Source organism: Bidens hawaiensis, unplaced genomic scaffold, assembly GCF_021521415.1.
Source record: "Bidens hawaiensis isolate Kalapana, Puna unplaced genomic scaffold, B.hawaiensis_p1.1 tig00071838_1, whole genome shotgun sequence".
Taxonomy (NCBI): Eukaryota; Viridiplantae; Streptophyta; class Magnoliopsida; order Asterales; family Asteraceae; genus Bidens; species Bidens hawaiensis.
Genome location: NW_027502565.1, coordinates 1 through 53,587, shown reverse-complemented (window position 1 = coordinate 53,587; position 53,587 = coordinate 1). Strand labels below are relative to the sequence as shown.

The 53,587-nt window shown below is 41.2% G+C and overlaps 1 protein-coding gene and 1 pseudogene across 1 annotated transcript; both read left to right on the top strand.

Annotated features, from left to right (window-relative positions):
* The first annotated feature begins 6,770 nt into the window (after positions 1 to 6,770).
* On the top strand, positions 6,771 to 32,219 carry LOC143605884 (uncharacterized). The gene is made up of 3 exons (XM_077081841.1): positions 6,771 to 7,030; positions 10,135 to 11,098; positions 31,989 to 32,219. The coding sequence occupies exons 1-3, from the start codon at positions 6,771 to 6,773 to the stop codon at positions 32,217 to 32,219; spliced, it is 1,455 nt and encodes a 484-aa protein (XP_076937956.1).
* A 7,079-nt stretch (positions 32,220 to 39,298) lies between these two features.
* LOC143605882 (protein LIGHT-DEPENDENT SHORT HYPOCOTYLS 10 pseudogene) lies at positions 39,299 to 39,911 on the top strand (annotated as a pseudogene).
* The last annotated feature ends 13,676 nt before the right edge of the window (positions 39,912 to 53,587 follow it).

The window sequence follows — 53,587 nt, the reverse complement described above, 5'->3', positions numbered from 1 at the left end:
AGGCCCATGCCTTGAGTTCCATTGAACTTTTACCAACTTGATTCTGCTTCTGCGCAACCTTTGTTCTTTCCAATCGGTTACTGCTATAGGCTTTTCTACGAAGTGCAGCTGTTTGTCAATATGAATTTCTTCCACCGGTAAAATCAACGTTTCGTCAGATAAACATTTCTTGAGGTTGGATACATGAAACGTATCATGAACTCCACTGAGTTCGGCGGGTAGACGGAGTTTATAAGCAACTGGACCGATCCTCTCCAGGATCTCAAAAGGTCCAATGTAGCGCGGATTTAGCTTTCCTCGCTTACCGAAACGGGGGACTCCCTTCCATGGAGAGACTTTCAAAAGTACTTTATCCCCTTCTTGAAACTCCAACGGTTTCCTTCTTATATCAGCATAACTTTTCTGTCTGTCGCGTGCTGCCTTAAGGCGATCCCTTATCTGAAAAATCTTGTCTGTTGTTTCTTGGATCACTTCTGGACCAGTCATTTGCTTGTCGCCCACTTCAGCCCAACACAGTGGGGATCTACACTTGCGCCCATATAAAGCTTCGAACGGCGCAGCCTTAATGCTTGTGTGATAACTGTTATTGTAAGAAAATTCAACCAACGGGAGGTGGGTATCCCAACTACCTCCAAAATCGATCGCGCACAGCGCGCAGCATATCTTCCAATGTCTGGATTGTTCGCATCGCTTTGCCCATCCGTTTGAGGATGATAAGCTGTACTCATATCAAGGCGAGTACCTAGAGCTCCTTGTAACGATCTCCAAAACCTTGATGTGAACCGACTATCTCTATCAGAAATGATGGACACTGGGACTCCATGCTTTGAAACTACTTCTCGAATATATAGTCGGGCTAGCTTTTCCATTTTATCAGTTTCTTTAATCGGCAGGAAGTGTGCTGACTTAGTTAGCCGATCTACAATAACCCATAACGTGTCATAACCCCCAGGTGTCCTTGGTAGTTTGGTGATGAAATCCATAGAGATTTGTTCCCACTTCCACATGGGAATTTCTGGCTGCTGAAGCAACCCCGATGGTTTCTGGTATTCAGCCTTTACTTTTGAACACGTCAGGCACTTACTGACATACATCGCGATGGCGCCTTTAAGATTGGGCCACCAATACAGTGTTTTAACATCTTGGTACATCTTGTCTGCGCCAGGATGTACGGAATATCGCGTCTTGTGAGCTTCGTTTAATACCTGCTCGCGCAATCCTCCCTTGAGAGGGACCCATATGCGGTTGGCAAAATATCGAGTGTTGTTCCCTTTAAGTTCCAAATTCTTAATCATACCCCCAAGGCATTCGTTTTTAACAAACTCTGGTTTCAAGGCTTCTTGCTGAGCGTCTCGGATGCGGGTAGAGAGATCTGCGTGAATGGTCAACCTTAGAGCCTTGACTCGTAGCGTTTTTATTCGTTCCTTCCTACTTAGCGCGTCTGCTACCACATTCGCTTTCCCCGGATGATACTTGATCTCGCAATCATAATCATTTAACAATTCAACCCATCTTCGTTGCCTCATGTTTAAATCCTTCTGATCGAATATATGTTGAAGGCTCTTATGATCCGTAAAGATTACACATTTCGTACCGTAGAGGTAATGGCGCCAAATCTTTAGCGCGAAGACAACAGCTCCAAGTTCTAAATCATGCGTTGTGTAGTTCTTCTCATTGGTCTTAAGTTGGCGCGAGGCATACGCTATAACTTTGTCTCGCTGCATAAGGACACATCCAAGTCCCTGGTGTGAAGCGTCGCAGTAAACAACGATGTCATCTGTCCCCTCGGGCAGGGATAAGATTGGCGCACTACATAACTTCTGTTTCAACATTTGAAATGCCGCTTCCTGATTCTTGCCCCAAATAAACGCCTTGTCTTTCTGAGTTAGCGCGGTCAGAGGTAGAGCTATCTTGGAGAAGTTCTCAATGAAGCGTCGATAGTAGCCAGCTAGCCCAAGGAATTGCCTCACCTCAGTTGGGGTTTTTGGCGCTTCCCAGTTTTCGATGGCTTTAACCTTAGAAGGATCGACGTGTATTCCTTTCTCGTTTACAACGTGACCGAGAAAATGAACTTCTCTAAGCCAGAACTCGCACTTGGAAAACTTCGCATACAACTTTTCTTTCCTTAACAATTCCAAAATCATTCTCAGGTGTTGCTCATGCTCGGCCTTGGTTCGAGAGTAAACCAAAATATCGTCTATAAACACGATCACAAACTTGTCCAAGTATGGTTTGCACACACGGTTCATCAGATCCATGAATATAGCTGGCGCATTAGTTAGCCCGAAAGGCATCACTAAGAACTCATAATGGCCATATCTGGTTCGGAAGGCTGTCTTTGGTGCGTCTTCCTCATGGACCCTAAGTTGGTGGTATCCTGACCGTAGATCTATCTTCGAATAATAACTGGATCCCTGCAACTGGTCAAATAAGTCGTCAATCCTCGGTAAGGGGTACCGATTTTTGACTGTCAGCTTGTTCAGCTCCCTGTAGTCAATACACATCCGGAACGAACCATCCTTCTTCTTTACAAACAGTACTGGAGCTCCCCAAGGTGAAAAGCTTGGGCGTATGAAACCCTTATCCAATAGTTCCTGTAACTGATTGGATAGCTCTTGCATCTCAGATGGAGCTAAGCGATAAGGCGCTCGAGCTACTGGCGCAGCTCCTGGGACCAAATCAATACGAAACTCGACTTGTCGCGGCGGCGGTAACCCGGGCAAATCTTCAGGAAAAACTTCTGGAAATTCGCGTACTACTGGTAAGTCTTCAATTCTTCGCTCATCTCCTTTCTCTACTACATGCGCCAGGAAGGCGTAGCACCCTTTCCTTAGGCACTTACGCGCCTTTAGGCATGAAATCAGTTTCGTCGCAACTCCCCTTCTTTCCCCTTGAATCATCAAAGTTTCTCCGTTCATCAGTGGAATTCGAACCTGCTTCTCATGACAAACAATCTCCGCGAGATTTTCGACCAACCAATCCATACCTACCACAATATCGAAACTTCCCAAATCTATTGACAACAAGTTTATATTGAACTCATGACCTCCCATGACTAACACACATTGCTCAGTCCTTTCATTCGCGCATAACTGCCTACCATTGGCTAGTTCTATAGTATAAGGTTTGTCTAACCTACTGGTCGCTAAGCCCAGGGAGTTTTTAAACTCATGGGATATAAAACTTAGGTCAGCGCCAGTATCAAATAAGACAGATGCATAATGACCGTTAAGCAAAAACGTACCGGTTACCACATTCGGTTCTTCCTTTGCTTCACCCGCGCCGATCACAAAAGCTCTCCCGCGAGCTTGGTTTCCTTTCTGTGGGCAATCCCGACTGAAGTGTCCAGACTTCCCGCATGCGTAGCAGTTGTCATTGGCTCCAGCTTCTTTAGCACGGCAATTCACCGTCTTGTGTCCTGGTCTGCCACATTTGGCGCACGTGACGTTCGCGCATTCGCCTTCGTGGTGGTACTTGCATTTGTTGCACCATGGGTAAGGCCCGCTGTATCCTTTCCTTGATGGTTCCGCGGCCTGAATCGCGTAAACCCTTGTGCTTTCCTGCTTCTTGGGCGGTGGCTGCTTGAAGTCTGATCCTCGGTGGGAGTTCCATTTCCTCTTGGAGTCAGAGGTTCGCTGCTCGTTCAAGCGAGCAGTCAACATACCCGCACGAACCGTATCCCTTGTAAGGGTGATGGCTCGCGCAACCGCCTCGTCAAAGGTCGGAGGTGCGGCGGCGTTGAGCGGGACCCTAACGACAGGAGGTAACCCAAAGATGTACCTCTCGATTTTCTTTTCTTCTGTGTTTGCCATGTCTGGCACCAGCTGGCAAAGCTCGTTGAAACGATTGGTGTAGGCATCGATATCCGTTCCTACCATGGTGTGGTTCCAGAATTCTTGTTGCAAGCTCTGAATTTCTGCGCGAGAGCAGAACTTTCTCATCAACATTTCTTTCAATTCTTCCCAGGTCTTGTGAAGAGCAACTTCTCGCCCCAAAGTCTTTACTTGGAGCTTCCACCAAGATGAAGCTGCTTCTTGGAACATGCAGGTCGCGTAAAGGACCTTCTGGTTTTCACTACATCCGCTGATGGAGAGAACTGTCTCCATCTTGTCAATCCAATTGTAGAGCCCAATGGCTCCTTCGGTGCCTTTGAACGGCCAAGGCCTACAGGCCATGAATGTTTTATAGGAGCATCCTTTGTCCAAGGCTCCTGATTCGGGTTCTGGGGTCTCGTTCTCTTGGCGACCCTGACTAGATTCGGCCTTGCTGGCCTCATGCGTTGCAATCGCCTGCGCGATTATTTCTGCGAGCTCCTCGGGTGTCATGGTAATTCCCTTGGCTCTGGTTGGAGGCATTCTTTTCATAAAAAGAAAATATAACAAACTTAGCGCATGTACTCAGAGCACATAATGTTCTTATCTCTAGACACTGTGACCCGTGTTCCTAAGTGCGTGTGTGATTTTTCTTTTGAAAATATTCTTTGAAAAATATTTCATGCGATTCCCCAAAGGTTATAGTCTAGGTTAAAAACTTCTTTTCCTAGTTCGCTATAACTAGTGCTCTGATACCAATCTGTCACACCCGGCCCTGAGCGGCGGAAACAGCCGGGCGCGCACGAGTGGGGATTGATAATTAAGCACGGGCCATTGCAAAACATTCAAAGATTTTTATTGCGCATGAGAAGTTTAGTACAAACACGTTACATTGTTCAAAGATTACAAAAAAAACATCCAAGTATAAAACTGAAGATTTCCTCGCCATATCCCCTTGCGCGGCGGGTAACCGTGCGCATCGAGGGGATAAAACCAAAATCTTCCAAAAAGCTTGTTTTAGATGTTCAGCGTGTGGTGCTCTAAGTGTGACTCCATGCGCTACCTAGTTATCTCCTGAAAGACACGTAAAAACATTTGAATCAGTATAAACTGAGTGAGTTCACAAGTTTTAGTAACTTGATAAATCGTATTGCATCATAATCATTCTGAAACATAATTCAGTTAGCATCATTAAAACACATGCTTGGTAAAACATAGCTCTATCAACATATTCTGATAAAAATCGTTCCGCGGGTTACGCGCGAACATTTCTGGGAACTGTGCTCGTCTGTGTAAGTGGCGCTGCCACTACGAGCTAAAATAACGTAATACCGTCCCGCGGGTTACGCGCGGACACTTCTGGAAAACTGTGCTCGTCTGTGTAAGTGGCGCTGCCACTACGAGCGAATATATGCTGTAATACCGTCCCGCGGGTTACGCGCGGACGTTGTGCCGGAAAACAAGGCGCTCGTCTGCGTAAGAGGAGCGACCTCTACGAGCGGGCTCAAACCCATAGTACTGCCCCATGACCATACTAGGCACTCGTCTGTGTAAGAGGTGCGACCCCTACGAGTGGGCGGATCAAACCAGCAGTCCCTACCCTTAGAGTTCCAATGGTAAAGTGATCACTTACTCGAATCTGGTGCACTATCATCGAAAAACCATAGATAACTGTTCGCATTGCTCATCATGAAACATAACTTAAACACGTAATCGTTTGCTTAGCTTGTAAATATACCATGATAAAACATTATTTAAATACGTGTCCCTCGCCCCGAAAACAGTTTAAAATGGTGAAAACAGTGAAAATAGGGGCTGTGAGACTCACCTGTGGTTCTTGTTAAGGGATTAATCGAGATTCAGGTTTTCTTGGTGTTGGCCTCGGAATCGAAGGTCTAGAATACGATTAAATAACAAGTATATATATTAAGATCAAGATATAGGGGTTGGAAAGTAGATCTCAAGGTTATAATCTCGGCTTACCTAGTAACAGGATCGGAGCTGGAAACAACGGATGCTTGGGAAAGGATTAGTGCAAGTTTGTAGTTCTTTGAAGTGTGTTTTGGGTGATAATTTAGGCTACAAATTTATAGGCAAACTCAAGGGAACATAATCCCTTGCTTTAGGGAATTGTAATCTTTTGAAATGATGATAAAGTATGGAAATTATTATTATTTATTAAAAAGAGTAGAAAAGTAGATTAAAGATTCTGATTTGATATGGACAGGACATGCAGGGCTGTGGCTGGTGAGAGTGGGTGGCTGGCAGTTGACTTTTACAGTTTGCTTTTTCAGTGCTTTAGACAGTGTACAGTAAAAAGTAGAAGTTTTCTGAAACACGCAACCGCCCTCTTTTGGGCGGGGACAATTTCCTTAAATCTGATCATTTTGACTAAGTGTTCTGCGCGTATAACTTGGTGCGCATAGCTTTCTGCGTGTAGAACATTTCTTTGCTGCGGGTAGGTGCGTAACCTTCTCGCAGTTAGGGACATTTGAGTTTCATTTGTAGATTCTCCAGGTGGTTTTGGTATTTCAACATAGTGATCAGTCATGTTGAAGTCAATTCCATCCTGGAGCTTCAGACAAACTAGCTCTCAACGTTCCCGCCATGCGGGTAGGTTAGTTCCCTTCCGCACGCGCATAAACGATGTAGGATGCACCCGCCTTAGCATCATGCGGGATGGTCAACCCATAGACAACATAACGTTTAAGTTACATGAAAACATAAGGCCAAAACGTTCACGCATGGCGCATATAACATATGCTCACGCTGATTCTAACATATGCTCGCGCCGGGCGCACATAATGTGCCCGCGCTGATCCTTAACATAGCGCGCTCGCGCAGGGCGCACATAACAAATGCACGCGCTGACTATCATGGCGCGCATAATATTTACAATCACCTAATTATTAGGTTGATTACTTAGTTTAAGGGGTTGGGAATTTACCGGGTGTCACAATGTTGATGGGAAAGTTTTGTCCCATGCATGAAACCGACCAAATTCAAACTAAATTCCTCAATCATAAGGTCGTGGGGACGAATCTTCGTGAATACAACACCAAGTTTCACGAATATTGTCGTTTGGTTCCCCAGCTGGTGAATCCTGAATCCAGCAAAGTTACCCGATACATTTGGGGACTGCCGCGGGAAATCCGCGATATGGTGAGGTCACATTTACCTCAAACCGCTGATTCTGCAATGGAGTTAGCTGGTTATCTGTGACACTCCATAAATTAAGTCATTTTCCGTACATTCGTTAAACATGATTTCGTTATGTTAATTCCCGAATGATTGTAATTTTTTTATGCTTAATCACAACGAGTCTAGCATAAACCCGCATATGCATGATACATTGTACATAAGTAGTTTATCTATATTTTTATTCAAATTACTTTGAACGACGGAACTTATCCGACGATAACGAATGTTAGTGATAACTAGTTTTTACGACTCGAACGTTTCAAATGAACCTATAAGGTCCGATTTCTATGTTACACGGTTATATTTTGTAACTAGTTTTATATAATATCTGTCATCGAATACAAAACGTTATCATTTAAATATATGGTCATTAGAAGCATAGAGGTATATACCTATTTTACTCTAACAAACGGATATTTCTTTCTTTGAGCACCAAATTAAAACCAAATACCGAATAATGTATATTACAAACAATCATAATTAGGAATTTAAATGAAAATTGTTACAGAGAAAAAAAAATCAAAATCAAAATGTACAAATTCATATTTGTTGTGGAGTATGAAACCACCCTTTCATCATGAGTTATTTCCATTTTGTAAACAAAGTCAACAGCTTAGGCTCTTATCACATGACCATTCACAAAATAAATTAACAACCAACTCACGTTATCCTCTGCTCCGTCCTTCCTGTATCTCATTTCATTACATCCCACGACCACACCTTGCTTTTGATTTTATTCAACATGGCACTCAACCCCCATTATCTACATTGTTTTATTTTTATTACCAATCCCTACTTCACCTTGTTATATAATGGAATTTATTTATACTATAAGAAAACTATCACCAACAACTAACACAAACAAAATCTCATATCTCTACCTCCTAGTTTGAATTCCACCACTGATGACAACCCTCCATCACCATCGGGCCACCATCTAACGACCACCTCCACCGTCCTTCTATTCTCGTGTGGAAGAAGCACCACCACAACGCCTCATCGCCACTTCCACCACCTTGACCTCTACACGCTACCACCACCCGGAACCACCATCTTCATCTGCCACCTTTCCCCTCTCTACACTCTCTCTCCCTCTTGAGGTAAAATTCACCCATATACTTATGTTCTATCTCTCCATAGTACATATTTAAACACACCCAAACATTCTACTAACATATATTATCTTGTGTTTAAGAATCAAGACGGTATAGGAGACCCTTCCAAGAAGTTAAACGAGCTTCAAAGTGAATATATAGCCCAAGACTCTCTAATCTCGCTCTATATTCGTCTTGAATCTTAACACTAAGTAAGCTAAACATTCCTAAATCTAGCTTTATATTAATAAAATGTGTTTATACTATGCTTTCACCTACAATAGCAACCTACACATACTACCAAAATTTTTATGAATGAAAAACTTAACACCTGTTTGTTCATACCACAAATATAATATATATAAATTTATTTACATAGTCTGTTAATTAACATACTGTTTCGATAATATCATTTTTATATATATGTTTGAGGTGTTAAAAATTATAAGACAGTTTTCATATTTTGTTTTAAAGAGTTGAGTCTCATAAATCTGTCCATGTAATCTATATATGTATGTATGATTATAAAGAACCTAACACCAGTTTCGTTAAAACATTTACACATGTACGTATATATGTATTAATCAATTGTGGGTGTGGTTTTCAAAACATGATTTCCAAGGACTTAATTAATTGTGGGTACGTATATATATGTATGATTATAAAGAACCTAACACCAATGTTGTTTTATGATGATTGTGTTAGTATATATATAAATTTTAAAACACTAAATAAAATACTTAATGTTTTTATCTTCATGAATCATGCACTGGTATTTATATATAAACAAGTTCGGTTTCAATATATAGCTTAAAAACGTAATACTATGATTAACAAAATGTTTTCTGCAAAATATTATGTTTACTACATAATAATAAATAATATATATTTTGGAAAAGCATATATATATCCTTAACATAAGAATATAAAAACCTATCACCCGTTGGTCGTCAAAAATTAAAGAAACGTCCAGTTGGGGAAAGAAACTTGAATGAACTTAATAAACGAAACGTTCGGTTGGTGAAAGCAACCGACACAAACGAATTAACTAAACGACTAGTTGGGTGAAAACAACTAGCATAAACCGACTTGTGAGTCGATAACGAACTAACTGACCTTACTCGTTTAGGACGTGTGAAGGCAGCGGAACCGGGTTTAATTTGAAACTGCTAGCAAACCGACCACTGAACTCACGAGGTGAGTTTCACTACCCCCTTTTTATGATTTTATTGTTTTATTTATTTAGGGGTGGAAAACATACACAACTACTTTTATATACGATAATTAGAAACAAAACACACAATCCTTATGCGAACATGAGTTGAACTATGTAGTGCTATAAGTCTCTTGCTTACATACTATAACCATTAGCTAACGGAGTTAGCCACAGGAATATACAAATAGTACTATTGACGTTAACATTTCCCCCTACTGTTAGGTTGGTTGCACTAACGTTCGATATTGCATCGAAACAGGGTGCGTATATTCCATCTGTGAGATTTGAACAGGGCAAAAAGATATAAGTTGTGGTTTGGTTATAGACTCAGGGTTCGTCATATTAATTCGTAGATTTAGCTAGTCTACGGAGGACCATCGTATTTGTTCAATATATTATCGTATACTTATTTTTGAACTGATTCAACGTTTTATGAATAACGTGATTTCATATCGAGTCTCAAAACTTGTGAACTCACCAACCATTGTGTTGACTTTTTAAACGTATGTGTTTTAGGGAATTAACACACTCATAAGGAATCTTGAAGACGAGACCTCAATGCATAATTAGGATACCATTTTGGAGGATTTTGATTGTATAACCCTATCAATGTTTAGGGTCATATAGGAGAAATATCCTAATTGTTTTCAACAAATTTTGTTTGAAACTAAGTTATGATTTGTAAACGTTTTTTTTTTAGTATTATTGGTATCCTAATACATGTATGTTGGCAATAATCATATGCTTACGGTATACATGACGTCACTCGCCCGTACTTCCGCCTTGGCGGGGTGTGACATTATCTGATGAGCGGTATGGTCCGCAACAAGGAAGAAGATAAGAAGGTTACAACAACAACTGCTCAAGGGAAAACTGGAGGAAGCGCCAACTTCAAAGGCAAAGGCGTAAACCAACACCAAAACCGATTCAATTCAAATGCTATGCCATGCAAAATATGTAGAAGGTATCACAAGGGTCGATGTAACTTTGCTCCGCCTCCTAAAATTTGTGAGTCATGCAATCGTACGGGTCATGCGGCTGCTGACTGTTGGAAAAAGAAAATGACGTGCTACAACTGTAAAGAGATGGGGCACTTGAACTTCGAATGCCCAAAGAACAAACCCGCGACTGGTGGTGCGGGTGGAAGTAGCAAGAACAAGAAAGGAAATGCACGAGTCTTCGTACTCGACACAAAGAAGGCCGCTGACATGCTGGAAACCATTACCAGTACGTTTCTAGTCAACGACACCTATGCTAGAGTTTTATTCGAATCAGGTGTAAATTTAAGTTTTATAGATTATAGCTTTTGTAGTCTATTAAACGAACCTTTAACAAAGTTAAATAAAACTCTAAGCGTCGAGACTGCTAGTGGTGAAATCGTTAAGATCTCCGATGCCCTTGAAAACGGAAAAATTCACTTAGCTGGTTATATTCTGCCTATCCAACTTTTACCAATGGCACTTGCTGGTTTTGATATTGTACTTGGTATGGATTGGTTATCCGATAACCATGCCCGTATCATCTGTAGTAGCAAAACCGTTGAACTTCAAGCCCCTAATAAACGAACGATTCGAATTGAAGGGGACAAAGATGTTGGTCAAGTTAGCATAATTTCCTTGATTAGGGCTAACAAATGTTTGAATCAAGGATGCTTAGCATTCATGGCCTATGTCACTGAAGAATCCAAACCAAAAGAAATCAAAGGCGTTCCTATCGTTTCCGAATTTTCTAATGTCTTTCCTAATGAACTCCCTGGAATTCCTCCCGATCGTGAAGTAGAGTTTAGGATCGATCTCATTCCCGGTACTGCTCCGAACTCCAAAGCTCCGTATCGCTTAGCGTCGACCGAAATGAAGGAGTTAAAGAAACAACTCGATGAGCTTCTGGAGAAAGGCTTCATTCGACCGAGTTCGTCACCTTGGAGAGCGCCAATTCTATTCGTCAAGAAGGATGGATCCATGCGTATATGTATCGATTATCGTGCGTTAAACAATGTCACAATTAAAAATCGTTATCCACTCCCTTGAATCGATGATCTTTTCGACCAACATCAAGGTGCTAGCTTCTTTTCTAAAATTGTTCTTCGTTCCGGCTATCACCAACTCAAAGTCCAATCCGAGGATATCCCGAAGACTGCTTTTCGAACAAGGTATGAACATTATGAGTTCACGGTCATGCTGTTTGGACTTACTAATGCCCCAGTTACGTTCATGGACATGATGAATCGTATTTGTAAGCCTTACTTGGATAAATTTGTTATCGTATTCATCGACGACATACTTATTTATTCTAAGTCAAAAGCTGATCATTAAGTTCATCTTCGAACTTTACTTGGAATTCTTAGAACTGAGAAGTTGTACGCCAAGTTCTCGAAATGCGAGTTCTGGTTGCACGAGGTACAATTTCTTGGTCACATCATCAACGTCAACGTTATTCAAGTCGATCCCGCTAAGATTGAAGCTATCTCAAAGTGGGAGATCCCAAAATCGCCAACCGAGATTCGAAGTTTCTTATGTTTGGCCGGCTATTTCCGTAGGTTCATTGAAAACCTTTCCCGAGTCGTTGTTCCCCTAACCTCCTTAACTCGTAAGAACATCAAATATGAATTGGGAGCAAAGCAACAAGAGGCGTTCGATATACTCAAACAAAACCTCATCCAAGCACCTATACTGGCCTTGCATGAAGGTACTGAGGACTTTGTGGTATTGTGTGACGCATCTCACTCCGGCTTGGGATGTGTATTAATGAAACGTAAGAAAGTAATCGCTTACGCCTCTCGTCAACTCAAAGTACATGAAAATAACTATACAACTCATGATCTAGAGTTAGGCGCCATAATCTTTGCACTTAAGATATGGAGGCACTATCTCTATGGAATAAGATTTAGGTGTATACTGATCATAGAAGCTTAATGTGTATCTTTGACCAAAAAGAGCTTAAACATGCACCAACGGAAATGGATGGAAACTCTCAATGATTACGACTGCGAGATTTTTTACCATGAAGGCAAAGCCAACGTCGTGGCTGATTCCTTAAGTCGCAAGGAACAAGAGAAGCCCAAAAGAGTTTGAGCGTTGCATTTAGAACTCCAAGTTGATCTACTCGAACAAATCAAATCTGCTCAAACTCAAGCGATTAATGAAAACCAAATCTCCGACGAAAAACGTAATGGCACCATTGACTCGCTATTCAAAGGTGACGATGGTATCCTTAGACTCGGTAACAGGATTTGGATACCAATCGTTGGGGACTTGCGTGAGAAAAATTTGAACAAAGCCCATAAGTCCAAGTACACGATGCACCCCGGTAGTGATAAAATGTATCATAATCTCAAATCGAACTACTGGTGGAATGGGATGAAAAGAGATGTCGCTTCGCATGTTGCGAAATGTTTAACATGTTTGAAAGTCAAGGCTAAACACCAAAATCCTTCGGGATTGCTCCAGCAACCCGAACTCCCCGTATGGAAATGGGAGTTAACCACTATGGATTACATTATCAAACACCCTAAAACGACTCGACAACATAATGCAATCTGGGTCATTGTGGATTGTCACACCCTCAAAATCCACTAACGGAGTTTTACCGTCAGAGGGTGTGAACTAACAGGATTGGAATCATTAGTTATAATCAAACACCATAAATAAAGTTTTCAAACCATGAAACATTTAAGTTTAAAAAAGTGCGGAAGCGTAAATCATAAACCAAGTGTTGCGTCACGCAGGACGACTTAAAAACCCAATTAATAAAAGTTTAAAACAAGTTTTTCAAAACAATGATATTCAATGAATGCATGTTACTATACCGCGCGCCCGCCTCGGCTACCTGAGAATAACATACTAAAAGTGTCAACACAGGGTTGGTGAGTTCACAGGTTTATATAAATAAAGTGTTTGCGTTTGCGTTTACGTTTGCGTTTTGCGTTAACAGATAATGTTATATCAATTATATATTAATAGGTAGCTAGCCTATAAAACAAGTATTACTAAGTGTTCGACACCGAAGATGACTGTTTATCAATTGCCTTGCCACCATGTCTACCACGACCATGGAAAATGTGTTAGCCAAGATTACACCCACTCGACCTGCCGTCGAGTTTAGAGTTGGGTGGGGTTTGTCAAACCCAGTAGTACTACTCAACAGTGACTCGCTATTATACAAATACTAAACGGTTCGACGTTATGAAGGACTTTAGTTGGTTCGTTTGCCACTTAGCCTTACAAGCAATATATAACCAATAGCAAAATCTAAAGTGTTTGGAGTATGTTATCTCCCCCAAGTAAAAAGCGTTTAAAAGAGTAAAAGGGGAACGTGAAACTCACTGTTTGCGAAGAATTCAAAAATAAGTCAACCGAGAGATGCGCGTCACAGAAAATCCTCACTAGCGCTCTAAAACAAGAAGGAGATTTTCTAAGTATTGGAACTATTATTGAGTCTCTAGACTCGGCACATAATACCTATGCATGAGATACGTTTCGTGTTTCGTTTGTGAATTATGTGTGACTCGACAAACACATTGGTGACATGTTACATGTGTAAACAACTACATAAGTATCAAGTACTAACATTGTTCATTACTAGTAATTATTCCCCACAAGGGCAATTTAGTCAAAAACATATCAAATATCGCTCAACAAACACGTTTCATGTATTTTCACATAGTCCAGCAGCTAGTTTTATCAAGACAGAATTCTACTTGGAAAGATTACTCAATTCAACAGATCATAACATATCAATTAATTTACCAAAAATCGTAACAGGAGCACACATGCGTTAGGTTTCCAGAACTATTTTTATTGTATTTTTATTCCACATAGTTTTCTCACAAAGACCAAAACATTACTGTAAACTCACAGCAGTCAAAATCGTGCGCAACAGAATGATATTTGTTATTCCCGTTAAATGGTAATTCAATTAATGCAAGACCAATTGGGTTAGATTCTTAACTCAATATGTTAACATCCAGAAGTGGAACTAACCCATTTGGTCTTGTAGTTTATGAGATATGATAATTTCAAAACGGCCTAACAGCAGACCCCACAATTCAGACTTGCACTACGTTTTTGTAAAATAATAAAAGTTAACTTTTACATGTCCAGAAATTACAAACTTGGACTTTTTAGAAACTAGAATCAACCTAGTACACTGTAGTGTTAATAATTTCGACCAATTACCAAATTAACATTCAGTTACAGTCATCAACACTCAACATAACAACAATCTATGAATCATAATCCATGCATATAACACTCTAGACACAAGATTAACCAACCATGCATATCAATCTCACATTACACACATAGTTAGGGTTTTTCTTGAAAGTTTAAAATCAAAGAACAAGTGATTAACAAGCAACAATACCACAACTAGTTATCAATTTCATTAGCAATTCATCATCAAGCATATATAACAAACCCTAACTCATCTTATTCATCAATTTCAAGAATTAGGGTTTTGATTAACCCGTTCAATATCAATATTAAACACATAGAATGCATAGAGTAGTTGTTAATTACCTATCCAGCACCTTAATTCTTCAACAAAACTTGAAAATCCTTGTATGTATGTGTGTGTGATGTGACGGCAGCCAAGGGAGAGGGAGAGGGGGGCGATCGGTTGTGAGGGAGAGGGAGGGAGGTTAGGGTTTTTGTTAATATTAAATATTAACTTGTTACACTTAAGTCCCTCTACTTCTTGTTATTCAATATCTAGTATAATTAATAACCCCTGTCTCTTGTGTTTAGCATTTCACATACTTATCAAGTAACATATAGATTATAACACATACTTATCAAGTATTTATTGTTTTGATATTTGTCGTTTGTTCCCCAATGGTTTGAGTCTACTCGTGTGCGTTTCGGTGCAATCCCGAAAGACTACATGTGTAGTGATTGTCATGCGTCAATTAAAACCCTACTTTAAATGTAATGAGATGTGCGTTATAGATCAAGTGGTCTTAAGTTTGAATTGACGGAGTTTGGATTAACGGAGTTAACCTGAAATTGACGAGTGTCACATCATTCCCATGTTGAAAGAATTTTCGTCCCGAAAATTTGAGTCAAGTGGCGATGGGTGTCTGAAAAAGCAAGAAAAATTTGTCAGTTTGTCATATCATCCCCTAGTAGAAAGAAATTTCGTACTGAAATTTAATTCATACCTCTTGTGATTTATGACGGTTTGACGGCTTTCGCGGTTTTTGGTGTTTGGTCAACCCTTCAAAAAGGTGAGGATACTTTTTCATCATTTGGTCCTCGCGTTCCCACGTGAACTCTGGTCCACGTCTCGAGTTCCAACGAACCTTAACGATTGGAATTTTGCTGTGCTTGAGTATTTTGGTTTCCCAATCCAAAACTTCGACTGGTTCATCGATGAAGCGTAGCTGTTCATCGACTTGCAACTCGTCCAAAGGAACCGCTTGGGTTTCATCGGAAAGGCATTTCTTCAAATTGGATACATGGAATACATTGTGTACGCTACTGAGTTCCGTTGGTAAATCCAGTCGGTACGCTACCGGACCAATGCGCTCAGTTATCCGGTAGGGGCCAACGTATCGTGGATTGAGTTTGTTTCTCCTTGCGAAGCGAACTACACATTTCCAAGGTGAGACTTTGAGTAAAACTTGGTCGTTCACTTGAAATTCAAGAGGCTTTCGGTGCTTGTCGGCGTAACTCTTTTGGCGATCTCGTGCTGCTGCCATGCGGTTTCGGATTTGAACAATCTTTTCAGAGGTTTCAAGTACTAATTATGGATCAGTGATTTGGCTATCACCCACCTCTGCCCAGCAGAGAGGTGATCGACACTTTCGTCCGTACAACGCTTCAAACGGCGCTGCTTTAATGCTTGCATGGTAGCTGTTATTATACGAAAACTCTACCAAAGGCAAGTGAGGTTCCCAACTTTTTCCGAAATCCAACACGCATGCACGCAACATGTCTTCCAAGGTATGAATGGTGCGCTCACTTTGCCCATCCGTCTAAGGATGGTATGCTGTGCTCATATCAATGCGGGTGCCTAGTGCACTCTGTAGTGACTTCCAGAAGTGCGAAGTGAAACGGGAATCTCGATCAGATATGATTGAGACAGGCACTCCGTGTCTAGAAACTACTTCTTTCATATAGATGCGAGTCAGTCTTTCCATTTTGTCCGATTCCTTGATTGCTAAGAAGTGTGCAGACTTAGTCAACCGGTCAACGATCACCCAGATGGTATCGCATCCCGTTGGTGTTTTGGGTAATCCCGTGATGAAATCCATGGAAATGTGTTCCCATTTCCACGTTGGAAGTTCCGGTTGCTGTAGCAGACCAGATGGTTTCTGATATTCTATTTTGACTCTTGCATAAGTCAAGCATTTGCTCACGTAGGTGGCAATGTCGGCTTTCATGTTTGGCCACCAGTAAAGTGCCTTTAGGTCATGGTACATTTTATCTGAGCCAGGGTGGATGGAATATCGGGACTTGTGTGCTTCGTCCATTACTAGGGTTCTCAACTCTCCGTATCGAGGGACCCAAATCCGGTTTTCGAAATATCGGAATCTGTCCGATTTGGTTTCAAGTTGTTTTTTCATGCCCCGCATAAGTTCTGATGGGAGATTGTCGTCTTTCAAGGCTTCGAGTTGCGCATCGCGAATCTGATCGGGTAAGTTGTCGTGAATCTTGAGTTGTAATGCTCGCACTCGTCTAGGTTTATCGGTTTCTTTTCTGCTGAGAGCATCGACCACTACATTGGCCTTGCCAGGGTGGTACTTGATGGCACAATCATAATCCTTAAGCAGCTCGACCCAACGACGCTGTCGCATGTTCAGCTCCTTCTGATCGTAGATATGTTGGAGACTCTTGTGGTCGGTGTAAATGGTAAACTTGGTACCGTACAAGTAATTTCTCCATATCTTAAGAGCAAACACCACAGCTCCGAGTTCCAGGTCATGTGTTGTGTAGTTCTTCTCGTGAATCCATAGTTGTCGAGAGGCATACGCTATAACCTTCTCGAGTTGCATCAACACGCAACCGAGACCCTGTATCGATGCGTCACAATGCACCTCAAATTTTTTATTCCCTCGGGAAGGGCTAGGATGGGGGCGCTACAGAGTTTGGTTTTCAACAGTTGGAAGGCAGACTCCTGCGCGTCACCCCAATTGTACTTAGTACCCTTGTGTGTCAATGCGGTGAGTGGTTGAGCAATCTTGGAAAAGCCCTCAATAAAACGCCGGTAGTAGCCAGCTAGTCCTAGGAATTGTCGCACCTCAGTCGGAGTCTTAGGTGCTTCCCAGTTTTTGATGGCCTCTACCTTGTCGGGATCAACATGGATACCATTCTCATTGATCACATGTCCTAAGAAGTGAACCTCGCGAAGCTAAAATTCGGATTTCGAGAGTTTAGCGTACAGTTGTTCCTTCTTTAGCAATTTAAGGATCAACCTCAGGTGTTCTTCGTGGTCGGTCTTGTTCTTGGAGTAGACGAGGATATCATCAATAAAAACAATCACAAACTTGTCGAGGTACGCCTTGCATACTCTGTTCATGAGATCCATAAATACGGTTGGTGCGTTGGTTAAGCCAAAAGGCATAACCGAATTCTCGTAGTGACCGTACCGAGTTCTGAATTTCGTCTTTGAAATATCTTCTTCGCGCACTCTCAGTTGATGGTAACCTTATCTCAGATCGATCTTCGAGTAGTAACTCGATCCTTGAAGCTGGTCGAATAGGTCTTCAATTCGGGGTAAGGGATAACGGTTCTTGATCGTCACATTGTTCAGCTCTCGGTAGTCGATGCACATGCGGAAAGTCCCGTCCTTCTTTCGGACAAATAAGACAGGGGCTCCCCATGGTGATGAGCTAGGTCAGATAAAACCTTTATCCAACAAATCTTGTAATTGAGTGGACAACTCTTGAAGCTCCGCCGGTGCGAGCCGATACGGGGCTCGTGCTATGGGTGCTGCACCGGGGGTCAATTCGATTTGGAACTCGACTTGTCGAATAGGTGGGAGTCCAGGCAAATCCTCCGGGAAGACTTCCGGAAAATCTTGCACAATCGGTATGTCTTCGATTCGCTTCTCCTCCCCGGGTTTCTCGACAATATGAGCTAAAATTGCTGGATGCCCCTTTCGTAAATATATATGCGCCTTCATGAGGGTGATGACGCTTGAAGTCATGCCGATCTTCTCGCCCTGTATCGAAATGATTTCGCCAGAAAGGGTAGTGATGTGGACTATCTTGTCGTGACATATAATCTCAGCTCGTTAATCGGATAGCCAGTCCATGCCGACAACGACATCGAAACTACCCAGTGTAAAAGGTATGAGGTCGATATCAAAAGTATGGCCCGAGAGTTTCAACTTACATCCCGCAAGTACATGAGTTGTTTCTATAGACTTACCGTCGGCTAATTCAACAGGAAACTTAACATCTAACGGGGTTGGAGTTAAGTCTAAGAGTTTACTAAAGGCTTTCGATATAAAACTCCTATCAGCTCCAGTGTCAAACAAAACAGAAGCAAAACAGTCGTTCACAGGAAACTTACCGGTAACCACATTCGGATCGTTGCGGGCCTGGCCCGACCCAATGACGAAAGCTCTACCCTTACCACTACTTCCGCCACTGTTGTTTCCTCCATTATTCTCATTCTACTTCAGTTTGGGGCAATCCTTTCTGAAGTGACCCTCTTGACCACACTCGAAGCACCCTTAGTCGCCGTAGGCTGTTTAGGAGCACCCTTTGCCGCTAGGTCTCGCCTACAGTCTTTGGCCTGATGACCCATTTTTCCGCATCTCAGACACTTGATACGGTCACATGAGCCAGCATGGTGATAGTTGCACTTGTTGCATTTCGGGTACTTCCCAGCATAGCCACTCGAACCCTGCCCGCCACCGTTGTTGTTATTGTTGGAACCCTGATTATTGAAGCTCCGAGCAAGTTCGGGCTTACGGTAGTGTTGTTGCTGTGGGGGGTTCGATGATGAGGACCTGGTGTTGTCAAATTTCCACTTTCCATTACCCGAGTTGTTGTTGTTGTTAGTGATTGAGTTATCTCGGGTTTTAGAGGTGGAACCTCTAGGTGGTAGCGTACCTTGTACCACTGCCTGGTCCGTCAGTTTGTGGGCTATTCGGATCGCTTGCTGAATCGTAGCCGGTTTGGAAGACGTCACCATACCCTGAATCTGGGGTACCAAACCATCGATATACATCTCGATTCTCTTACTTGGCGGGTCTACCATCAGTGGACACATTACTGCTAGCTCATGGGAACGGGTGGTGTAGGCTTCAATCTCGGAACCCACCATTTTCAACGACCAAAACTCAGATTCCAACTTCGCGATTTCCTCTCTGGGACAATACTCTTCCCGCATCATTTTCTTGAACTCTTCCCAGTTCATAACGTTCGCCAAATCCATCCCAAGAATTTGCACATTGGAGTTCCACCAAGTGAGGGCAGAATCTTCCAGCGTCCCTGCAGCGAACTTAACCCTGCTGGCGGGTGGACAGTTACACATCTCAAAAACTGACTCTGCCTTCTCAGCCCGAAACCTATGGCTCCCTCAGTGCCCTTAAACGAGTTGGGCTTGCAATCCAGGTAGTTCTTGAAAGTACAGCCTACGGCTGGACTTCCGGCTTGATTCTGAACATGTGCGGCTAGAGCTGCCGCCGCATGGTCATTCAACAGGGTTTGGAGTTCTGCTGCGGTTAGGTTGATGTTACCGCGACCATGCCCAGCGTTTCTTCCAGCCATCTCCTAGAATCACATCATAAAATGTTAGACATGAATTCTCGGTTTCATATGCAACACACCATACATGTAATAAAATGTAGGTAAGAAAGAAAAATAAAAGAAGCAAACATCACATCACAACCATATAATAATCCAAATAATAATTCATGATTAAAACCATTGTATTCGCTACAAAGTATTTAAAACCAATCCTTAAAATCATAGAAAATAATAGTTTGGATTGAGACAACCCCTCCATCTAGGTGTTATCATTCTTGGATGTCATCGTCTGAGGACACCTCTGAGTGTGCCTCCGGCTCAGCTGTCTCTTCCTCCGGTTCCTCTTCGGGTTCCTCCTCGGGTTCTTCCTTAGGTTCTTCCTCAGGTTCTTCCTCATTCTGGGCAATTTGCGTCTGTATGATATCACAACGCTCTAGAGCTATCTCTGTCCGGGATCTCGCCACAAGGAGTTGTTCTTGCAAATTTATCATCTCTTCTTGCATTTTTCTCATTATCTTCATTTGTTGATCGTTAGCATCCTGCACTTCCTTCATAGCCGCTGTCAGACGGGAAATTTCCTCCCTAGCCTCGGTTCCATCTCTTATCAATCCGGAAACGTTTGCTCTCGCCGAGCGCATAAAACCCGCATCACGCTCTAAATAGGAAACAACAGCTGCGAGAACACGCTCTATTGGTTCGGTTATAGGTGGTAGGGTGTTGGGGTATGCAGGGCGGCTCGGGTGAGGTAGTGGGGGAACTTGCTCACGGTAAACCATACGCCTGATCAAACTCGGGTACCAATCCCAGCTAACGTCGTCGTCGTACATGCCTCCAGATAAGCGATACCTCTTCGGTGCAGGGGCTTCTAGTTCCGGGGCTACTCGGGATGGCGACGAGGTAGGGAGTTGCGGTTCCTTTCCATGGGCATGAGTCACCTGGTCGGATGATGATGATGGTGGCGTCGACATCCCTACATGGAAGTCGTGTATGCGCACGTATGAGTGAATGAGGTAAAGAGATAAAGATAATGAAAGACTAAATAAAATATATATGCAGTGCGTAGAAATTATAACTAATGGGTCGTTGCGGTTATAGTCTAGTATGCATGCAATTTCTACTTCGCTATAACCAATGGCTTTGATACCAATCTGTCACACCCTCAAAATCCACTAACGGAGTTTTACCGTCAGAGGTTGTGAACTAACAGGATCGGATTCATTAGTTATAATCAAACACCATAAATAAAGTTTCCAAACGATGAAACATTTAAGTTTAAATAAGTGCGGAAGCGTAAATCATAAACCAAGTGTTGCGTCACGCAGGACGACTTAAAAACCCAATTAATAAAAGTTTAAAACAAGTTTTTCAAAACAATGATATTCAATGAATGCATGTTCCTATTCCGCGCGCCCGCCTCAGCTACCTGAGAATAACATACTAAAAGTGTCAACACAGAGTTGGTGAGTTCACAGGTTTATATAAATAAAGTGTTTGCGTTTGCGTTTGCGTTTACGTTTTGCGTTTGCGTTTGCATTTTGCGTTAACAGATAATGTTATGTCAATTATATATCAATAGGTAGCTAGCCTATAAAACAAGTATTACTAAGTGTTCGACACCGAAGCTGACTGTTTATCAATTGCCTTGCCACCATGTCTACCACGACCATGGAAAATGTGTTAGCCAAGATTACACCCACTCGACCTGCCGTCGAGTTTAGAGTTGGGTGGGGTTTGTCAAACCCAGTAGTACTACTCAACAGTGACTCGCTATTATACAAATACTAAACGGTTCGACGTTATGAAGGACTTTAGTTGGTTCTTTTGCCACTTAGCCTTACAAGCGATATATAACTAATAAAAAAATCTAAAGTGGTTGAAGTATGTTATCTCCCCCAAGTAAAAAGCGTTTAAAAGAGTAAAAGGGGAACGTGAAACTCACTGTTTGCGAAGAATTCAAAAATAAGTCAACCGAGAGATGCGCGTCACAGAAAATCCTCACTAGCGCTCTAAAACAAGAATGAGATTTTCTAAGTATTAGAACTATTATTGAGTCTCTAGACTCGGCACATAATACCTATGCATGAGATACGTTTCGTGTTTCGTTTGTGAATTATGTGTGACTCGACAAACACATTGGTGACATGTTACATGTGTAAACAACTACATAAGTATCAAGAACTAACAATGTTCATTACTAGTAATTATTCCCCACAAGGGCAATTTAGTCAAAAACATATCAAATATCGCTCAACAAACACGTTTCATGTATTTTCACATAGTCCAGCAGCTAGTTTTATCAAGACAGAATTCTACTTGGAAAGATTACTCAATTCAACAGATCATAACATATCAATTAATTTACCAAAAATCGTCACAGGAGCACACATGCATTAGGTTTCCAGAACTATTTTTATTGTATTTTTATGCCACATAGTTTTCTCACAAAGACCAAAACATTACTTTAAACTCACAGCAGTCAAAATCTTGCGCAACAGAATGATATTTGTTATTCCCGTTAAATGGTATATTCAATTAACGCAAGACCAATTGGGTTAGATTCTTAACTCAATATTTTAACATCCAGAAGTGGAACTAACCCATTTGGTTATGTAGTTTATGAGATATGAAAATTTCAAAACCGCCTAATAGCAGACCCCACAATTCAGACTTGCACTACGTTTTTGTAAGATAATAAAAGTTAAATTTTACACGTCCAAAAATTACAAACTTGGACTTTTTAGAAACTAGACTCAACCTAGTACACTGTAGTGTTAATAATTTCAACCAATTACTAAATTAACATTCAATTACAGTCGTCTAAACATAAATTTAACAATCTGTCCAGTACCAGTTTACATCAACACTCAACATAACAAAATCTATGAATCATAATCCATGCATATAACACTCTAGACACAAGATTAACCAACCATGCATATCAATCTCACATTACACACATAGTTAGGGTTTTTCTTGAAAGTTTAAAATCAAAGAACAAGTGATTAACAAGCAACAATAACACAACTAGTTATCAATTTCATTAGCAATTCATCATCAACCATATAATTAAACCCTAACTCATCTTATTCATCAATTTCAAGAATTAGGGTTTTGATTAGCCCGTTCAATATCAAAATTAAACACATAGAATGCATAGAGTAGTTGTTAATTACCTATCTAGCACCTTAATTCTTCAACAAAACTTGAAAATCCTTGTATGTATGTGTGTGTGATGTGACGGCAGCCAAGGGAGAGGGAAAGGGGGGGGGGGGGCGATCGGTTGTGAGGGAGAGGGAGGGAGGTTAGGGTTTTTGTTAATATTAAATATTAACTTGTTACACTTAAGTCCCTCTACTTCTTGTTATTCAATATCTAGTATAATTAATAACCCTTGTCTCTTGTGTTTAGTATTTCACATACTTATCAAGTAACATATAGATTATAACACATACTTATCAAGTATTTATTGTTTTGATATTTTTCGTTTGTTCACCAATGGTTTGAGTCGACTCGTGTGCGTTTCGGTGCAATCCCGAAAGACTACATGTGTAGTGATTGTCATGCGTCATTTAAAACCCTACTTTAAATGAAATGAGATGTGCACAGATCAAGTGATATTAAGTTTGAATTGACGGAGTTTGGATTAACGGAGTTAACCTGAAATTGACGAGTGTCACATGGATCGATTGACAAAATCCGCACACTTTATACCCATTAATGAGTCATATTCAAAGGATAGACTAGCGCGTATTTATGTGAACAACATCGTTGCTTTGCATGGAGTACCGCTATCTATAATTTCTGATCGAGATAGTCGTTTTACATCTCATTTTTGGAAAATCTTCCAACAACCCTTAGGCACAAAGCTTAACCTTAGCACCGCCTTCATCCGCAAACCGATGGGCAAAGCGAAAGGACAATTAAAACGTTGGAAGACATTCTCCTAGCTTGTGTGATTGATTTAGGTGGAAGTTGGGATGACCACTTACCCCTAATAGAATTCTCATATAATAATAGTTATCACACAAGTATTCAAGCCGCACCATTCGAGGCGTTATATGGTCGAAAGTGTAGATCGCCCGTGTGTTGGTCTGAAACCGGAGATAATCAATTCTCTGGACCCGAGATAGTCCAAGAAACCACCGACAAGATTCTCCAAATCCGAGAACGACTTAAGACGGCACATGATCGCCAAAAGAGTTACGCCAATGTCCGTCGTAATCCATTAGAATTCAAAGTTGGTGACAAAGTATTATTGAAAGTCTCGCCCTGGAGAGGCGTCGTTCGCTTCGGTAAGAAAAGAAAGTTAAGTCGTTGATTCGTTGGACCCTTCGAGGTACTCGAACGAATTGGTACTGTTGCATACCGATTGCGACTGCCCGAGGAAATGCAAGGGATTCACGATGTATTCCATATTTTGAATCTGCGTAAATGTTTAACTGATGAATCTTTAGCTATGCCTTTAAAAGACGTTGAAATAAATGAAAACTTAATATTCGTAGAACGTCCAATTAAAATAGAAGATTCAAAAACAAATAAATTAAAAAGAAGAACATTGGAAATTATGAAAGTCAAATGGGACTCACGAAGAGGGCCCGAATATACATGGGAACTCGAATCGAAAATAAGAAAGAAATACCCCCACTTGTTCTTGTAAAGCATTCTCGAGGACGAGATTTATTTCAAGGTGGGGAGGATGTAACATTATGAAAATTTCTAGTTCAAAATGTCAAACGTTCAAAAGTATGGGGACTAAACTTGTTAAAATCCAAACCTTAGGGTTTAAAAAGAAAAATTTGTTTTCTTGTCCTATCACGATACGCGACGGGACAACAGGACAAGCCATCGCGTATCGCGATGAGCTTGGTCAAAACCTTCTGGAAGGGTCAACAACGATACGCGATCGCTGGTTGAACCAACGTCATCGTGGTCTGACACGTCTGGCACTAGTTTCGCCACGTGGCACACCGTCTGCCACGTGTCCCGACTCGTGGCCACACGTGGCACATCGTCCGCCATGTGTCAACACGTGGCACACCGTCTGCCACGTGGCAGACCTACATTGTGACTGTGCAAGGCTATGTCGCGATACGCAACGGGTGCCCAGGACACCGTCGTGTACTGCGATGGGATCCTAGAAAATGTCTATAAATAGCAGTTCCGGGATTTCATATTTTCACACCACAAATCAGTGCTCCTCTCTTTCTCTATCATCTTACAAGCCTTATTATCATACCTCGAAGTTCGTGCCATAATTCCTCGATGAACGTGTCCCGATTCTCGATTTCCGTGTCAACGTTTCCTCAAAGTTCGTGCCACCCTCCACCCACATACAACCAAGAAGGTGTTTGTTATCATGGGATCCTAGAAGGACTTTTTCAAAGTATATATTTTTATTAAAAACCCGACCCTTTACTGTTTATTCGGGTATTTTATTTAATAAAGTAATGTGTCCCTATTATTATTATAATATATATATATATAGGATGAATATCATTGCAGAACTTATAGATTATTTAAGAACTTGAAGGAACCCTTGAAAACTAACGTTTCTTATAATTTTTTTTGTATGTTAGTGTTACTTGAGTGTAGTTTTATCATTTTTTATATCTATCTCTATGATTACAATTTTGAAAGTTAGTTTTAATAAATATCCATGTTTTGTTTTACACCTATGTAAATTTATAGTACATAAATTTTACACATATGTAAACTTGATGTAATCAAAATTTTTTGTATAAAATATAATAAGACTACTCTTAAACAATGTTAATATATAAAAAAAATTAAAAAAATGTTTGGTTGTTTAGAGTTTCTAAGAGTTCTTAACGTTATTATAGTTCTTAAATGATACCAACCCTATATATATATATATATATATATATTAATAACTATTCATTATATACAAAAATGACCCTAAACTAAACTTCTAGTAAAAAAAGGTTTCCAACTTTATAGTGCAGGGACTAATATTGTAAATACTACATATTATGATTCAGATCCAGTGATTCAGACCAATATCCATTTACCCGAACCCTTTTATGCGTGAAGCCGTTTATAATCTATGTTTCTTGGACCAAAATTCTTGCTTTTGATATGGAAATTGAATCAAAATGATAATGTCCATACCTTTTACGGCCTACCGACAATAATATGGTAATACGATCAAAACTTGATGCGTTTTCTTAATTCGTTTAGCCGACCTCACATCGATCTCGATATACATATTTGCGTTCATTATAAATCAATTAAACTTGCAGTCATATCATCCTAACCATCAACGTCCTTAGCCTTCAAATCAATTTAGTTTTCATCATCAATTAACAGCTCATTGGTCATCATCGGTTAGTCAGGCTGGAAAGAAAGCCCGCCAAGTTCAGATAAGGGAATGCTTCCCCCAACCATTAAAGGAAAGGCTCGACGAAGGGATGGAGATGCGGCAGGGGAAGGAAAGGCTTTCGGAGATCGAGATTTTCTTTATTTTCACCGAAAACGAAGAAGGCCGAGGATGGCCTACAGTGCGTCTTATCTGAAGGGAACACGCTTTTTCGACCGTGGGGTGGTATGATTGTCGGGACCTCTCCTCGTTCCGCCCGCTGGCCTATTGGGATAGCAGCCTTCGGGCTTTGCCTGTCCTTTCTAATCAAGAATTATGGCTCGGCCCGGAAAAGCGCTGGCAATAACAGAAATGAAGGGGTTCATGTAGCTGCTGCGTCCCGCCCCGCCCCCCCCCCTCCTTAGACAAGAATCAAATAAAGAAAGAGATAGTCTATATCCTGTATCGATGACAGGATCACTCTATGAATAGGTAAATTCTCTGTGACCTCCCACCGTTCACGACATCCCTTGCTTCTCGTAGCGAACGGCTCCTCAGTGGAAGAGTAGAAGCTTTGGTCCCCTCCGGTCAAGTTTCTTGTACCTGTTGTTACCTACCGACAATAATAATATGGTAATTCGATCAAAACTTGATGCATTTTCTTAATTCGTTTAGCCGACCTCGCATAGATCTCGATATTCATATTTTCCTTCATTATAAATCAATTAAACATGCAGTCATATCATCCTAACCATCTCCGTTCTTATTCTTCAAATTAGTTTAGTTTTCATCATCAGTTAACAGCTCGTTGATCATCATCGGTTAGTCAGGCTGGAAAGAATGCCCACCAAATTTAGATAAGGGTATGCTTCCCCCAACCATTAAAGGAAAGGCTCGACGAAGGGAGGGAGATGCGGCGGGGGAAGGAAAAAGCTTTCGGGGATCGAGATTTTCTTTACTTTTCATCCAAAACAAAGAAGGCCGAGGATGGCCTACGGTGCGTCTTATCTGAAGGGAACACGCTTTTTCGACCGCGGGGTGGTATGATTGCCGGGCCCTCTCCTCGTTCCCCCCGCTGCCTATTGGGTTAGTAGCCTTCGGGCTTTGCCTGTCCTTTCTAATCAGAAACTATGGCTCGTCCCGAGAAAGCGCTGGCAACAACAGAAATGAAGGGGTCCATGTAGCTGTTGCGCCCCCCCCCCCCCCCCCTCTCTTAGTCAATGGGGCAGCAGGTTCGGCACCTTTCTTTTTTTATTTTCATAAAAAGAATCGAATAAAGAAAGAGATAGTCTACATCCTGTATCGATCATAGGATCACTCTATGAATAGGTAAATTCTATGTGACCTCCCACCGTTCACGACATCCCTTGCTTCTCGCTGCGAACGGCTCCTCGGTGGAAGAGTAGAAGCGCTGGTCCCCTTCGATCAAGTTGCTTGTACCCGTTGTTACCTACCGACAATAATAATATGGTAATTCTATCAAAACTTGATGCGTTTTCTTATTTCGTTTAGCCGACCTCACATTGATCTCGATATACATATTTGCGTTCATTATAAGTCAATTAAACTTAAAGTCATATCATCCTAACCATCTTCGTCCTTAGCCTTCAAATCAGTTTAGTTTTCATCATCAATTAACAGCTCGTTGATCATCATCGGTTTGTCAGGCTGGAAAGAATTCCCGCCAACTTCAGATAAGGGAATGCTTCCCCAACCATTAATGGAAAGGCTCGACGAAGGGAGGGAGATGCGGTGGGTGAAGGAAAAGGCTTTCGGGGATCGAAATTTTCTTTATTTTTATCGAAAATGAAGAAGGCCGAGGATGGCCTATGGTGCGTCTTATCTGAAGGGAACGCGCTTTTTCGACCGCGGGGTGGTATGATTGCCGGGCCCTCTCCTCGTTCCCCCCGCTGCCTATAGTAGCCATCGGGCTTTGCCTGTCCTTTCTAATCAAGAACTATGGCTCGGCCCGAGAAAGCGCTGGCAACAACAGAAATGAAGGGGTCCATGTAGCTGTTGCGCCCCCCCCCCCCCTCTTAGTCAATGGGGCAGCAGGTTCAGCACCTTTCTTTTTTAATTTACATAAAAAGAATCGAATAAAGAAAGAGATAGTCTACATCCTGTATCGATCATAGGATCACTCTATGAATAGGTAAATTCTCTGTGACCTCCCACCATTCACGACATCCCTTGCTTCTCACTGCGAACGGTTCCTCGGTGGAAGAGTAGAAGCGCTGGTCCCCTTCGGTCAAGTTGCTTGTACCCTTTGTTACCTACCGACAATAATAATATGGTAATTCGATCAAAACTTGATGCGTTTTCTTAAATCATTTAGCCGACCTCACATCGATCTTGATATACATATTTGCGTTCTTTATAAATCAATTAAACTTGCAGTCATATCATCCTAACCATCTCCGTCCTTAGCCTTCAAATCAGTTTAGTTTTCATCATCAATTAACAGTTCGTTGATCTTCATCGGTTAGTCAGGCTGGAAAGAATGCCCGCCAAGTTCAGATAAGGGAATGCTTTCCCCAACCATTAAAGGAAAGGCTCGACGAAGAGAGGGAGATGCGGTGGGGGAAGGAAAAGGATTTCGGAGATCGGGATTTCTCTTTATTTTTCATCGAAAACGAAAAAGGCCGAGGATGGCCTACGGTGCGTCTTATCTGAAGGGAACACGCTTTTTCGACCGCGGGGTGGTATGATTTTCGGGCCCTCTCCTTGTTTCGCCCGCTGACCTATTGGGATAGCAGCCTTCGGGCTTTGCCTGTCCTTTCTAACCAAGAATTATGGCTCGGCCCAGGAAAGCGCTCGCAACAACAGAAAGGAAGGGATCCATGTAGCTGCTGCGCCCGCCCCCCTTTTAGTCAATGGGGTAGCAGGTTCGGCATCTTTCTTTTTTTATTTTCAGAAAAAAGAATCGAATAAAGAAATAGATAGTCTATATCCTGTATCGATCATAGGGTCACTCTATGAATAGGAAATTTCTCTGTGACCTCCCACCGTTCACGACATCCCTTGCTTCTTGCTGCGAACGGCTCCTCGGTGGAAGAGTAGAAGTGTTGGTCCCCTTCGGTCAAGTTGCTTGTACCTGTTGTTACCTACCGTAGGACCTCCGTCCCCGAAGCGAAGAAAGAGGAGCAGGAACAAGAGGTTGTCCTCTCTCCACTCCTATCTTTAACTGGATGACTCAACTTTCTTTCCAGAAGACAGTGAAGTCCAAGAATCATCCGAAGAAGACTTCGGCTCATTTTGGTCCCATTAACCAGTTATACCATGTGTTTCGAGGTAATTATAATATATACTTTCAATCGTTGGGTTTCAATTAATCAAAACCCTAACCTAACACTGATTAACAACAATTGATTCGAATTGAGATTTCTAGGGTTTCTTTTTAATTTGGGATTGAATTTGGGCTCGTATATTTATCTGCTTCATAATCTGATCATTACACAGGCACCCACCAGCCCAGGTGGCTGGTGTTTTACTTGGTCACGAGAACCGGCTGGGGTCGCCGGTTCGATCCTCTCCATTCGGTTATTTGGTTTTTATTTTTAATTTTATATTTTCAATCTATTTAATATTGTAATTAAAAACTAAATACCATTTTTGTAAAACGAAAAATTTTGTTTCTTTTCGATTTTTTGAACAGAATTTTCGGTTGCGGAAATCATAAATATATCTCGATCTTATTGTTTTTACCAAATCAAAGGTTTGTAACTGAAATAAATATTTGAAGTAAATATTATCCAAATTTGAAATATTTATACTTAACTAAGGATTTTAATTATAAATATGTCTTAGATAAAATTATTTACATATCAACCTAAGTATTTTATCATAAAGTATATATTTTGTTTAAATTACTATACTTATCCTACATAAATAATAATAGATTTAATAATTAACAAAAATATTATCTAATATAGACAAATAAGATTAATGATGGTTCTCACAATAAGGAATATTTTTTAAATAATAAAGATTTTCACAAACTTATCCAATCACCATCGAAACCCGAATCCATATAAGTCTTGTATAGTTATTATTTAATTCCCGATATCATTTTAACTAGGAATTCTCGTCGGTATTTCTCGAAGAGCTTGATCCATCATCCACTTTCTTATTCTATTGTTTGTCCCGTTTTCTCGTCTGTTAAGGTGAATATTTCACTACCCTCCTTTTTACTTATTTTTAAACATTTTGGGGACATATGCGTTCGTAGATATTTTCTATTAAAAAGTATTCGAACGCAACTGTTTATCCTTGTGTGTTTATCAGTCTGCCTAACTTGTTGTTTGCTTACTTGGTTTATTTGAACGATATTTGCTTACTTCGACAACCGATGTCCATTTTTATGACCCGGTTTAGTCTTTGCTTGGTAGCCAAGATCCATTTATATGGACTAGTTAAGCCCTTTCGTATGATTTGATTAATTGTTTATGTATTTTGGCTTAAATGTATATCTCACAGGAGAAGTTTGCACTTTTATTTATTATTATTATAGTGTCTTAAATCTGGTATTATACTCACTCAACCTAATGTTGACAAAAACCTATTTGTATTTTTAACGCATATCCAGGTTATCGTGTGACGTGATTTTCAAGATTGTTTGAAGCAACTTAGGATGCATGTTAGAGAAGAGGTACAAGAACTTAATTTTGGATGTGTATTGTAATTGTTTATTTATGAGTTTGATGTACTTGATTATTTAACTAAATTTAATAGATATTGTCACACTTAATATTGCATAATAGTACCTTAAGAGTTGTGGGCAATCAGTTCACGCCCCGACATTTCAGCCGTAGGTTGGGGTGTGACATCATCAAATCTGTAGAGACACTCGATATGAAGTCCATGGGTCCTAATACATTTGGGTTGATGAAGCAATCAATAATGGGGGCCAAAGTAGTCTACAAAGGACTTCATAAATTGGTCAAAATTGGAAGATTGTCTGAAACTAAGGCTGTCACTACAAGTGCTAGTGCCTCAATTACTGATGAACATGTTACACCTACTCCCAAGGTTCACAACTGCTTTTGAAACGATTTCTAATGATGATGAGCCTAATAATTCTCCATCGCAACATATGGAGACTGATCACCAAGAAGAAAAATCAGTACCTATTGCTGATCAAATAAAAGATTTTAAGACATTTAAAGAAAAGCTCTAGTCGACTGCATTGAAGCCTCCTCAATCAGTCACTGCGATACAAGATGATGATATTAAAGAAGAACCAACCACCGATCTCATTCCAAGAAAAAGGGGAATGAGCCGAGACCGGGGTGTTGGTTACTGAAACTACACCAACAAGCCAACTACAGATTCTGAGCCGGAAACAATTGAAGCTCAAGTTGATCAAGGACCGTCCACTGCTGATCAACGAACTCAACTACAGATCTTTGCTGACATTACTCATGCGTGCGAGTTTGAAGCGCACATTCAGTTCACAGATGAACCATCGGGTTCGTCTGACCTGTTTGGACAACAAAGTTCAAGTGTCGTAGACAAGATCGCACACATTCTGGCAATGCAAGACATATATTTGCAAGATAAAGGAAAAGGGATTGTTCTTTAGGATGAATAAGTTGATGTACGGTCCTTACAGCGATGAGTCTTTGAACTTGAACAAGACTCGGTATTGAAGGATGTACGAATTCAAGAGATTGAAGCAAGTAACTCCGATAAAGATTCAAAGGTCAAAGAACATCAATCAAACATGGGTGGCCTCATTGCAATGTACTTAGATCTCCAACAAAAGATTAATCAGAAATTTGAAGACGAATTTAAGACTGGAGATGATTGTGGTGCAAAGACAACTGGTGACAATCCAGGCAGTGGTTCTAGTGCGCGTCCAACTTCCAATGTTGATGCTTGAGCCATTGGAACAATATCTTGCTGCTCCTCCAAAGACAGTCGAACAAGCTGAAAGGATCCAAAAGAAGACTCTAATAATGAAGAATTCATATCAAAATGTGGAATCTTTCGATCACCCTGATAAACTAATTATTGAATTCAAAGGAGACTCTCTAACAAGTATGGTGATCGATCAGGCGTCATGTTATGGGGATTTGATATTGATAAAGCTGTGGGTGAAAAGGAGGTCTGGCAATACTGAATACTACAAGAAGTGAAAGACTGTGGGTCATGGAAAAAAGTTGACCTAAGTGACTTGATCAGTGCTCCTTTTCACAACCCCAACAACGACAAGAAGGCTACCGACTTCTGGAACTTTCTAAGGAATCAAGTTGATCGAGGATTCCCAAATATGACCACAGCCGAATCATTTTGGAAGAAAGCCAAAGGGGTCCGAGATCCAAAAACTGGGAAAACCATGGTCAATGTCATGTAGCCAACAACGAAGAAAGCAAGACACATTCCGCTCTCTACTAGAATTCCCGATGGTGCATTGGATGAAATGAAATTTGAGGACATATGATGGTGAGGCAGCAACGGTCGTCATTCGCCTAAGAAAGGGCAGTTTTGATTTGTTGATCCACGTGACCTGCTGAAGTTTGGTGAAAAGGATATCAAAACTCTTAGCAATTTTCACATTATGGCTGAACCATTGTATGTGCCAACTTCTAAGGAGTATACATGCATGGTTGGGTCAATCATTCATACAGGTATGTTGGCTGGTGCATACAAAGAAGCGGATGCAAATATACTTGAGCACGATTGATGTTGAAGATACAACCAAAGGGGGAGATTGGTGGGCTAATATCTATATGGTTTGTACTTTTTTTGGGATTACATTGTAAACCGAGATCACATGGATCTCAGTGGGCTTTTGGGTAGTGTTTGGTTGTATTTAGTCTCTATATAAACCTTGTAACTAGGCTAACTTCATGGTGGACGTGAGTGAGAGAGAGACAAGAGAAGTATTGGTTCTTTTGTAAACCATTGTGCTTAAGCACCCTACGTGAATATACATGTGTTTTGAAGAAACTTCTTTGTGTTCTTATTGTGTTTACTACTTTATATTAAATCCACTCGTGTTAGATTCCGCCTAACCATGAGTTTAGGTGATATCACATTGAAAGATTCGTTCATAGGACAACAGCCATTGGTGGGTTGGTGCATTCTCTTGCAAAATGACCCGTTTTGTTACAGTTGTAGCAACGCAGTTTTTCCTTCTCAAACCCAATGCTCTTCCCATCTGAATCTCTGAAAGTGTTCTTTCCATAATTCTTCATGAAATTTGTCAAATTCGGGTCTCGATTGTATTCGTATTGTTTTATGTTGTAAAACCGACCTGTTGGTAACCCGAACATTTCAAATATACAAAGTATTGGATTTTGTCATTTAGAATATATAAAATATATAAAATATTGAATTTTTGTATTATGCATTGTTTGACCATTTAAAATATACCCATTTTCATGCAAAACATAAAAGAATCTTTATACCCAACCCTTCACTCATTCCTTATATATACACACCCATCTTCTTCATTTTACTCTTGCTACATCTCCAAATTCACTCTCAAAACTCCATAGATTCAAGGTTGTTATTTCTTATGTGTTCTTGAAGGTTATACTTCCAAATGTCAAACCAAGTTTAATCTTTCATTCTACTTAGCTTATGTAGTCTTATTAATACTTGTTTATGGTTGCACAATATATATATATATATATATATAATACACACCCCTTGTTACCTTTGGTAGTTGCTTCTCCGACTCCGGTTGGTTAACTTCGGACTTCGTAAGGCAAGACTTCATGTAGGATTTTCGTGGTCCTTGATATATATACACTTATATAACTTGTTGCACATATTAATCTAGTTTAACTTATGCTTTTTTTTAGTTTGTTTGTCATGTTTATGAATTTCCATGGTGGGGGTTTGTAGAGACTAACCTCAGTTTAACCGTAAATAGTCCAAACCGTTAACCGAACTTGTTACTAGTTTTGTTAAATAATTGTTTTAAACATGCTTTATGTTAGATTTAAGTTTCAAAATTTATTTATACAAGTTCTTGGTTATTTGGGCATTTGGAGACCATCAAGGAACGTATTGTGAGACGGAAACCGAACTGATCCGATTTTTACTCGCTTAAGACACACAAGTGTGTTTTTAGCTATCAAGACTTGTATATTTATCTAAAAATAGTTTACAAAATGATTTTAATTATTTTCTTAAGTAATTGGACATGTTGCATCCAACATGATCTAATAACATAGTTTGGACCGACAAAACCGAATACTCGCTTAACGGACGTTGTTAGTTATAAAACAATAGAACTAGATACTTGGTTAAGTCTTAATAAGTTTCATGAGTTATCTCATAACATTCATTATTTTGGAAAGTTGGCCTTGGGTTTGACCAATTATCAAGACCCGAACCAACAACCCGAACACTCGTTAAAACCCCGTTTTAGTATCTTTATCCAATGGAACTTGCATTTTTCTCACCTTATTACTTAACATTGGTTAAGTAAATATTAAGGTTAGATACTTTAACCCGGTTTCGAGCAAACTTACATTTTTAAAGGGTTATTATTATAAATTCTTAAATAGTTACATTTTAAACCTTGAACTTTAATTGTTTTCTTTTTGCAACAATTATTTTATTTAAAGATCTTCAAGACAACCTTTCTAAATTCAAGACTTTCTTTTGTTTAGGCTTCATACGTTAAACCCGTCGTTCCGAAAAATCTTCAAATTACCAACTTTTCAAGTTTATTATTTGAACGTGAGTACATTCATTTCCCATTTTCCATCTTTGTTTTGGGGGGTGACATTTCATACTTATTCAAATTAAATGCTTTATATTTGAGACTTAAACCACAAACCTTATTGTATACTTTACTTAAATAAATGCTCGATTTGGTGTTCTATGCTTACATGATTATATGTTTATGTGTTTATCGCTTTTGGAGGGTTGAATCATAAATCCGTGAACTATATGGTATTCTCTTATAGCACGGTGTCGTTAATGTATTCTTATTAATGACCTCATGAAATCCAAATCTATTTGGTATTCTCTTATAGACGGTGACGCTAATGTATTCTTATTAGCGACCTCATATTATCCTAATTATTGCTATTTATTTTTTGTTTCGTATACAAGATTGTGGCTTTTCTATTATATACATATATGCTCAAAAACTTATGAATTGCTCAACAATCTTTGTGTTGACAAACTTTATTTTATGAAATGTAACAGGTTTGCATAAAGGTTGATTTTGGAGTTCAATGAAGAAAACGTCACAAATACCATTAGGATATTAGCAAAAATGAACAATATTTGATTTGCTATATTTTGTTATATTTTGTTGTATTTGACTTATGATTATTGTTATGTGACATTTTCGATGTTGTGAAATGAAAAGAGTTGTTAAATATTGTCGCTTAAAATAGTGTCATGCACTTATGGGCAATCGTTACACCTCGGCATGTTCCGCCGCCTTTGGTCGGGGTGTGACAGTTTCGGCCTCGTTCTCAAAGATCATGTAACTTCTTACAGCTTTATTTCTAACTTCTTCACTTGGATTAGCCATTTCTTAACAAACTCAAGATCAAACACCAACACAAACAGCTTCTTTTTTGAAAAACAAGTACAAAGTAATCGAATGGGAAGTAATCGAATGAAAGGTAATCGAATGGAAATATAATCTAATCGAATGGATTAAATCTAATTGAATGAGAATGTTTTCTAATAGAATGTTCTAATCTAACCGAATGGTGATTCGATTCAATTAGAGATGGATTCGATTAAATGTCTTGAGTTCGATTTGATTAGACATAGATTCGACTCGATTGCTTTTGGGATTCGATTAGATTAACTTGATGTTCGATTAGACAAGCTTCAACTTGATTCGATTACTCTTGATTCGATTCGAATGGAACTGATTCGATTCGATTAGAACTGTACTTATGGAAAGACGGATAGTACTTTTAGTCACCTTTTACAAAATTTCCTTTTTAAGAATGCCACCTCAATCAACTTTGACACTTTATGGATATAAGTACTACCCATATTTTAACACTTTTATACACCAAATCTTGAATTTTTGAAGCTTTTAACCTTTGAATCTTCACAAATTAACACTCAACCTTTAACCCGAAGCTTGAACACATGAATTTATAAACTTGTGAACACTTTATCTTCACTCTAATGAACCCGTAACCAACTCAAACACTTGAAAATCCGTCTTTAACACAAACAAGACCAAAATCCAAGGTTTTGACCCAAGATCTACAACTAGTAAAGCCCAAAAGCTCTTATACCAATTGTAGGTCCCTTGTTCGGATCTAACAACACAACACTAGTCTACTTGGATCAACCTCTACACAAGCTAGTGGAAATCACTAGTGAGGACCGAGATCTCAAATCTGGTTTGGTTATGTTATTTCCGTGAAGGATGAGAGAAGGGAGAGAGTTGAGAGAGTTTGTATATGGATAAGATAAGAAAAATCGACAAAAGGTTATTTGTGCATGAGATACACACACTATTTATAATGTGTGTGCTCATTCACTATGATTGTATTATTAACGGCCCATTGGGCTCCAACATACATAGTCTAAAGCCCAAACATACGTTTAAACACAAACCGACTAGCTAACATACATAAATGTTTAAGCATTAACAAAAACAAAAGACTAAAACACAATATGTGCCTAACATATAATCACTTATTTATTTCTTTTCGAAATGGCATTAATCAGTTATTTAACAAAAAGGAAATTTAATACAATGTAACAAACTGTTATTCAATCAAATCTACAATATTATATTTTCATAAATCAAAAGTGATAAACAAAAGCAAATGATGGCATGATAGCATACATTGAACAAAACTGAATTTGTATACACGATTATATGATAAACAAATCATGGCAGTGATTGAAGTACTAAACGAACGACAAAAGGATTACAAGAACCTGGAACAATAGCCGAGTAATTAGGTCTAGGGCAGTGTGTTTGATAATCTATAGGGCAGCGTCCGATGATAATTTAAAGACCTTGTTTATCAAGCCCAACAAGCTTCAAACGTTAGGCTCAGGCTCGACAGATAAATGAGCTTGTTTTCAAGCTCGGGCTCGGGCTCAAGCTCGAAAAAGCTCGGCCCGTTCGAGCTTTTTAACGTGCCGAGTTCGAGTAGCTCGGCTCGTTTGCACCCCTAGCGCCAACTCATTCCAGGAGAAAATGGACAACTCGTAAAACCCCCTGACCACAATGGCATCATTTCCCTATTAATGACAACAAGATTTTGTATGTTGAAAGTATGATTCGAACTTATGACCACAATGGCTATATATAGAGTTTTATCCACCTTAGCTGATGCCAGTGGACCAAATAGCCACGGACTCATTCTTAACTATTAGTTTGTTTTAATTAGTATACGAAAACTCTTGCTTACACACTAACATATGATAATTTTATTTATGTCTTCTTGTATAAACGAATTAAATGATTGTATTAGACATAATTATACTCAGTGTGAGTAAAAAATTGTTCCAAAAAAACGTGTTTTTCCGAACACGCAAACCGACCCACGCTAGACCGTCCCAGACCCAACACGTAAGAGTTAAATCAGTCTCACTTAGCGGAAAAATGATGGACGCTTAGTAAATAATGATCAAGGCATCTAGGTACTCAACGAATAATCCCCTAGTACACCTCGCATATGCTAGTACTCGACAATAATTCCCGAGTACTCCCCTAATTAAGATAAGTATTTGTGACTCTCCACTAGACGACTTGATAGTGCCTAGCGAGTAGCGACTTATGATCTATGATTATACATGTTAGACATAATCAAAACAAAGCGTATTAAAAAATTCTTCTTTAAGAGGCTAATAGGGCCGATTAAAGGGTGAGAATAATGTAATTTGGTGAAGAAAAAAACGCCTAGTCGCCTTTAAAGCACTTTCTGATGGACCCATATGTGTCTAGTCTTCTCAATACATCCACCTCCATGATTTGATTTACATTTTCATCAGGGGCGGATATATATGGAAAGTGGGTGGTTCCCCGGAACCACCCGAGTTTCGAAATAACAGTGTACTTTTATATAGAAAACACTATAGGAACCACCTTATAAATTAGGAAGGAACCACTCTAGACTCAACTATAAACGCTAGTCTAGTGGTAAACACCTGGTTTTGTAACTGTGAGGTCAAGAGTTCGATCCAGTTCTGAAGCTTTTTTTGAACTTAATTTTTAATTAAAGCCTTATGTGTTTCAATTTAGGGTTTTTAAGTTTTAAAACCCATTACAATACAGCCGCTGCCTCTGTTTCTCTCAAGACTCATGCACACAGGTCACAGCCACCTGCGTCTGCTACTCTGCCACTTCTCCGACCACCGCCCACCGCCGCTGGCCCCCTGGCCCTCTCTTTTTCCGGCCATCCACATTTCCACACTCCATACAGCTCCTTCCTTCAGCCTTCTACTCTTCCTCAAACTCAAAGCTTGAATACTCCCACTTTGAAGGTATGTTCACATTCATTTGTTAAATGCTAATTACTTGTTCTTGTTAATTGTTTTTTATGTTGTTAGTTGTTAAGTTATTTGTTAAATTTAGTTTAATTTGTTAGTTTCTTAGTTTTATGAACCATCGAACCTTAGATCATCATCTTCAAGTAGTAAACCGTCAAAAATAAATTTGGATGATCTTCCTTGGGATCCTTTCGAAAGGCAACCAATTTCATCTTATCACCCAAGTCAAAAAAATGAAATTAGACGCACAAATCTACTTAGAGGTCTTTTATTATTTTATTGTATTCTTATTGTGTAATGAACTTTGCCATCGAACCGACCCGAACCTCAAACCAACCCGAAACTATTTTATACCCGACTCTATGAAATTGAATTATCTATAAGTAGTGCACCACCCGAAAAAATTCCTGGATCCGCCACTAATTTTCATTTCTTATCTCTCTTCAATTATACAACATCTTTAAATGCCTATTTTGGTTCTCTGAAAACCAACTATCTGTATTTCCCAATAAAAATTGATCACTTGCTTAAATTATCTCATGTCTAGTGATCAGAATTTTAAGGGGAGATCAGAAATAGGTGAAGGTTCATCAAGGAGTGATGGAGGCCTAAATATACCCTTTGGTTCACAACAACCACCACTAGCACCAGCACAACTTAGCCGATATGAGTCACATAAGCGACGTGATTGGAACACTTTTGGGCAGTACTTAAAGAACCAAAGACCACCTGTGGATTTGCCCCACTGTAACTACAATCATGTACTAGATTTTCTTCGGTACCTAGACCAATTTGGAAAGACTAAGTTGCACTTACAAGGGTGTGGTTTCTTTGGTAACCCTGATCCAGCTGGCCCATGTACTTGCCCACTTAGGCAAGCTTGGGGTAGCCTCGACGCACTGATTGGGCGCCTACGGGCAGCTTATGAAGAAAATGGTGGATTGCCAGAAATGAACCCTTTTGCTAGCGGCGCAATAAGGATTTATTTGTGAGAAATTCGTGACTCACAAGCGAAAGCAAGAGGGATACCTTACAAGAAGAAAAAGAAGAAGAGAAATGCTCCTATACGGCTATACTTAAGGCAAACAAAGAAACATCAAGTTTACCGATGCAAAAATCATGATCTATTCTTCTTCAAGAAACAGGTAATCTAAAAACCGTAGATCAGTTTAGATTTATTTGGATATATGAGTTTAATAAAAGGGTTTTTCATAAAGATTAACAGAACATAGTTGCGTATATGACAAACCTAAGATTTGCAATCCAAAAAGCAATCTCTTATTTGTGGGAAAAGCAAACCCTAGCATACTGCATAGATTTTAGAAACCCTAATTTGCATGGAGCACCACTTCACTAACTCTCAATCTGCACATAACTGGTTCCTTCCTAAATAGATAAAAATAATAATAATTTTTGAAAGCATATATTACATTAAATTTTTGAATATTATTTATTTTGTTTCAAAAAATTATCCTTTATTAATTACTATTTTGATTAGCTAGTGATGTCTCTTTTGGGATTCTGCACTATACATGGAGTGGTCATCAGGTTTTGGTAAAATTACCTATGTGAAACAAATTAGCTAATTATTTTATCACTAATTATTAATGCATAAACACATACTTGAATATGAACAAGGGATTGCAGCATTCGTAACTATTTTTTTTTTTTTTTTTTGTATTATATATGTAAGCTTAGTTAAAAATCTAAACTTTTTGATGTATGTGAAGGCTAACTCTATGTTTTGATCATCAACAAAATCAACGATCCTTTATCGTGTTAAGTACCTGCGAAGGCAATTTGTTAGATGAAGGTGTTTGAATTCAATGTTTAAACAAAAAAAAAGATCAATGTATGATTGATGATATAATTTTTGATAAAATGAGTGTTCTTGTTTATATTAGAATGTTATGAAAAAAAATAAGTAAAACTATGCAATGAGGCGAAGCAATTTAATTAGCAAAAGATTAATTCTTATTGGCGGATCATCAACTTGTTCATTGCTATTTGATTCGTTAGGTACGGGCATTTAAGTGTTTTACATGCATGTTCATAGGTTTAATATAATAATTATATGTGGGTCAATAGTCCGTCAATAATTTAAATAGTCGTTCAGAAAAAACAAATCTATGGATTCAAATAACTAGTTTCACACTCTTTCTTTGTTTCTTTTGGCTGATTATTTACTAATATTTAGTTCAATTTTCTAATTTTCAAAATTTTTCTATGCATAATATATAATATCTTTTTAAACATGATAATACAATTAATAATTTAATTTCAGGTGGTCTTGGTAATACAAGGTTTGATGCTGTCAAAATATGTCAATACTTCCATTAATGAGTGGACACATATGCTCGAACTCCATTGATGCTAAATTCCTGATTGAAGAGGTAGGTCCCAGCAGAGCCCAGTTGGACCCGCAAGACTCACCTTGAAGAGGGACGTCTGCGCAGAAACCAACTGGATCCGCAGGACCCACCATGCTCAGAGACGTGACGTCCTTACGCGCAGTACCCAAGCTGTTCCCGCAGGAAATGCCTCCCAATGGTGAAGTACTCTGCCTGTTCCCGCAGCTGCGGATACAAGCTATCAGGGAAGGCCACCCGCGCAGCAAGGCTACACGCACAAGGCACTTAGCTCTCAATCACTCTGTTGTCACCTGAAGGAATGAGCAAAGCCGGGAACAATCCCGCACAAAGGCGGGAGGGGGAATACTCCCGCCCAAAAGCCAGTCCGTACGATACGGGAAGATCTTCTGTACTGTACCTGACGAGGTATGGGCAAAAGATCTGACTAAAGATACGACAGCTTATTGACAACAGTATGGCGAGCAGCATGCTCTTATACTGTATGTCACTATTAGCCGCTGCCTACTCACCAACTCCTGTCATACCACGTGCATAGCCGGCAGTTGGTGGAAAAGGAATAGTACACAGCAGGCCTGGTCAATGTCAGCCGCTGCCTACCCACCAACTACCAGCAGGGCACGTGCGTAGGCCACAGTTGGTAGAACAGGAATACTATTCAGCCGGCCACACCTCCTTGGAAACCTACCTTCGGCTATAAATACCCCAAATGGTATGACCATCTCATCTTATCATATTATCATCATATTATACCTGATATCTGCTCTAGCAATCTCTTAATATACATTTATATTTAAAGAGCAATCTAGTCTGATTCTCACGCCGGAGGGTGGTCACAAGGAGGAACCCCCCCCCCCCTCTCAGTGACGAGCTCACGGTCTGTTTTGCAGGTTATCAGAAGAACCATCTTTGCCGGGTCTAACCCCTCGTGGGAAACATCTATCTAACCCCCAGGTTACCCGTAATCTGCCCGGGGTCCGGTTAGTGTTTCTTCATTGGCGCCATCCATGCATAAAAGCTAGAACTTTATTTCTTTTCAGTTTTTTCAAACTTCTGGAAAGATGGTTAAAGAAACTCCGGTAACCACAACCCCAGCTACTGGGGGGAATACCGGCGACTACACAGTCTTTACAAACACTACCCCGGTTACCCAAGCCGGGGCAAGTGAAGTAAATTTTACGAACACTACCCCAGTTACCCAAGCTGGGGCAAGTGCAGTAAATAATCGCTCACTGGGATTCACCGATACCCAGTTAGAGAAACGAACAAGACTCCCCCCCCCCCCAAACACTCGATGAAGTTAAGGCATGGGCGGAGGCACGTCAGAAGGAATTCCAAGCTGAGTTGGACGAACGCTTGCGTTCCGTCCAACAGGCTGACGAATTCGAAGAATACTTGGACGATGAATCGGAGGAATCCGACACCGACGCGAACCCTCGCCATAGGGCAAAAGAGAAGCGTAAGGAAACGGACTCCCAACCGAGAAGGCGTTTTGGAGAAGCCTTCAAACCAAAAAACACAGGTGGAAATCCACGTGACTTCTCGAAAACATTTACACCAACTGCTGCAAATGCGGGAACGTCCAAATTTGCAAGGGACATTGCGGAAGCAATCGTCCCGAAAAGTGCCAAACAGATGTCCAACATCGGCACTTACGATGGTATATCTGATCCAGATGATCATTTGAACAGGTTCATAGCGGGGGCAACCGTCAGTAGTTGGACGGAACCTACGTGGTGTTACATGTTCCAAATGACGCTTGTTGGGGCAGCTAGAGCGTGGTTCGATCGTCTACCGGTCCACCACATCTACGACTGGGCAGACTTCCAACAGAAGTTTAGCCAACACTTCAGCCAGCAAAGAAAGTATACCGAGGAGCAATGGACAATCCTCAAATGCATTCGAGAGGAAGATGAATCTTTGCTAGACTTCATCACTCGCTTCAACTCAAAGAAGCTAAGTCTGGGTAATATCAGCGAAGATCTTGTTCGCGCTGCTTTCATCCAGGGCGCGAACGACCCAGAGCTCATCCGCACCTTAACGGGTAAAGATGGCATGCCATCCACATGGGATGCCATCATGACAGCAGCTAAACGCTTTGCGGAAACGGAGAAGCAACTGGGTAGAGATCTCCCACAGAGCACAAACCTCTACACCCAGAAAACAAGAGAAGACAACGTCCTTACCGCCCGATTAAACAAAAAGCGGAAGCTAGGCATTTGGCAGTCAAGGGTAAACTTTGACACCTCATCCGGCTTGCAACTTCGGTTAGGCGGAAGGGATAACGTACGGTCAAACCAGAACTCCAGATGGACGCCACTCACCAAAAGCGTCACCGAGATATTCGCCACTGAGGAGCTCCCATGGCCAAAGGCTCCAATAATCCGACATCGTCCCAATGCTGATCGGAGCAAATACTGTGACTTTCACATGACAAAAGGCCACAACACTGAAGAATGCACAGACGTTAAGGGCATGGTCGAAGCATTTGTCAGAGATGGGACGCTCGCGCACCTCGTGGCGCAATGAACGCTGAGCAGGCTGATGCGTGTAGAACCCCAGCTGGGGAAAACACGAATAAAATTGCAGCTTCAATGTGGAGACTACATGTTGCGTAAAGAACGAGATCCCGAACCAGGTGCATATCGGCTCGATGGCACTCCCATCCCAACAACATTGAAGGGAGCTCAATTGCACAGTTTGCATGTAGATCAATTCCAAATTTGTAAAGAAAAGGCCCAGAGCCACTTCTAATGGAAATGATTCTCCTTAGAACATCGACGCTGATGATTTTACATTTACTTTATGAACTTTCAACACGGATATGCCGGTTTTCACCGCATAATTACGTGGAAAGTCGTTGCGTGGGGAAGGCGGCAAAACCCGCATAAACCCAAAAAACGGCAAACCTTCACGCAGGTTAGTTGAAGGGTAAAGTTCAGTCATCCCACTAAATGAAAGTGCCGGTCTATCCGCATGAATCATGATAGAGGAAACTGAACACTAACCTATTAACAACCGCGCGTCGAACGGTTAATTTATTCAACACGGATATGCCGGTTTTCACCGCATAATTACGTGGAAAGTCGTTGCGTGGGGAAGGCGGCAAAACCCGCATAAACCCAAAAAATGGCAAACCTTCACGCAGGTTAGTTGAAGGGTAAAGTTCAGTCATCCCACTAAATGAAAGTGCCGGTCTATCCGCATGAATCATGAGAGGAAACTGAACACTAACCTATTAACAACCGCGCGTCGAACGGTTAATTTATTCAACACGGATATGCCGGTTTTCACCGCATAATTACGTGGAAAGTCGTTGCGTGGGGAAGGCGGCAAAACCCGCATAAACCCAAAAAACGGCAAACCTTCACGCAGGTCAGTCATAGGTAAACTTTGGTCAACTAAATGAAAGTGCCGGTCCTAACCGCACAAATCATGAGAGGAAACCGAACCTATTGACAACCGCGCGTCGAACGGTTAACTTATTCAAAACAAAGAATTTCTAACAAAAGGATGAGGAAAACCTACACGCAGGTTAGATGTAGGTTAAAGTTTAGCCATCCTACTAAGTGCAAGTGACGGTCCTACCCGCACAATCATGAAAGAGGAAGCAAAACTTCAACCTATTATCTACCACGTTCAAAGGTTAACTTATTCTAAACACTTAGAAATTTCAAAAAAGATGAGGAAAACCTCCACGCAGGTCAGATGTAGGTAAAGTTTAGCCATCCTACTAAGTGCAAGTGACGGTCCTACCCGCACAATCACGAAAGAGGAAGCAAAACTTCAACCTATTATCTACCACGTTCAAAGGTTAACTTATTCTAAACACTTGGAAAATTGCTAATTTAAACTAAAGTATGCAAGTCATATAACGTTTATAAAGCAAGGAATCCAGTGAAAATAGCGGTCTTAACCGCACAGATTTATATTTCATAATATTCATTACAAGAATGGCCGGGTAACTACGCGCCTACAAGAATATAAATCTATACAAGCTAAATCTATCCTAGCAGTGGGAAGGGATCTTCAGGATCAAGCTTCAGGGCCACTTCCACTTGGACCAGCACCATCAGTAGAGCGTGGCAGTTCAAGGAAAGCTTTAAGGATAGCTAGCCCATCATCAGCAGCAGCAACTTCGTTTACCTTCTCCACCACCGGATGCGGGAAGGCGGCATACTGATTCACTGCTTGGTCGTATACAGCTTCAGTATCTACATCAAATAAAGGGAAGTTGGAAGGCGGGATGCCTTTCTCAACGAACCCTAGACCAAGCAGGAAGCCAGCCTTTTCCCCATCCTCATGAGAAGCGTTGAGGGCTGCGCTCATAGCATCGTCATAAGACGTCTCCGTGAAGACTCGATGCACAACCTACAAAAAAGAAAATATACAAGTATCAAAACCTTTTCTATTTACAAAGAAAAGCGTGAAGACATGAAGCTAAACATACCTGAGACAACGCATCTCGAAAAAGCCATTCCTTGGCAACCAGAGCCTCCTGGAGGGCAGCTTGAGCTTCGTTACGGGCGCGTTCGGCTTCACTCTTGTTGAGGTTGGCAAGCAACACTTCTTTAGCCGCAGCCTCTTCGACGCCCTTTAGCTTCCGCTCAGTGTGGTCAAGCACCCCCCTCTGGTCCAAGATCTCTTGGAGCTTTTTGGCGTCTTCCATCGCCAAGGCATCATGAGCCTGCTGGAGAGCCTCTAATTTGGCTTTAAGCTCTTCATTCTCCACGCGTAGAGTCTCAGCAACAGCTTCAGCCTTGGTGGCCCGTTCAGTTGCGTTCCTAGCAGTTTCCTTAGCCAGCCGAAGCTGTTCATTAACAGCTTGGGCAGCCTTGGAACAGGCCTCGAGACGGGCCTGAACCTCAACTTCAAGGGCCTTGAACGCCTTCTCCTTCTCCGCAGCAGCCGCGGAGAGCCTCCTATTCTCTTCCCGGACAGCCCGCGCCTGAGCTACTTCTTTAATGCGAGCTGCTTTTAACTTGTCGTTTTCACGGCAAAGCAGCTCGACGCGCGGCTGCATCCGGGCCAGGAGAACCCGAAGCTCATTGGTTAGCCTACCCTCCTGGTAGCTAGCCATGGCTTCCCCCAACGCACCACTGGGAGCTGCGTGACGAGCCCACTCCACGCACTCCACAGGTGTGCGACGGGTTGTTCCTCGGCGGATGTTCCATCGTGGAACATACACTTCATTGGAATCCGACACTGCAAAAAACAAAACGCAGTTAGGAAAAGATGATAAAAAAATATATAAAATAGGCCAAAAGAACCCTACGCACCTGTAGGGTCAATAACATGCCGATAACCGCCAAACCCATCACCTGAACCCAAGGGAAATCCATCCAAGAGGTCAGGCAGATGGGAAGGAGGCAGAGGTTGGCGATAAGCCCCATGCATACCTGAAGGATCGGCCGTCGTTGCCGATGACGGAGGAGGCATGTTAAAAGCCGCCGCGGTCGCCGCTGCGGAATCCGCAGCAAAAGTAACCGCCGGCTCAGTGAAAGATGCGGTAAAAATGGCACTGACAGCCGGCGGTGATGTCATCACATCTGGAACAGTCGGCTCAACGGAGTGAGCAACTGAACCAGCGGAAGCAGGCGCAGGCGCAGCCGCCTGGGTCGTCGCCTCAGGTAGGCTGACCAAGCCTACCGTCATGGGCGGAGGGGTACTCCTCTGCGCTCCACCCTGGAATGCGTCAACATCCACGCCTGCACAAAGAAGATAAGTGTTAATGATATTAAGCTATGAAGTTAAAAATAAAGTTTGTACTTACGGGTTTTCTTGAGCCTGAAAGTGCGGACAGGCGGGGACGAACCCGATGGAGCCGGCCTTTTGGCGCCGCTCACCGTCGTCATCCGGGGCACTCCGGAGGTGACAGTCGCAGCCTCCGGAGCAGTGGTCCTATCACCACCCGGATTCCCCGCCACCTCCTCGCTCTCGGCCTCTGAGTCAGACCGAGGCACCGGATCGGCAGTGGAGGCCACCTTCTCCTTCCCCTTCCCGCCGGCAGCCTTCTTCTTCCGCACCAACGGAGGACCATCTGCGGATTCCTCATCAGAACATAAGATTAGAGGAATTCCAGCAGAGGTTTCAACATTGAGGGGTCGAGGGTTGAATATCGCCTTACCTGGCCGCCTGGCGCTCAGGATCTCGTGGCCTAACGGGTAGACCTCCACGAACCGATCCACCGTTTGTTCTAGGATGGGCAACTCGTTCTCGTCTAGAGCGCGAGTACCCATCCGAGCGGGACTGTCAGCCTCCCGCGGATACAGGAGCGACTGCAAGTCGTTCCCCTCTGAAATAAACAGGAAAGAAGTTAGAAGAGATTCTAAATCAACAAAAAGAAACAGAGCATACCATAAGGAACAGAGTTCGAACCGTATTCAATGACGATTAGGATCTTTTGCGCATCCGCATCCTTCCACACCCGGCTCATCCCGAGCATCACCATCCCGGACTCCGCAAACCGGTAAACCGGAGATTGGACACGGGATATCTTCGAGAACCATTCCGCCTCCTGGTAGTTGGAGGCGTGAAGGCTGGGAAGTGCTTGCCCATTCTTGAACTTCATGGCAAGGGGGATGGCGCGAGCGGAGATGAAGAAGAACTCCCGCTTCCATGAGCGAAGACTGCGCTCGGTTGCGCTAATCTTCAAACCCTTGATCCGGGTTATCAACGTATACCACCCCTGGATGCACCTCCAAGAGTAGAAGGTCATCAGGCGGTCGACATAGGGCTCAATGCCCAGAATCCGGCACACCCACTCGAAGTGGCGAATCTTCGCGATCGCCATCGGGTGCACCTCGGTCAGGTGTACACCGTGCCTCTCTAGGACACGGTACACAAACTTTGTCAACGGGAACCTAAGATTCCCATAGACAAAGAATGCAGCATATACCCCGATCTTGCCTCTGGGGGCATCATACACCGTCTGGTGGGGTTCAGGAAACTCAGGCTCGAGAGACTCGAGCATGAACTTCCTGACGATGTACTGATACAGATCGACAGGCAGAGCACACTGGCACTCGCCAGCAGTACTCTTGTCATCGGCAAACACCCCAGCCTCTTGGGCTGTAGATTCGAGATCACGTGAAGACATCTTGCAGATGAAAGAAGAAAACGATTTCAAGAGAATGCTCGAGTGAAAGGTGAGTATTCGCCGGAAATCGTTTTGAAGATGAAGAGAAAAGTGAAAGTGTGGATTACAAAGAACCCTCTCCCCCTTTATATACTAATCGCAATTAATGCGATGAATTTAATGTGGAAGAGAGAGAAATCGAAGGTGCAATGAAACTATGACACGTGGCAAAAAGCAAGCTGGCAACAGCTGTTGAAAGGACGCGTATCATTAATTTCGCGGCCACGCGCCCGAAAAATCGCGCCCACGCGCCTGAAAAAGCGTCTGGAATGACCAGGTACTGTCACGTCACCATAACTTCCTGCACGTCCTGACACAGTCAGAAGAAACCGTCGCACGACGTTTCAGAGGTTTGGACTGTTCTTATCCTTTCACCAACTCTTCGAATTTCAAAATTCAAAAAGATTCAAAAGTAAGCGGGAAAATACCCCTTACCTTGGCAACCAAGTAACCATAAGACGGGTGCGGGTACAGTGTTAAGGCAAAACCCTTCACATACTTAGCACCTGCAGGGAATTGAAGCCAAGAATACCTCGGCAACCAAGTAACTATAAGACGGGTGCGGGTACAGTGTTAAGGCAAAACCCTTCACATACCTAGCACCCGCAGGGAATTGACGCCAGGAATACCTTGGCAACCAAGTAACTATAAGACGGGTGCGGGTACAGTGTTAAGGCAAAACCCTTCACATAACTAGCACCCGCAGGGAATTGACGCCAGGAATACCTTGGAAGTAAAGTAACCATAAGACGAGCGCGGGTACAGTGTCAAGGCAAAACCCTTCACATACCTAGCGCTCCGCAGGGAATTGAAACCAAGAAGGATCTTCTGGGCAATGCTTGCGGAAACGGAAATAACATCCCCGCATAGCGGGAACGTCGAGAACTACATTGTTTGAAGCTCCAGGATGGAATTGGTGGTTTTAACATAATTGATCACTATGTTCAAAACTACCAAAACCTCATGGAGAATCCACACAAGTGGGACTCAACGCTCCTGACTTGCGAGGAGGTTACAGACCTACCCGCATCATACCCAAAGATCAAGCAGGAAAGTCGGGAATTTCTGCAAGTGACAAGGACTTCCGTGGGAAGAATCCCCATGGAAAACCTTAAAACTAAACCCTTTGCTTAAGTCCAAAAGTTCACCTCACTTTATTAAACATTCATGAGAAGAACATTGGACTGGGGGGACTTGAAGAGGTAGGTCCCAGCAGAGCCCAGTTGGACCCGCAAGACTCACCTTGAAGAGGGACGTCTGCGCAGAAACCAACTGGATCCGCAGGACCCACCATGCTCAGAGACGTGACGTCCTTACGCGCAGTACGCAAGCTGTTCCCGCAGGAAATGCCTCCCAATGGTGAAGTACTCTGCCTGTTCCCGCAGCTGCGGATACAAGCCATCAGGGAAGGCCACCCGCGCAGCAAGGCTACACGCACAAGGCACTTAGCTCTCAATCACTCAGTTGTCACCTGAAGGAATGAGCAAAGCCGGGAACAATCCCGCACAAAGGCGGGAGGGGGAATACTCCCGCCCAAAAGCCAGTCCGTACGATACGGGAAGATCTTCTGTACTGTACCTGACGAGGTATGGGCAAAAGATCTGACTAAAGATACGACAGCTTATTGACAACAGTATGGCGAGCAGCATGCTCTTGTACTGTATGTCACTATTAGCCGCTGCCTACTCACCAACTCCTGTCATACCACGTGCATAGCCGGCAGTTGGTGGAAAAGGAATAGTACACAGCAGGCCTGGTCAATGTCAGCCGCTGCCTACCCACCAACTACCAGCAGGGCACGTGCGTAGGCCACAGTTGGTAGAACAGGAATACTATTCAGCCGGCCACACCTCCTTGGAAACCTACCTTCGGCTATAAATACCCCAAATGGTATGACCATCTCATCTTATCATATTATCATCATATTATACCTGATATCTGCTCTAGCAATCTCTTAATATACATTTATATTTAAAGAGCAATCTAGTCTGATTCTCACGCCGGAGGGTGGTCACAAGGAGGAACCCCCCCTTCTCAGTGACGAGCTCACGGTCTGTTTTGCAGGTTATCAGAAGAACCATCTTTGCCGGGTCTAACCCCTCGTGGGAAACATCTATATAACCCCCAGGTTACCCGTAATCTGCCCGGGGTCCGGGTAGTGTTTCTTCACTGATTCTCTAGAGCACTGGTGATATATATTTAATTAATAAGAGGATATATAATTCATAACATATATATCTAAGAAATTAAAGATTAGTCAATTTATATCCATGTATATTGTCTAACTACTATATGTTTGCATTCTTGTTGATTATAAAAATGGGTTTTAAACTATAGAAAACTACTCATTTGTATGTGTTATACTGGTACTACGAATAACTAAAATATTTGTTAATGACTGATAATTAATGTACGATATTATGAAAAGGAAATTTTAATATGATCAATAGATTAGAGACTAAGGTGCTGTTTGTTTTTGCAGACATAAAATGTCTGTAAGCTGATTTCATCTGTTTTTATGTCTGCAGCTGAAGATGTGGTTGAAGCTCTGTAAGCTGAAAAAATAAGACTGTTTGTTTTTATAAGTTAACACTGTCTGCATAAACTGAAAATACAAACACATTAATTAATAAATTATTTATTAATTCATTAATATCACCAAGAAAGGGAAGTACAAGGAGTTCCAGAAGACGATGTAGAAGAAACTCCATTGTTACTATTCGAATCACCACCGCCACAAACGTCTTCGTCGTCGCCAGAAGACGTCTCCTCCGTCTCCAACCGTGACGGCGACGTGTCCGGCGTCTCAAACGGCGTATTTCCGGCGACCCTACTCTTTCTCCCGTTTTCCTCACCGTTGTACACCGGATTCGAAATGGATGGGTGGCATGGGCGATTAATCCCATCGGGACCGGAATGGCGGGGGCTCAATCGTTTATCGCGTTCAAGGGTTCCAACGGATCGATGACGGTGAAGACGTATAATATTAGCTCCTACTCGTCAATTGTTGAAGGGAAGATTGCGTTTGAAGTGCCGGAGGCTAGTGCTGAGTTTTCCGGTGGGGTGATGAGGATTTTTGCGACGATGAAGTTGCCGGAGGCGATGACGGAGGTGAATCATATCTGGCCGGAGTTTATGGGATGCTTATTGTTGTTTTTGGATGGTTGGAGAGGAGGCAGCAGGAGAGCAGGTAGGGTGAAGATGTGTGAAGCAATAATTTTTAGCTTCTTTTTTAAGATAAAAGAAGCTGATTTCAGATCTTATCTTAAAAAAAAACAAACAGTCTTCATGGGTGATGTCTGCGCGCCTGCAGACATCACCCCTCCTACAGATGTTTTAATCAAAAACAAACACAACCTAAATTAACATGTCTTTTTCTTTCTCCTCTCTCTTCTATTATTTTCTATATTTACTTTTTACTCATACGTCACTTCCATATTTGCTCTTTACCAGTTCTACCTAAACTATTTTAATGAATCGTTACTATATATGTATGCGCGCGTGTGAAATATAAAATTTGATTTTTAATCATTTAACTATTTTCGTTTAAACTCATTCCATATGCATAATTATATTCAATGGGCATATTTAATGATGTGAAAAATGAGGCCCACTTGTAGTACCATTGGATTCCTGAAATTCATTCAATAAACGGAGACCGGAGAGGACATCATTTCCTACTTATATCCTAATTGCCTCCCATAATCTCATACTTTATTCATGTATATATCAATATGTGTGCATACATGTTTCTTTCTACATTCTTTTTTATATTTGATGCAAATGCAGAAAATTTGCATTTTAACCTAGAATCTCTATTGAAAGTGCCTTTGACTTTGTGAAACCAAAATGTTGGCAAAAGGAATCCTCTAAGAGTAGGCTAGGTTTTAAACATTGTGGTGGAAAAAAAATGTTTAGAATTTAACTTTGTTTAAAAGAAAGAAAATTAGAATCTGGAAGTATCAATAAAAGAGATCAAATAATTTTGACAAACATAAATAGAATATAGGAATAGTTATGCATGTTATACACAATTCCTTATTTGCAGGGCCGTTTTTGAGGCATGGCAAGGTAGTCGACGGTCACAGGCCCGACACCCCGCTAGGCTCGAACTTATTTTTTTTTCAAAAAAAAGTTTATATTTATTTTTATCAAAAACATGTGTATAATCAATGTTTCAACAAAATTACATAACTACTAGCTTGGTCTAATGGTAAAGGGGTATGTCATCTAACCAAAAGGTTGTGGGTTATAGTCTTATTTGAGACAATTTTAAGCTCATTTTTATACAAAAGTTTTTTAAACAACTTAAATCATAATCAAATAAGCTAATTTATAATTAAATTGTTTAAACCCAACAAAATGCTTCTTTACTTAAGACCTAAAAAAATATTCGTCTTTGGCCCTAAATTTTTTTTGTCGTTTCGAAGCCGGCCCTGCTTATGTGTGGCATATTAATCATATTATCAACTCGTATTTGAACCAATGACAATCTGAAAAAGGGTGAAAAAGCAGGACAAATAACTAAAAATGAGATAAGTAAATAAATAAATAACTAGAACTTGGTTTTAACTTGAATTGTTTTCTATTAATTAGTAGAAACATTGTTTTTAATACTCTTAAATTTCACCTGTTGGTTAATACCACTCCTAATTTTTGATTTGTTACCCACCACTCTTAACTTTCACTCAGTTTGTTTATGACACTCCCGAACTTAACAGATCACAACTCCGTTAGTTTTTTGTTGACGTGGCCTTATTCTTACTAACATGGCATTGTTCTTACAGACGTGGTTCTTTCTAATAATAACAATAATAATAATAATAATAATAATAATAATAATAATAATAATAATATCTCGATCACCCCAACCCATGTTTGTATTTTTCATCGTCTCCCCCACCCAACCACCATCTCAATACACACGACCACCACCATCACGCTGAGGAGCTACCCCAAAGACCGCCACCACCGTACAACTCCTCCTAGACACCTACACCATCGTACAACTCCTCATGCTTTTGGTTGCTCAATCGGTGCTCAATCAATGTTCAAGAAAACAAGATTTGGAACTTAAAGGCCGACTCAATTGGAGTTGGTAGAATCTTCCTTTGAACACCAATGGAGTTGGAAGTGATGATCAACGTGAGGAGTTGTACAGTGGTAGCCGTGGCGATGACGGTGTGTATTAAGGGGGTGGTTGGGTGGGGGAGACGATGAAGAAGACATACATGGGTTGGGGGTGAGATATTATTATTAGTTTTTATTATTATATTATTAGAAAGAGCCACG

What these genes read in the sequence shown, in the direction of transcription:
- LOC143605884 (XM_077081841.1), top strand. Translation starts at nt 6,771, where the DNA reads ATGTTGATGGGAAAGTTTTGTCCCATGCATGAAACCGACCAAATTCAA. An exon ending in ATGGAGTTAGCTGGTTATCT is followed by an intron (nt 7,031 to 10,134) that starts GTGACACTCCAT and finishes TTATCTGATGAG; the next exon opens with CGGTATGGTCCGCAACAAGG. An exon ending in GAATTCCTCCCGATCGTGAA is followed by an intron (nt 11,099 to 31,988) that starts GTAGAGTTTAGG and finishes TCGGTATTGAAG; the next exon opens with GATGTACGAATTCAAGAGAT.